A 72,089-nucleotide genomic window follows, 5' to 3' on the forward strand; every position below is an offset into this window, starting at 1 on the left:
GACCAGAGGTAGTATATGATTTACTATCAGTAAAAACAAATTTAAAAATTAGTATTATAAAACTTTTTATTCATGTCTTTTTAACAATACATTTTGATTAGGGGATTTTGCTCCCACCAATCGGAATGCGCCACGTGGGCCAATCAGGTCCTGCCAAGTGTCCCCCAGTTGGACCTCTCAGGGCTTGCCACGTGGCATACGCTTTATTCGTTCACCCTGGACTTATTATGTCATGATACGTGGCATACTCCATGCCTAATGGAGAAGCCGGTCACCTAGACCCAACTTCCGAGGGAAGCCCAATCAGCCCAAGGTTAACCTAAACCTAGATTGACACGTTTCCCGAGGTTATAAATACCTCCCTTAATCCTCATTAAGGGAGATTACGCAGATTACACACATTAAACACTCTCACCTAGAGAGACCCAATCACTTTAATTTCCGCATTAATTACTCCTTAATCAAGTACTAACTTGACCGTCGGAGGCAGATCTCCAATCATCCGGAGCATCCGTTTGTTTTGCAGGTACAGGCGTCCGGTTCCAGTGTCGGAATTGTAACTCTCCCGCAGGACATCAGAAAACCCCGAAACATTTTGGCGCCGTCTGTGGGGAGAGTACTTCTGAGATGGCACCCACGTTTGTACCGGCTCCTGAAGAGAGACGTCCCCTAGACGATCCTCTAGTTCAGTCGGACCACGATACTGAGAATGAATTTGAAGTTGAAGCTCACACAGCTTTAGACGGGACCCTAAGGGCCCGACGTACCCGTCATACCGAAAGGAGGGAACGGGAACATCTTCAAACTGGAAGCGAGCCAGCAGGCGCACCGCCTGTTCGGCAGCAGCCGACTGATGGGTCTGCTCCCATCACAAGGAACGAACTCATGACCTTCATGAGGGACTTCAAGGGAGAAATTCAAGAGTTGATCAACAAGAAGCCGCCTGCTCTGGACAAGGAGCAGTCGGCTAAGAAACCCTCCACTTCACGGAAGAGGAAGCCAGTTCAAGGGCGAGAGGCGACCCCTCATCCTAAATCTAGGAAGTAGGAGCCACCTGCCCTTGATTTCACAAAATACCGTTTTCCTACTCCAGGAAATAGGAAACCTGTTCGTCATATTCAGTTGAACGGGTCGAGGAAAACATACACAGACGCTCGGCTACTGCTAGAGCAGAAGAAGAGTGACCAATTGTCAGAGTCGGCCTCTACTTCAAACTTCCAAGACAGTCTGCGAAATACCTCGATGAGGCATACTCAGTCGTATCATGAGAGTCAGTCAGGCGGCACCTCCCGTCAGTCCGACTTTCATAGCGACCAGGCGGTACCAAACTTACCGTTTGTACCGCAACAACAGTATTTTTTACAGCCACCTCCGTTTGGTGGACATGCAGCAAAAAATGTCCAACCTATGGACTGGCAGCTACGGTTGCTTAGACTTGGTGAACAGCCGTCGGCCTTCTCCAAGGAAATTACTGAAGCCGCTCAGCCGGCCAAAGTGAAAAATGTATTAGTAGGCGCCTATGACGGCACTACTAACCCAGAAGACCATCTGATGGCATTCACCAACCTGATGTACCTTCAAGGGTTGGATGATCCCACTTGGTGCAAGTGTTTCCCAGCGACTCTCAAAGGAATCGCACAACAATGGTTCGGCAACCTGCCGACTGGTTGTGTAAATAACTTCAAGACGCTTGCTTACTTATTCACCTCCAACTTCTCCATGAACATCCCTGCGAAGAAGACGACCCTTGATTTAGGAACAATTCAGCAGGGCGAGAAGGAGGGGCTTCGTTCTTACATCAGGCGATTTAACCTGATGAGAATACATATTCAAGGGTTACCGGATGAAGTAGCCTATACTGACTTTTTCAGAGGTCTCAAAGACGGGTCGACCTTCAAATTTGATTTGGTCCGAAAGAGGGTGGCGACTCTTCAAGAGGCCTTGATTGAAGCGGAAGCCTATATACAGGCGACTGATCTTTGTAGTACGGTAAAACAGTTAGACGGGAAAAGGTCCGACAAAAGAGAAGGACGACAGAAGCAGTCGTCAAACAAAGACGAGAAGAGAAAAGAGGTCTGGGCAACTGATTCCTCTAATCAGCCGTCCCAGAAGAAGAAAAAAGAATTCAAACCATACTCCCCAAAGTATGTGTTTAACAAGGATAGCCAATTTATCCTAAAGGAAATTAAGGGACGGATCTCAATTGAGAAGCCGGTCCCCATGAAGGGTTCTGCAAACAATCGGAACCAAGAAAAATTCTGTGATTATCATGAAGATGTTGGTCATCACACCAATGAATGCATCAGTCTCATGCGGTATCTGGACCGCCTGGCTGAGCAAGGTGACCTTGACACTTATGTCAAGAAATCTACGGGGAACACTTCCTCGAAAAAGCAGTCGACCAAAAAGAATCAACAGGTCGACAGCTCCGATACAAATGATGCAATCGTCTACACCATTGCAGGCGGCTTCTCAGGAGGCGGCCCCACTATTAGGGGCAACAAAGACAATATCAGACGGTTAGATGTAAATTCCGTTCACCAAGAACGACCCTCCAAATATTCATTTCCTGAGATTGTCATCACTGAAGAAGATCTAGGAGGGGTAAGAGAGCCGCATGACGACCCTATCGTTATTGAATGTAAAGTGGCCAACCAGAGAGTTGGCCGAATCCTCATAGATACCGGAAGCTCCTCAGATCTCATCAGTAGCAAATGTCTGTCGAAACTAAAATATCAGACTGATTGCATACATCCGGCATCCCACCCTTTAGTAGGGTTTGGAGGAGGAGTCGTCCACCTAGTGGGACGAGTGGATTTACCCATCCGTCTGGGCGAAAAAGGGGAAGGACGACACATGGTAGTCCGGTTCCTGGTAGTAGAAGAACTCTCGGCCTACAACATGATTCTGGGACGACCAACCCTGAATAATTCCAAGGCTGTTATAATCCCATCTCTTATGTTGCTCAAGTTTGAGAGGGATAATGGAACAGTCGAGTCCCTAAGGGGAGATCAGAGGATGGCCCGAGAGTGCTATCTCTCGGATGTCAAGCCCACTGTTATGGCCACTGGGTCGAGAGGTGGAAAAATAGACCTTGACAATGTCAAGGACAGTGCGCCTGTTCAAGAAGCAGGCGGCAAGAAGAGAAAGGCATCCCAGACAGGGGCCGCAAGAAAAGACAGAAAATAGCAATCATTGGCAGAGGAGCGGTCAGATGAATTCCGCCCTCAGCCAGCTGGTGAGCATACGGACCTGATCTTAGATGACTCGCGTCCTGACAGAACAATCAAGGTTGGGACGACTACTCTAAGGGACCTGGGTGACGACTTTCACAAACTATTGAAAGAATACAAGGACATCTTTGCATTCGAAGTCCATGAAATGCCAGACATTAGTCCTGATCTGGCGGTACATAAACTGGCCGTGGATCCGAAAAAGAAGCCGGTACGGCAGAAGAAGCGGAACCATGGCAAAGAAAGAAGTCAGGCGGCAGCCGCCGAAGTTAAAAAATTACTTGATGCAGGGTTCATTCGGCAATGTTACTTCCCAGACTAGGTTTCAAATGTGGTGCTTGTTAAAAAGCCGAATGGCACCTGGCGAATGTGTGTAGACTACACAGACTTAAACAAGGCGTGCCCCAAAGACAGTTACCCTCTGCCTAAAATTGATAACCTGGTCGACTCAACAGCCGGCCATGCTTTGATGAGATTTATGGACGCCTACTCTGGTTTCCATCAAATTCCTTTATGGAAGAAAGATCAGGAGAAGACGACCTTCGTCACTGATCAGGGGTTATACTGTTACACGATCATGCCGTTTGGTCTTAAGAATGCCCCGGCCACTTTCCAGCGAATGATAAACACTGTGTTCTTTGATCAGATTGGGAGAAATGTCGAGGCATACATTGATGATATGATTGTCAAGTCTAAACTTCAGAAAGATCATCTGTCGGACCTCCGAGAAACTTTCGCCACACTCAGGCGGCACCATGTCATGCTCAATCCCAAGAAATGTGTCTTTGGAGTTGAGTCTGGGAAATTTCTCGGATTCCTTATCAATCAGAGAGGAATAAAGGCGAACCCTGAGAAGGTGCAGGCGGTCATCGACATGCAGTCTCCTCGTACCATCCGAGAGGTTCAGAAGTTAACAGGTTGTCTGGCGGCCTTGGGAAGATTTCTAAGCCGATCAGGCGACAAATGCCTATACTTTTTCCAGGCAATTAAGAAAAAGGCAAGGTTTGAATGGGGGCCGGATGCTGAGGCGGTCTTCCAGAAATTGAAAGTTCACTTGCATTCCTTGCCGAGGCTGGTCAGCCCTTTGCCCAAAGAAGTACTCTACATGTACCTGGCCGTCTCTGATCATGCGTTAAGCGCTGTTCTCCTTGCTGAAAGAGACGGCTGTCAGCTCCCGGTCTACTTTGTCAGTCACGTACTGAAAAATGCCGAGTTGAGGTATCCCTTAGTGGAGAAATTTGGTCTTGCACTCTTAATGGCTGTTAAAAAATTGAAGCCCTACTTTTTGGCACATGCAGTCGTCGTGTATACAGACCAACCTATCAAGCGGCCACTGACCATCATGGAGTCGTCAGGCCAAATGATCAAATGGGCCATAGAAATACAGAGCCTCGAAGTTACCTTCGAGCCTAGAAAAGCAGTGAAGGGGCAAGCCTTTGCTGACTTTATTGTTGAGATGACTCGTCCTCCTGACTCTCAAGTTCCAGACCAAGTCTGGAAGGTATATGTGGATGGAAGCTCTACTTCAAATGGTTGTGGAGCAGGCGTCATATGTCAGTCGCCAGAGGGCGACAGGTACGAGTATGCTCTACGCTTCAGTTTTCAGGCCTCAAACAATGAGGCAGAATATGAAGCTTTACTAGCCGGAATCCGCATGTGCAAGGCGGAAGGGGCAAGAAAAATAGACGCCTGTTCCGATTCAAAATTGATAGTGAGTCAGTACAATGGCGAATACGAAGCAACCCATCCGGCCATGATCAAGTATTTACAGGCGGTCCAACAAGCAGTCGGCTCCCTTGAGGATTTCCATCTGACCCAAGTGCCGAGATCAGAAAACAACCAGGCGGATGCAATTTCAAAATTAGCATCATCCGCCTCCTGTGATACTCCTCGGACTGTTTTTTGGGAAGTAATGGAGAGGAGAAGCATTGAGGAAGACCCTATTGGAATCTTAGACAGAAGCTCAACCTGGATGGATCCAATCAGGGCATATCTGACAAATGGTACCCTGCCGGATGATCATCAACAGGCGGCAACACTGAAAAAACGAGCAACCAGTTTTGAAATAATAAAGGGAGAACTTCACAAAAGGGGGTACCTTCAACCCTTCTTAAAGTGTGTTACTCCAGAAAAGGGGCGAGAGATACTAGATGATCTTCACATATAGGCGGTAGGATGCTTGCTCAACGGGCAAGGCGGCAGGGCTACTTTTGGCCTACTTTAGAAGCAGATGCGATAAAGATTGTGAAAAAATGTGACAAGTGCCAAAGGTTTGGCAAACTAATTCACCGTCCGGCTACTGACCTCACTACCATTCATAGCCCACTACCGTTTGCTAAGTGGGGCATGGATATTCTGGGTCCATATACGCCTGCTACAGGCGGAAGGAGGTACATACTTGTTGCCGTCGACTACTTCACTAAATGGGTAGAGGCGGAGGCTGTAAAGGGAATCAAGACGAAGGATGTAATTTCATTCATTTGGAAAAATGTCATCACTCGGTTCGGGGTTCCCATGTCTATGGTTTTTGATAATGGTCCCCAATTTGAGACGCCTGTTCTCAAAAGCTGGTTGGGTGACCAAGGAATTGCACACTACTTTGCATCTGTCGGCCGTCCACAAGCAAACGACCAGGTAGAAGCCTTTAATAAAATCATCTCAGACGGTCTCAAGAAAAAGATTGAACGAGCAGGCGGCCTATGGGCGGATGAATTACCACATGTTCTCTGGGCCATTAGGACGACTGAAAAAGGGGCGACTGGAGAAACTTCATTCCTCCTAACTTATGGTGCGGAAGCTGTTCTTCCAATAGAACACTACGAGCCGACTCTTCGAGTAATGCTATATGACGAAGAGGCAAACTGGGAAGCCATGCGCCTGGCATTAGACTCACTTCCTGAAAGGAGGGGCAATGCTGTCTTGCGCCATGAAATTTACCGCCTGAGAATGACTAGATCATACAACAAAAAAGTACACAGGCGTCCACTCAAAGTGGGGGACTTTGTACTTAGAAAAATGGAAGCAGTTGGAAGGGCTAATGAGTCTGGAAAACTAACTCCTAACTGGGAAGGACCCTACCGAATCTGTGAAGAGGTCAGGGACGGTACCTACCGTCTGGAAACACCAGACGGCCAACCGTTGCCTCGAACTTGGAATGTAGATAATCTTAAGAAATATTTCTTTTGAATGATGTAAATAGTCAAGGGCTACTTAATAAAAGTTTGCATACTTAATATTCAATTTTGTACTAAGAGGGGCACGCCTACTAACAAACAGTCGGCTACTCTCCATACTCAGTTTTCATTTTTACTTAAGAGGGGCATGCCTACTGACAAACAGTCGGCTACTCTCCATGTTTAATTTTTATTCTTACTTAAGAGGGGCACGTCGCTTGTTTCACTCAACCGGCTACACTCCCATAATACAGTTCACCAAGAACTATCAAAGGCTCATAGCTAAAATGATCAGACCAGGCGCCAAGCCAACTGATCAAAATATAAAAATTCAATTCGACCTGTCCCAACGTTATAGCAGGCGTCCGACGGCATCCATCCGAATGAAATTCGTCGCAGAGAGCAGCTCCCTTTTTGGATGGAACATTGTTCTATAAAATCATTACACGGCACCTATACGACTGTCTAACCAAGACAACCACGTGGCCGTTTCCCGGACAAGGATATCTCTCACTTAACTGACTAATCACGTCAAGCAAGTGTTCGCAGTAACCATCCGGGTCAACCGACCGACTGAACTACTTGGGATAAGAACAGTTGGTATTTTATGAGTTAAAAGCCAACAAACATTGGCGAATAAAGGGGAACAACCGGTACCCACCGCTTGATACCTCTACTACTCAGTTACTTGGCGACTAGGTAACAATCATGTTTACTTGATCACTCCTTAAAAATTTAGTATGAAACTAAAAAGGTGTTCATACAGCACCTGTTCACACTAGATTAAATATGGCGGGGAACAGTCGGCCTAGACGGCCTAAAGTCTCTAGCCTAAAAACATGACAAGTAGGAAACCACTTTCCTACTTGGTTAATTTTACAAATGACAGGACCGCCTGCCTAAAGGGGATCCAGTCTCTAAAATGGTTCGAATACCGATTGGATAAATGGCCGACTGATCGTCTAGCCTGGAAACAGACAACCAGTCGTCCAGGGGCATAGGCGGCGTGACTAACTATCCGTACCTGTCTGCAACTATCGGCCATGTAAAACAGTCGGTATAGTGTACAATTGGATATCAGAATATTCAATACTTAAACAAATTTGAAGCAAAACAAAAATATTCATTAAAAGGAAGCCGGTCATTAAAGACCGGCAAAATATTCAGAGCCCCGGCCCCCTGGCCGGGTAAATACAAACAAACGGCACGCAGGCCGGGGAAAGAAGACATAAAGCTTATGAAGGGGGCAAATCTTCAATATTAGCAGCTGCCGCCTGGTCAGCACTCTTTTTGTTGGACTCGGCTTCAGCTGCATCCTTCTTCGATGCATTACCCCCAAGCGGCACAAGCGCCACTACCGGCTGCTCCTCCTCCTCCAACGCCTCTTCCTCAGCAGCCGCCAGGATCTCTTGATTATATCTATCAGAACACTGGCGGTACGTTTTTTCCCAGGAGGCAAAGTCGGCATTGGGGAAGAGGCGGCCCCAAGTCATGCGCTGGATTTGAGCAGAGTCTTCCATCATCTCCCGGACCAGCTCTTTCTTTTCTTGCTCGGCCTTTTCCGAGAGCTCTTGAGTAAGAATCTTCTCCTGGGTCACCAGGCGTTCCTTTACGCTCGCCAAGGATTTCTCCAAGGTTTCGTATGAGGACATCTTTTGGCGAAGAGGTCTCAGCTCGGTCTTGAGGTTGTTGATGGTCGCCTCCAGCTCGCTATTCCTCTTCTGGGCCGCCTCTAACTGAGCCCGGATAGCGGCGGTAGCCTGCGCCTGATAATAAAGAATATCAATTGTCAGAACTTCATTTTGGGCAATTTGAAACATTGCCTTATCACAGTCATAGGCGGCCATAGCTTTTGCAGCCTTTACCTCTTTGTTCTTCCGGTCAAGCGGCTTGCGAAGGCCGTTCACTCGGAGCAGGGCCTAAGTAAAAAAGGGAACATGCGTCAGTTTCCAAACAAAAAAGAAAACAGGCGTCTTGGAATTCAAATACTCAAAAATATACCTCAGCAAGGACCCCTGCAATCCCGTCTAGGTCAAGGGTGCCGACACCCCTGACCGCCTCCCTTTCAGCTGGAGGTACGGCCTTGATCATAGACTTGGCCACTTCGACCAAGTCAGGCTCCTGAGGGCCGGCTGCATCAAGCATAAACAAACGGATTAGACCTAGTAAAGGAGGGAGCAAGTCTAAAATTTACAAGGACAATTTCATACTTCTAGGTGGCCCAGCTGGAGTTTTAGAAGAAGTGGCCGACTGTTTCTCAGCCGCCGCATGTTTCCTGGCAGAACCAGGAGAGCTCGCAACAGTCGTCCTCCGGGCCTTGGGGTCCGGCTGTTGGGAAGAAGAAGCTCTTGGAGCGACCGTCTAAAAAAGAAGAAAAGAGTCAGTATGTGCATAAACACAACTCCAAAAAGAGGGTGAAAGGTTCGAAGCCCACCAAGGGTGCCCCCTTGTTGGGGGAGTCGGTTGAAGACTGTTGCATGATGGAGGCCCGCAACATGGCCGCCGCAGTGTTGGAGGCGGTAATTTTGCTCATGACGTCCGCTGCAAAAACAAATAGCAAAGTTAATAAAAGTCATAACAAGAAATGCACGGAACAACAGAGTATTCGACAGGCCGGCTACCTCTTGAGCACCGACTGCTGAGGCCGCAGACGGCCAAAAAGTACTCGTCGTAGAGCCATTTGAAGCTCGGGACGCAGTGCAGGGGTACTTGCTCTCGTACCCCTGAAGTAGAGTTCACCTTCGACTCTACTTTGAAGAGTCCTTTATCTAGGATCTCTTTCTTAGCCTTGGGGGGAACAGGCGGCATGCTGCGGCCGCCTGCAAGAAGGGGCGGATTCCTGTTCCACCTGTTGAAGCGCTTGTTCAGCTCTGTGTCTGAACTCTCAATGATAAGGAAGGTGCTCCGCCAGTCCTTCCATTTGTTTGCTTTACCTCTCGTCATGAGGTAGCCCCTGTGGCTCGTCAATTGATACCAGCCGGTACCGCCTGCCTTAGGGGTCCGGCTGAGGTAGTTCATGTGGGCGAAAGCCTCGAAGTTTGGCTCCACCCCGTGCAGTTCGCACCCAGCCACATAGCCGAGTACGTTGACCCAGGAGTTCGGGGCTAACTTCCATAACCCCAACTCATACCCATCCAAGATCCGCTGAACAGCCGGATGTAGTGGGAAGCGCAGCCCAGCCTTGATGGTCGCCTCGTAGCAGCCAAAGCAGGCGCCATCATAACTGGTACCAGCCGGCCAGACGACTGTGTCTTCTGGATCCGACACGAACACTAAAAAGCCGGGGCCCATTGTGTGGTTTGCGATAAAGCTCCCCATTTTCTCTTGCATGGCCGTGATCCGGCCCCGAGGTACCGTGCAGTAGTAGGGGGTATTTTGCTCTCGGTGAGAGGCGGATGGCTCCGCCCAATCGTCCCCCTTCTCAGTTGCGTGAGAAAGCCTCGCCTCTTGTAGGCGATTGTTTTTCTCTTCTGTGTCCAGAGAAGCATGGCCAGAAGAGCTAGACTCGGATTCGTCCTCTGACGAGTCCGAAGAGGACGACTCCTCCCCTCTCCCGGTGGGGCCCGCCTCCTCTCCTTTAAAAGGAGCAGGAGAGAATGTAGAATTGTCAACTGTAAAATGGGAAGGGGTCACTTTGACTCCTCCCTCAGAACTGCCGGCTTTCAAGCCGCTTTGTTTCACTTCCACATCTGGCGCCTGGTCAGATGTTTCACTAATCGGCACCCTGTGGGAGGAGCCGTCTGAGTTTGAGATCCTGGCAGTCTTTTTTGTTCTGGCCATCATGCTCTGCATAGACACAGATACAGTCGGACTTTGTATAAAGGGCAGAGATGGGTCCAGAAAAGGGCAGGCGGCACTCCTAGTCCTAGATTCAGCCGTCCCCGGTGACCGGCTGATCACTAACCTAGGTCGTGTCGTGTGCTTCCGTGGTGCCATTTCAAAAAAGAATAAAGTAAAGAGAAAATTAAGAGTAAGAGAACCGACGGTTACCTGAACGAGTGACGATTGATGAAGTTTTGAAAATCCTTTGCAGTCGGCTTGTCAGAGCAGGCGGTAGGCAGAAAGGGTCCAAAATGTCAGAGCAAGTTCAGGGGTCCGAATGTTCTCTCACAAAGTTTTCAAGTGTGAAAACGACCGAAGTCAACACTCCTTTATATAGGCGAAGTGAGAAGGCGAAGGGTCACTTCCAGAATTCAAAATTTTGGCGGGAGAATCTCTCGGCCTCTCGCCGAGTGACACCTGTAGCAGGTCGTCGCCTGTTACAGGGCGACACCTGTCACAGGTAACACGTGACCAGTCACGTGCCACCTGTGAGGGGCAAATGATTAGGGGATTTTGCTCCCACCAATCGGAATGCGCCACGTGGGCCAATCAGGTCCTGCCAAGTGTCCCCCAGTTGGACCTCTCAGGGCTTGCCACGTGGCACACGCTTATTCGTCCACCCTAGACTTATTATGTCATGACACGTGGCATACTCCATGCCTAATGGAGAAGCCGGTCACCTAGGCCCAACTTCCGAGGGAAGCCCAATCAGACCAAGGTTAACCTAAACCTAGATTGGCACGTTTCCCGAGGTTATAAATACCTCCCTTAATCCTCATTAAGGGAGATTACGCAGATTACACACATTAAACACTCTCACCTAGAGAGACCCAATCACTTTAATTTCCGTATTAATTACTCCTTAATCAAGTACTAACTTGACTGTCGGAGGCGGATCTCCAATCATCCGGAGCATCCGTTTGTTTTGCAGGTACAGGCGTCTGGTTCTAGTCTTGGAATTGTAAATCTCCCGCAGGACATCAGAAAACCCCGAAACACATTTCATGATAACATGTCAGATATTTAGGAAAAGGAGAGTATATAAAAACCATTTACATTATAATCTCTTAAGATTCCAAACGGGAGAAATTAAAGAAATTGAAGGGAGTAAATAGGTTTGAATTGCTAAAGTGGGACACTCAGTGAAAAGCTTTTATTGATTTAGGCTCTATTTAATTTATATTATTTAGTCTAAAATTGTTATACCTGAACTTGGGATATATAAGCTTAGGTTTTGTTCTATTAACTTTTTTGTTTTGAATTGATTTAATTTTACTAAAATAAATTACTAAAGATAAATTTAAATTATTTTTATTAATTAAAACTTATTTTTTAATTATACTGCTCAACTTACTTCGTTTAAAAATTTTAAAATTATTATAGTTGATTTTTTAAGAATTTTTTTTATAAGAAATAAAATAAAACAATATATATATATATTTTTTTGAAAAACCGTCGAGCAAATTTTATTAATCAATAGCTATAGAGTCTGAAAGTACATAGGGGACAATCATCAAAGGACAATGATTAACCCAAACTTGCTCATTCCCAAAGGGCACTAACTTGGCTAGATGATGGGCTACAAAGTTGCCCTCTCTTTTAGCATGTGACTAAACAAAATAATTCAATGTACAACTATAACAACAAGGATATCCTTAAGCACTATATTGAACTCACAGAAGTACACGTACAACAGCACTTGATAGCCTGTTTATCAGCACCTGGAAACCAATAAACCACGAACGCTCCCGGGGCGTTGGATAAGCTAGCTAAAAGTAAAACTTAACATTAATTACACCGATCGACGCGTGATTTTGTCATGCTTTCCCAAATTAGTACCACTTTAGGTAATACTAGATTAATCTCATGCGTTGCACGGTTAAATAGATATTATTTGTTTAAAATAGTTGTCAATATTCTTTATTCGAAAAAATATAATCATAATCTCATTGATTTATTTTGAAAGAAATATTGTAATTGTTTAGTTTTATAACATAGAAGGAAAAAAAATAGAGAAAAAAAATTGATGATGCCAAAAATAGTTTTGGCGGGAAATTTTTTTTATAAGAAATTGACAAGTGTCCTTAAATAATGTTAGCATGTTTTGTTTTAGTAATAGTTAATAGATTTTAAAAGCTTATCCAATGCCCCAGGGCGTTAGTTAGCAAGATCCTTAAAAATAAATCAAATAATATCTATTACACAAAATTGTTAGAAAAAACCTTTAAAAAAACTAAAAAGAAAATGTATTCAACTATAACCATCAATACCTTAGAAAGTTAGAATACATACAAAAGAGTAAATACTAAATTGTAATCTTCTTGAGAATTGATTTTGAATATTGAAAATTGAATATTTTTTTTGATTGAAAAAAAATAATAATTCAATTTTCAATGTATTCAACTATTACCATCAATACCTTAGAAAATTGAATTTTGATATCATATAAGTGATTGTTTAAAAAAATGAAAATAATAAATGAGGAATTGATGAAAGGTTTAAGCAAATTTGTGGGGAACAAAAAGAAAGGGAAGATGATAAATGTGAAAATTACACCAACTTACCACCAAATTAAGGGCTTGTTTGGTTCACCTTATTTTTGTTGATCTAAATTTATCTGATATGGTCTGATCCGATCTGATCTGGCCCGGTTTGATCTGAATGTCAGATTTGACCAAACTTTCACCTTAAATATACGATAATCTATATGGAAAAAATATATCAAGTGATGCCTTGTTAGATTCGTAATAATGTGTATTTATTAATATGTTATTTTCATAATTTTTTTCATTACGAAATTAAAGATATTTAGCGATAAAAAACTGCACATAAAACAATGATCTTATTTGAACTTATTTTTATGATCTAATATGACCTAAACTTTCTTTTTCTGATCTGATCTGAACTTGTTCTTTCTAAATAAGTAAAAATAAGGTGAACTAAACAAGCCTAAGAAAATAGTAATATACTGTACTCAATGTTATATATCACAAAACTTTATAGGGGCAACATTAAAATAATATGGGCCACAGAGATCGGGTCCCTGCTAGCCTCAACCCCCTCGGTGACTATGCCTCTATACCTACGTATTAAATTCAAAAAGTATGGAATAGAAAGTTTTGGTTTTTTTTGTAAATAGAGCGAGCCACAAAGATAAATAATATATAGGAAAATTTGAATTTTAGTACCTCGAATATGGGGGTAATTGAATTTTAGTACCCATCTAAAATTTTATTTTAAATTAGTACCTCAAAAATGACTAAACTATAGATATCAGTACCTCCGTCCATGTTCCGTTAAGTTTTCCGTTAGTGGGGCCCTTTATCTAATTATTTAATAATTTAATTTATTAAAAAAAAGAAAAAACATTTTATAAAAAAAAAAAAAACTAAAAAAATAATTAAAAAAAAAAATCAGCCACACCGGCGCTGACCACCCCTTCCCCGAAACCCTAGCGCAACCACCACTATCTTCCCTCCCTTTCTCGTTCCTGGCCGCGGCACCCCACCCCCTCCCTTTCCCTTTCCCTCCCTGTTTTCCTCTTCCCCTTCCTCGTTCCTGGCCGCGGCGATGTGGTGGATTTCAGATAAGGTGGGTTTCGAATTTGGGGTTTTAGGGTTCGTCGGTTGTGGGTTTTAGGGATTTCTAGGTTCGTCGGTTGTGCGGTGGTGGGTTTTAGGGGTTTCTGGGTTCGTCGGTTGTGGGGTGGTGGGTTTCTGGGTTCGTCGGTGGTGGGGTTGTGGGTTTCGGGGGTTCGTGGGTGGTGGGGTGTGGTGGGTTTCTGGTTTCGGGTGTTCGGGGTGGTGGGTTTATGGCACCCCTGGGCTTCCTGCCTGGCCGCGGCGACAGCTGCAGTGGCTGGGCTTTGCTCCAGGGAAGGGGAAAACAGGGAGGGAAAGGGAAGGGGTGGCCGGCGCCGGTGCCAGGGGAATTCGGCCACCAACAGCCGGAAGCCGACGCTGGTGTCAGTGGCTGTTTTTATTTTATTTTTTATTTTTTAAAGTTTTTTTTTATAAAATGTTTTTTCTTTTTTTTTAATAAATTAAATTATTTAATAATTAGATAATGGGCCCCACTAACGGAAAACTTAACGGAACTAGACGGAGGTACTGAAACCTATAGTTTTGTCATTTTGGAGGTACTAATTTAAAATAAAATTTTAGATGGGTACTAAAATTCAATTACCCCCATATTCGAGGTACTAAAATTCAAATTTTCCTAATATATATATAAAATTTAATCTCAAATATTGAATATTACCTATTATGATTTTAATCAACTAACCTAAGTGATCATGTACTCCTTTAAAAGCATCTAATGATGTATACAAATCCTTAAAAAAATCTTCCACTAATCGTTGTTGGTCCTCTAATAGAAAAAAAAAATTGTATATATACACAATACATCCCCTAAATAATTAATTTTCACTTGATTTGAGACTTTGAACAATTCAATTTAAGTTTTTAATATAAATTACGTTGCCTTCATCAAACATTGTAAACGATATCTCTTCTATCATACGAAGAGTTGAAAGCGGCTCAAACCACTCGCTTAAAGCAACAATATGTGTGCCTTTCAATAATGCACCTCAAAACCTTTAAAAAAAAATCAAATAAGATGGAAATAAAAACGTGACATAGTTAGTGAATTGATGTCTTTGGAAGTATATGTGACAAAACTCACAAAAAAGGCATATTCTTCCCGACAAAATTAGTTTGGGATATGGCAGATGTGAGGAGCTGAGAACGAGTATATTTATAAAACGGCTGGTGGAGAATTAGTGGGGTAAACTAATACAATAGAGGAACTGTGTGGTGGTTAATCCTGGGCACCGTGCCGTGCAGGGCCGCCGCGGGCCGTGCCTGGCGGGTCACGGGCTGATTCGTGCCGTGCCGGTCGTGCCGGCGGGCCCAAGATTTCGTGCCGTGCCGTGCCGGCCATTTTCACAGGCCAGCCCACGGCACGGCACGGCCCTCGTGCCTGGCGGGCTTGTGCCGTGCCGGCCACGTGCCGGCCTGCGGGCTGGCAGCGGGCTGGTGTAGTTTTCAAATATATATATATATATATATATATATATATATATATATATATATATATATTTTTTATATGACAACATTATAAATTAATAAGTTTATAATGTATATAAGTTATAAAATTATAATTATAAGTTTTATAAGGTAACTTATAAGTTTATAACTTATAAGTTATAAGTTATTAAGTTATGAATTTTATAATTATAAGTTGAATATTTATGTTTTATAATTTGTATATTCAATATTTATATTTATATATTTACTTTATACTATTACTTTAAAATTTAATGTTTATGATTTATTAGTAATTGGTATAATTTTATTTTTTTTAATATGAATTTACAAATTGTAACAAAACGGGGAAAAAAGGCAAATTGGACTTTGGATGTGAATAATGCGTACTTTATATTATTATTACTTGAGTTGAGAAAATTGTACAATGATAACAATGATAAAAATCATACAATGATGGTATTAAACAAAAATTGGAAAATGATAAAATTGATATTTTTAAAATCGTACAATATACAATAATTGTCTATTCTTCTTCTCCTTCTTCTTGCTCGTCTTCGTCTTCGTCTTCGTCTTCGTCTTCGCCTTCGCCTTCAAGGTCATCGGCTAGTTGCATAGATTGGGAACTAGCCGAACCCGAACCGGAAGCGGAGGTTCCTTCTTCGTTGTCGTTGTGGTCGTAAGAACGGTCTTGTGAGCGATTTTCCGCATCCAACCAATCTTTGAAACACACGCACATTTCTAGTGTTTCGGGTTTTAGACTTGTTCTTCTATCGTCTAAAACCCTTCCGGATGCGCTGAAAGCTCGTTCGGAGGCGACGGAGGAAACTTGGATAGCAAGAATGTCTCGTGCCATTGCCGCCAAAGTTGGATGCTTCGAGCTTTGTTGTTTCCACCATGCAAGGAGGTCGAGGCTGTTTATCTCATCGTCGTCCATGCCTTTGGTGAAGTCGTAACTCAGGTACATCTGCAACTCCGAGACGTCGCTTTGCGTTCTCCTGATTGATGAATCACCTGAAAACCTTGAAATCAAGTTAGTAGCTTGTGAAAATAAATGTTTGGCCTTCTTACTTACGTTTTTGGATGGTTGGGAAGGCCCTGAGCGAGGAACGGTGCCATATTTGGCTTCATAGACTCTATATAAAGCAAAAAACTGATCCTTCACATTAGTCTTATAGTTTTCTACATCATCGTCAAGAAACATGCATTGAAAGTAAATGTCAACTAACATAAATGTGTTTTCATACTTTTGCCTAGGATCTAATATGGAAGCAAAAATATAAATCAAAGGAATCTCACTATAATATTTACGCCACTTTTTTTCCATTGCTGGAAGATACTGATCATAATCACTTTGATGGCGATGATCAGCGAAAAGTTGGGCAAGTAAGCATGCATTAGAAAGAAAGTTTTGAGCACAAGGATTGTAAACAGTAGAAAAACAATACGTCATGTTATAAAATAACTGTAAAAATTGCATATATCTTTCACAGTTTTTCCAATCATCATCATACAAAGCATTTTGTGGAAATTTTTGGTTGTAAAATAATGTTAACGGGCCCTTGTACTCAATTGCCTTTGTTAACATGTCATAGGTGGAATTCCACCTAGTTGGGCAATCGGTTCTAATTTTTATTACCCTTATCTTTTGTTGTTTTAGAAAACTCTTCCATTCTTGGTATCTCATGTAGAGCTATTAATAGACATAATAGCATCTCTGATTTTGCTGTAGTATGGGCCAATTGCCCGAACTCCATCCTGTACACATAAGTTAAGTACATGGCAAACACATCTAGTATGAAGAGCTTCACCGTCTAATAGTACATCGGTTAAGTTTTGTTTGATAAGATTAGCTGTGTATGTCATAGAGGTTGCATTATCAAAAGTCATAGACATCATTTTATCTCGAAGGTTGTATTCGTCTATTGCTTGCATTAAATGGTGAGCAATGTTAATGCCGGTGTGTGGGTATTCCAGCATTTTGAAATGTATTATTCTTTTTTGTAACATCCATTGATCATCTACCCAATGGCAAGTCACACATAAATAGTGATATTTATAACCACTATCCCAAGAATCGGCTGTTAAAGATACTCTACAGTTAAGGTTACTCAATTCGGCTTGTAACCGGACTTTGTACTCTAGGAATTTTTTCATTGCGGCGGAACGAACAGTTTTCCTAGAGATTCTTTTATGTTGGGGTTGTAGTTCTTTGTTAATGTAGGTGTTGAATGCGTCACTTTCCGAGAAAAGAAAAGGTTGTTCGGCGTGTACTATCATTTTTCCTAGTTCATCCCTATCCCTCTCATAGTTGTATGTAAAGCCGTATGGATGGAATTGGGAAATTTTGGGCTGGGTTGGATCACTAGCTGGTTTTGCACAAGCTTTCATGTGTCTAGATAAGTGTCCCGTCCCGTTTTTGGTAACTGTCGTGAATACACTATTACATGTTTTACATTTTGCCCATTGTTCACCATCTTTACTTAGGACAAAATAACGCCATACCTCACTCCTTCGGTTTTTCAAAAGTAGCATCTCAGTTTCGGTTAACCATTCATGATGTGTGTGATGGTTAGTAGTGGGACTAGTGGGAGTGGCAGTAGAAGGGGTAGAACCGGAGGGAATTCGGGTACTTTCTTGGCTACCTTGGCTAGAACAATAGTTTTGTTGATTACCGATATAATTAGGTGGAAATTGGTATGGTGGTAGTGGAAATTGGTTTAGTGGTGGTGCTGGAAATCCCGACGTATTATATGGCTCATAGCCCGGGGGGAAGTAAATGGGGTCATTGGTTTGACTCGTAATTTGGGGGCTCGTTGTATTTGGTGGTTCCCTAGAACTACTACTACGGATAAGTCGGCCTTTCCCCCTAGACCTAGATGATGGGTTGTTCGATGCCATAATTAACAATTAATTTTTTAATAAAAAGTGGTTAACTATAATAATAATAATTAATAACAACAATTTTAACAATAAAAATATCAATAATATTAATTAATAACAACAACTATAACAATAACAATAACAACAAAAATAAATAATAACAACAATTGTAACAATAATAATAATTAATAACAACAATTATAACAACAACAATAACAATTAACAACAATAATAATTAAACAAGATTATTCTAATAATAACAATAAAACAATAATAAATTTAAGATTAGTTTAGATCTTACAACCGTGCTTCAACGCTCCACTAATTACGATTACGAACTTTTTAATTTTTCCGATATTAGGAAAATAATTAGAGAATTTAAGAGAATAATTAGAGAATTTAAGAAAATAAGGATTATTAGAGATTTAGAGAATATAAGAGATAAGAAGAAGAGATTGTGATTTTGTGATTTGGGAATGAAATGGAGGTGAGTATTTATAGAATTTTTGGGGAGCAAATTGGCAAAAAACTAGCCGTTTTATAACCGTTTTTTTGGCTTATTAGAGCTAGATGAAACGGTAACATTACCGTTGGCCCGCGGGCCAGCACGGCGGGCCATGCCCGTGCTTGTGCCGGGCCGTGCCTGGGAATTCTCAACCCTGTCCGTGGCACGGCCCGTGGCACGGGAGTTGAACTGCGTGCCGTGCCGTGCTTGACTTCGGGCCGTGCCGGGCTGCGCCGAACGGCGGGCCGTGCCGGGCGGCACGCGGGCCAACCCGGCCCGTGCCCAGGTTTAGTGGTGGTACTCGAATTGAGTAATTGGTTCACAATCTTCCAACAAATGATATTTCTTTTCTTAAAAAATGGAGGAGTTACGGGTTGATTTTAGGTTAAGATCAAATCTAATATTAAATTGATATATTAAGGTAGTGCTTTTTTCCCCAACATTTCACTTTATCTTATCTTATTGTATATTACTTGTACTCTATTATCTTGCATTACCTAGGGCTGTTCAATTTCGGATATTCGATCCGATCATATTTGATCTGAAAATTCGGATATCCAAATTTTCGGATCGGAGAAATTGCGATCTGAACTTTTTGATATCCAAATTTTCAGATATCCGAATTTTCAGATCGAATATCCAGATTTTCGGATCGGATAGTCGGATTTTCGGATCGGCTAGATAAAATTTTCGGACATAATCCGATCCGAAAATTCGAAATTTTTTCAGATATCCGATCCGAATTAACCGAAACCTTAATAACCGGATCGGATATTCGAAATTACAAATCGGATCATCGGATTTTCAGATCGGATATTTTTTAACACCCCTAGCATTACCTTATCTTATAATACTATGTTATTTGAACTTATCTTATCTTATACTCCCTCTGCCCCCCTTTACCTTATCTTATTATCATATGTTATTTGAACTTATCATATCTTATATTTCATACTTCATCCGTTTTAATATTATTGCAACAACTGGACTTTTACACTATTTATTATTCTTGTTTGACCATATAATATGATATACGTTTAGCAAAATATTGTAATGTGAGATCTTGTTACATCCCTCTCATAAAATACTTTCACAATATCATTTTTTTAATATAATTTTGCTCTTATACAATTATAAATATTTAACATATAAAATATATTTTGAGATGCGTAATAACATCATTGTTGCAATATTATTGGAACGTAGGAAGTATTAGCTGATCTTAACTAATTAGAACTTATTACATCTGTGAGGAATGGACCTTGAATCGATAGCCTTAAGTAGTCGGGAGGTAGGAGTCGGAAACTAGGAAGAAGTATAGCAAGCTATAAAGAAGTGTTGAAGATTGACTAAGCACGTCCATGCCTCAGCAGATTTCGAGTGTTGGTGATTCTAGACGTAACCTAAAGGAGAGACATGTCCATACCTTAGCCATTTTGGCTGATTTTGGTTGCTTCGTCCATGGGCTTTATTTTCCTATATAAATCTATGATGACTATGTAGGACTTTAGATACTATAAGCGAAATTGCATGAATCATATTCATAAGCATCTAATAACCAAGATCAATGCACAATACATAAAGAACACATAATTGTATCTTTGAAGCGTGATTTCACGTGTGATTGAGCAAGAACAATAGGAGAACTAGAACCCCAAACGTGATTCCTCTACTTGGTCCACGGGACAAATTGAACCTCTATTAATGCTAGTTAGTTGTGATTGAACCATTCAATCAACATTCTACGGAAAGGAGAGGAACGAACTAACCACGATCAACCACCACAACCACCTTGCGCCACTAGAGAGAGAGAGGGGAGGGCGTGTGTGAGAGAGATAAATTAGGGTTAGGGAGTTTGGTTGTCTTGCTTCACAATTGACTGTATGATTAATTGTGACTTATGTCAAACCTAGGCATGAACTCTATTGATAGATCATATATATAATTAGAGTTCATGTGAAGCCCAAACTCCTAATTTAATTCTAACTACTCTAGCCCAACTCCTTACCTGGTTTGTCATCACCTCATGAGGCCCATTAATGGGCCTCATACTTGTTCAATCCAATTACAAATTCTTCTATGGACCCTAGTCCATCTAAAATAGCTAGACCCCTATTAAACACAACCTTATATAAATGAAACACAACTTCATTCTCTTCCTCTTCTTCCCACCATCTTTACAAAATTTTGTTTAGTTTTTTTTTTTTTTTTTTTTTTTTTTTTTTTTTTTTTTTTTTTTTTATAGAAACTCTCTCTCTCTCTCTTCTTCTTCTTATTGTTCTTTTTTTTTTATTATTTTTTATTTATTTTTAATCTAATCACTTTTTATTTATTTATTGAATTTACTTCATTCTTTTTTTTTTTTTCAAATTCTTATTTTCTCTCTCCTCTATTCTTTGATTTTCCTCCATTAAATTTCTGCATTTAACGTGATGGAACAATTTTAAATTCCCAAACATATCAACCTAAGTTTGTTATTATGAACTCATTGTGATCAATATTAATTTATTTTTTGATTTAATTTTGAGATGAATTTGTGGATGAAATAATTGTTTTAATATCAATTGAATTTGTGAAAGCTAATTTGATTGATTACAATTCGTAATCGATTACCTGATTGTTTTTATAGTTCTCATTAATTTGTATGTATTTTTTTGATTTTAAGATGAATTTGTAGATGAAATCATTGTTCTAATATCAATTGAATTTGTTGAAGTTAATTCGATCAATCAATTCGTATCTATTATGATCAATTACCTGATACTTTTGAACATTTAGTAAACAAAATCTGAACAATTGCAAATTTTGAACATTAAAAAAAAATCTGAACATCAAAATTTTTGAACATTTAGTGAAAATATCTGAACATTCGCAATATACCACGCCTTTACTTTTGAACATTCAGTAAAAAGATATGAACAATTGCAAATTTTGAACATTTAGTAAAAAAATCCGAACATCGCAAATTTTGAACATTTAGTTAAAATATCTGAACAATCGCAATGACCACGCCTATACTTTTGAACATTTAGTAAAAAAATCTGGACAATTGCAAAATATGGACATTAAGTAAAAAAAATCTGAACCTCGCAAATTTTGAACATTTAGTAAAAATATCTGAACAATCTTAATGTATGCTTGTACTATTAAACATTTTGTAAAAAAATCTGAACAATTGCAAATTTTGAACATTTAGTACAAAAATCCGAACACTGCACCACATCCATACTTTTGAACATTTGGTAATAAAATCTGAACAATCGTTTGTGGTCCAGCTATCCTAGATGGACTAGGGTGCACAATAGACTTATTGCAATCCAATAGCCTTATGTGTGACCTTAAAGGATTTATTCTATTGGGCTTTGGGAATATTTGACTTTCCCAAAGATAATTTATCATATATAACAACACATAATGACGACCCAAAAGAATGAACTAAATATCTCCATAATAGTGATTCTTGATACATCTAGTAATTGCATTTGGCGAAGACATAATTCCTTCAGAATACTATTAAAAAAAAGGTCTATTATGACTAGTCTATCGGTTATTATAAGTACCTCTAGGTTATTTCCTAGCCGTAATAGTCATCAATTGATTGATTATTAAGAAATCCGATAGTCTTTTGTGTATAATTTATATGTGAGTTTTAAGAGAGATAACATTAAAAATTTGAGTATTTCTCATATGTGAAATCCGAGAGAGATAACATTAGAAATATGAGAGACAATCAATCCTTTTTTCCCAAGATCATTAAACCTATTGCTCTTGTCTATCTGTGGACATAGCCAATGCACTATTAGTGAGCCATGTAAATCTGTGTGTATGTATTTTTCTTGTTAATTCTACATTCAATATTTGTTATTTCTTAAATCTGTGTTACAACATCTTATTAGACTTTATTTTAATTGTAAATTGATCCTTGAGTAATCATCAATAAACTTATGATCATGATCTATTAAAATTATTTTCATAAACTTATCTAAAGCTTACAAATGAGCTTAGTTTTCTCAAAATTATTTAAAAATAAGGTGAATAGAATGAGACCTATGTACCACGTGCACCATGTCACCACTCAATATCCATGGCAACGTTTATAAAAAATACATAGAATGAGTTTTATTGAACTCCTAACCTCATGGAATGAATATCACATGTCTTGCCATCTTAACTAACAATAATTTATGGTCTATTCATTCACATAAATGTATTTAAATGTATAATAAATAAATTACATCCACACTAAAAACAAAAGAGACTCAAATTACTCTTTTTATTCTCTATGATATTCAACATTATATTCTAAAGTATTAACGCTAAAAAAATTCAAAATTTATTAAAAAAAAAAAATTACTTAAAGTTACATCATGCATGGGGGCAATGCCTGGGTCATACACTAGTTAGCAATTATATCTATCATATTAACCAAGTGTATATATAATAAAGTAAGTCTTGTAAGGCGGATTTATGTCAATTGTATAATAAGACCGTCAATTTATTTGAGGAGAACTTTAATTTTTAACGAAAATCTCATTGGTAGCCATGTAAAATTGCACATTCTCAATGGTAACAAATTTTTTTTTTTTTTTTTTTTTTTTTTGAAATTCCTTACTTTTGATAAGTTTCTCTTACCTGACAATGTATTTGTAATTAACATAATTAAAAAAGAATTCAGTTAATAATAAACATTAATAAAAAGCTTCAAAAAAACCAGCCACCCTGCTCCCCACCCTAACTACCTCTACCAACACCGCATTATCCCTGCCGAGTGCACGGCGCCAGCAACACCCACCTCAACCCTGACCTCTAAACCACTTTCCCCCCTCTGATTGATTCTTCTCACAAAATGCACATAAACAAACATTCCCAATCTCATGGTCATCAAGATTATCACACACATTTAGGGTTTCAATTTTGCCGAATTTGCTGAGTTCCTCAAATTTATCTTCAATAAATCCTCAAAATGAAATTGCAGAGTTTCGGCGAAAATTGGCTGACTTTGACGTCGATACTAGGAGCAATCATGTTGGAATGCTGATACATTTTGGAGAGGAGAAGATATAGTGGGTCAATTATGGAGTTTAGAGCAGTGATCTTCATGGCGGCATGCGTCGATCTTGAAGTAGAAAGGGGAGTTCACACGATCTTTCTATGTGCCGAAAATCGATGCAAACGTTCCACCATTGCTATCGGAGGTTAATTCTTCAAGCTATTAGGGGAAGGTGGTTCAGGGGAAAAGGAAGGTGGTTTTATGGTCGGGGTCAAGGTGGGATGTCGTCGGCGCCACTCAAGCAGATTTAGGGGTAGTACGACGCCGGTGGGGATGGCCGGGGTAGGGAGCAGGGTGGCTACCTGGCTGGGGTGGCTGTTTTTTTTTTTTTTTTTTTTTTCATTTTTTTTATATAGTTATTAATTATCTTAATTCTTGTTTAATTAAGCTAATTAGTTGTTAATTACAAATACATTGTCATATTAGAGAAACTTATCAAAAGTAATACTATTTTAAAGAATTAGTAAAAATTTTTGTTACCATTCAGAATGTGCAATTTCACATAGCTACCAATGAGAATTTCTCTAATTTTTATATTAACTTTAATCCCTTGAAAGGGAAACTATTAAATTGTAACGAGTTTGATATATTTCAATGGGTACTTTCTTTTGGATACATGTTATGAAGGCTAATATGGCTAATCTAATACATTACAAATGTTTTTTAAGGGTAAATTTTATGTTAAGAAGATGGTAGTATAACGATTAATTTAACCCGTCTTGCTATAACTTAATGAAAGTCAACCTTAATCAATAATTTGTGTCTTTAGTGTGCCTTAACATAAGTAGTATAATTCTTATATTAAAGATCCACTTTAACTTCTCAAAAACTTAAGAGGTAATAATAACACTTTTTTTTCCTATGAAAAAATACAACTCTATACACTTTTGATCTAACTGTTGAAGGACCAACTCAACCAAAAGGTTAAGTTGATGGTTAATGCTTAGGAATATGTTATATACTCTATCTGTTAGAATTCGACTCCATTTGATGTATTAGAGGCCCTTTACATGCTTTCCTAAAGTTTACTTTTTGTTTTCTATGCCTGAGATCCCATTATTGTGTTATTGTTAGTGCAGTGTTCACTAGGGATTCTCCTTGTAATCAAATTAAAGTTCTTTAGAGGGTGAATGATTGAAATGAAATCTTAAGCCTTCTACCAAGTGTTGCCTTGCTTTTGTGCTTCTTTGTTGTTAGACCTTTATATATATTGTGTCTTACTTACATAATAGCTCTTCTCCAAACCAACTTGATGCATTAAGGACACGTGGTTTAAATCCACTACCTGTGCTCACCTTGAAGTATCGGTCATCACAAGCCTCGACCATCAGCACTTTGTCGCACAAATAGACGAGAGTGTTCTTGAGATTCAATTGCCGCTGGTGTTGCTCTATGCTCACACGCCCCTCTTCCGCACAAGGCTAGCGTTCTTGCTGCCAAAAGGCTAGAGCGCGCCACACGTTTTGGGGCTCAAACTCCCAGACCGTGATACTATCACTCCCCTCACATGAAAGCCCGTTGGGTTTGAAATGTGGATGTAGCATGAGCCCCATCATGCCCAGTGTTTAATATTCAACTTTGAAAAAAGGGGCGGATGAGATTCGAACCCGTGACCTTTGTGTCATGCTGGCTCTAATACTATATTGGAAGAACAACTCAACGAAAAGCTTAAGCTGATGGTTGAGGTCCAGGAATATGTTATATACTCTATCACTATATATGTCCATCTCTTGTGTTGGATTACTTGGATACAATATTATTTGAATCAAAGAGGATTTCTAAGCCGCTACTAACTTGAATCTTTGATGACTCTAATAGCGTCCACTAAATAATAATTTGTGTGTCTATTGATATTAAGTTGTGCTTACATGTTATCATCTTAAGATCATCCAAGATGTTTATTAACTTATAGCATTTGTTAGTACTACACTTCTACGAGTAATAAACACTTACTATGGGTTACTAAAATAAGTGGTACTTTTTAAGCACGGTTTTATACCAACTGAAAGAAATCTTTTCCGTGAGTATTTCATTCCACTTACTGTCAATATATACAATATACAAGGTAAAGTCAAGCCACTAATTAAGCTAAGGGATATACATCAAATATTCTAAGCTACAAATCAGGAAACTAAATATATACAAAGTAAAAGATATATTATGAGTAATATATCTTAACACACCCCCGTAGTCAAAGCGAGAGGAGAACGAACACTTAGACTATCTCTGAAATCCTCAAAAAGTACCCGTGGGAGTCCCTTAGTGAAGATGTCCGCAATTTGATGCCTAGAGGGAACATGGATGACTCGGACTTCACTTCTAGCCACCTTTTCATGAACAAAAAGTATGTCCATCTCAATATGCTTGGTCCGTTGCTGATGTACCGGATTACCCAAAAGATAAAAACTACTAGAAAACAGCTCATTTCCGATGAAAAATTTTCGTAAGAAACACCCTAAAATCCGTCGGAAAAGGGGTTTACGACGGAATTCCGTCGGAAGTGGTTGTCGGAAAACGGTTTGTAGGAAAAAAGACACTTCCGATGTAAAATTCCGTCGGAAACACTGTTTCGACGGAATTTCCGACGAAATTTTCCGTTGTTTGATATGTTTCGGCACCGAAAAAGTCCGTTGAAAGTTTATGACGAAATAGTAAATCCGGTCAAAAACTTCCGGCGGGAATTTAGTTGGAAAGTTATTTTATGCATTTAAAAAAACGCCGCGCCACCACCGATACGACGTTCACCACCTCCAACCACCCAAAACGTCGTTGTCTACCCCACCCTAAACGACCCACCAGCTCCCACTACTTCACCTTTACCAAACCCACAACCCCACTACACCTTAACCAAACCCACCACCCCACTTCACCTAACCCACACCCAAACCCAAACCCAGATCCACTGTAACCAACCCACCCACCTAAAACCACCCAGATCCACCTTTACCGACCCCCTAATCGAACCCACCCACCAACCTAATCGAACCCACCCACCAACCTAATTGAACCCACCCAAACTCACACCCTCTAATCGAACTCACCCAAACTCACTCACACACTAGATAACCGAAAATATAAAAAAAAATTAAAAAAAAATTAAAGCTGAAAACACAAAAAACAAACCACCACACCATGGAACCAGTCACCTTATCCACACCCACCACGGTGCCACCAATCGTAAAAAAAAAATTAAAAAAAACAAAAAAAAATATTTAAAGAGTCGAAAAACATACCTTAATACTCGAAATTGGCTTTGAATTACCGAATTTGGTTTAAATAGGCCAAATTCGACCACAAAAACTTTAGATCTAGACTTTTTATGGTTGAATTTGACCAAAAAAACCATTAATGTCTGAAATATTGGTGGAGATGGGGAACGAAAGAGGAGTAGAACGAAAGAAGAGAAAATGTTGCTGTCGATGAAATAGAAGATGTTGTTGATGACGATGTTGCGGTGGTGGTGGGAGATGTGAGGTGGTAGTTAGAGGGGAAAGAAGAGAAGATGAAATATAATGTGAAAGAGAAGAAAATAATGGCAGAGGAAAAGAGAAGGAGAACGAAGAGGAGAGAGAAGGAGAGGGAAGAGGAGATAGAAGAGAGAAGAGGAAAGAAAGAGAAATAAAGAAGAGGAAAGAAGGAGGAGCGGCGAATAGGTTATTTAGGGTTTGTAATTTTTTTTAAAAATTAAATTCCGTCGGAAATCCGTCGTAAATTTCCAACGGAATAAAAATCAGTCGAAAAAGGTAGTTTTCGACGGAAAAATCCGTCGGAAAGTACATATCTTCTGACGAATTTTTATTTGGTCGGAAATTTGCGACGGATTTCTGACGAAATAGGTTAATCCGTCGAAAATAACCGACAGAATAGAAATCCGTCGAAAATTTCGACATTTTTGACGGATTTCTAGGCCCGTCGGAACTAATCCGTCGTTATTTGCCTGTTTTCTAGTAGTGAAATAGCACTCACATTGTCAAAATACACCAATGTATCCTTTTTAATCGGACAATGTAGCTCCAATAACAAATTCCGAATCCAGCATGACTCAGAAACCACATTAGCAACTCCCCGGTACTCTGCCTCTACACTAAACTTAGAAAGAGTATCTTGGCATTTAGAGGACCAAGAAATCAAATTATCACCCAAAAATACACAATATTCGGACTTAGAGCGTCTCGTATCGGGACACCCACCCCAATTAGCATCAGTATAAGAAATAAGAGAAGAATTAGATGATGGATATAGATGTAAACTGTGCTCAAGAGTACCTTGTACGTATCGAGTGATACGTTTAAGATCTGCCATATGAGTGCCCTTCGGGTCGTGCATATGCAAGCAAACCTGTTGCACGGATAAGATGTATCCGGCCTTCTAAAAGTGCGATATTGTAGCGCCCCACCAAGGCTGCGGTATAGCGTCAGATCTGCAAATGGGGAATCCGAAGCACTGATCTTTGGCTTAACTTCAACTGGAGTAGCCGAAGGCTTACACGAGTTCCTCCCTGCCCTGTCAATGATTTCCTCAGCATATCTTTGTTGTGACAAAAATAATCCACCTTTATGCCTTGTCACAATAATACCAAGAAAATAATCAAGAGGACTAAAGTCCTTCATAGAAAACTCTGAGCTAAGACGGAACATAATAGATCGCCGTAGAGCATCATTAGAAGTGGTAAGAATAATATCATCAACATATAGCATCAAATAAGCCACATCCTTACCAACACGGTAAATAAAAAGAGAAGTGTCACTCCTACTAGTAGTAAAACCAATAAAAGCAACAAAATCAGCAAACCTCTTGTACCAAGCTCTGGGTGCCCATTTAAGACCATATAATGACTTCCGTGGTAAACACATATAATCAGGGTGAGTTCGATCACGGAAACCAAGAGGTTGATGCACATAGACAGTCTCTTTAAGCTCACCATGTAAAAAATCATTCTGCACATCAAGTTGATGAATTTGCCAAGATTAAGATAAAGCCAAGCTAAGAATAGTACGGATGGTAGCCAGTTCGACCACCGGACTAAAAGTCTCACCACAATCAATGCCAACCAGTGTTTTGCCATCACCTACAAGACGGATTTTATGTCTCTCAAAATAAAACCGTCAGATTTCACCTTATGAGTAAAAATCAACATAGAACGAATAACATTAACATCAGGTGGATGGGGCACCAACTCCCATGTCTTATTATTAATAAGAGCATTAAATTCATCATCCATAGCCATTTTCCAATTCGGGTCACGAAGAGCAGAACTGGGGTTACGAGGGAGATGGGATTTTGTAACATTTGAAACCATAACAATTAAATTTTTATATTTTGGATTAGGTTTAATAATACCATTTTTGCTTCTTGTGACAATAGAAGGAGGAATAGGATTGGAAGATGGAATTTGTGGGCTTGAAAAGGAGATAGGAACACTTTGGCTGACTGTATGGGTAGACTGCAAGTGGGTCGTGGCTGATTGAACAAGCTCACGGTTCGCTTGTGATCTATCTGCCCAATAGAAGCCTCCATTCTAGGAGAGGGAGATGGGCCACAGTCTGGGCTGGTAAGAGGAGAAGAGGTGCGGTTTGGGATGGAGGGTGATGTTGAGACACGCAGCCAGAGTAGGGGGGAGAAACCGAAGGTGGGCTAGGTGGGGCAGCCTGCCTAGGTGGGGATTGGGCCGGTTGAGTGGGTTTCCCAGCCATGCTTTGCACATGGTGAAGAATAGAGGGATAAAGACCCTTATCCAAGAAGTCATAGGAGTAAGACGTGGGGGGAATGCAACTTGGCAAAAGAAAAAACCGATTCATCATACACAACATGGCGACTTATGAAATTGTAACCCCTATGATTGGACGGGAACCCCAAGAAGACACATGGTGTAGAACGGGCTTGGAGTTTATTAATAGTAGTGGACGGAAACAAGGGGTAACACAAGCAACCAAAAACACGGAGATGAGAATAAGACGGTTTCTTTTGATATAGAACCTCAAGAGGAGACTTACACTCTAGTAATTTACTCGGAAGTATATTATGAAGATAAGTAGCCATTTATAATGCATGATGCCAAAATGATGGAAGTAAAGATGCATGTTCAAGAAGAGTGCGAATAATATTAATCAATGATCTAATTTTGTGCTCGCCCCTTCCCATTTTGTGTTGAAGTATGTGGACAAGAAAGACATTATCATTAGACTCACACAAAGCCCAAAAAGGTCCATTATCATACTCCCTCGCATTATCACATTGAAATGTTTTAATAGGTCGTTCAAATTGGGTTCTAATTAATGCTTGAAAAGCCAAAACTTTATCATAAACATCCGATTTCTTAGCTAATGGGAATGTCCACAAAAACTTAGAATAATCATCCAAAATAAGCATATAATATCGATGGCCCGATGAGCTCAAAACAGGTGATGACCAAAGATCACTATGAACAATATCAAAAGGCATAGTAGTAGAAGTAGAAGAAATAAATGACAATTTAATATGCTTTCCTATTACACAAGAATGGCAAACACTTGAGCTAGAGGAGTGAGTGCATTCAATGTTTTTATTTTTACTAAGAGTCTTTAAAACAGAAGATCCTGGATGTCCCAATCGATCATGCTAAAAGGAAGAAGCTAAAGCAGTAAAGGTTGATGGAGAAGAACATAGTAGTGAGTGGATAAAGGTCCCCTTGGAAATCACATCTCATTTTTGGCATCCCCGTCCAATAATCCTTCACAGAAAAACCATAAGGGTTAAAATCAATAGACACATAATTTTCAGTTGTAAATTTACGAACAGAAATTAGATTTTTAATGAGTTTGGGGCATGAAGGACGTTAGAGAAGGACAAAGGAGGAATTGGGGATGGTAAAGTAGTATTACCATAACCACAAATTGGAATTGAATGACCACTACCAACAATAATACCATTATGATGATTGCTCAAATTAAAATAAGACGAGAAATTTGAAAGAAATGGTGTCCTTCGAACAAGTGTATTATTCTGATAGCGGGTTCAGCATTATTAGAAAGCTAATATATTCAGTAAGGTCAAGTGATCGGAACGCCTGGGCGGAGGCTGCTTCCAACCAGTAATATTAATGTATAATTAATATTACATCTTAATCTTGACTGAACCCTTCGGGTCACACCCTAGCAAATATACGAACCGACTCGACGAATTAATTCGAAAGAAATTAATTTGTCGCCCGAGTATTAAATATTTAGACGTCGGAAATTCGAGCTTAGAGCGTCGAAACCGAGCGTCGGAAGTCGAGTCAAAATAATAAAAGACGAGACATGAAAATAATAAATCAACAAGACCAAAATTCCCCTAGCATCGGAATGCCCCGAGAAAACCGAGTGCTAGGGGAATTTAATATAGCATGGTGGCTAGCATGCGCACAAAGCCGAGCCTAGGCTGGCTGCTGCGTGCTAGCGCACCAATGCTAGCAGCGCTGGCCAACGCGCGCAAGGAGCATCAACTCTCAACAGCAGCCCGCATCCTTGATGCGTGGCTTGCTGGCTGAGAGCACGAGTAGGCCGCACAAGTTGTGCTGGGCTTGCTGGCCAGCAGCGCCTAGCAGCCCGCACGCTTGTGCTGGGCCTGGTGGCAGCCGCACGTGGCAGCCCACCTTAGGTGCCTTGGTGCCCAAGTGTGGTGCCATGTAAAGTAATTTGAGAGGAGGTTTGAGGGGTGTGTTGGCCGGTTTTTGGAGAGGGAGTGGGGAGCAAGTTTGGTCCCCCCTCGCCTCCAAATGGTCCTCACCTAACCTCTCTCATGAGCTTGCCACTTGTTGATTTATTACTAGTTTGATTATTTACTTTATTTTAGCTTTAAAATAAAATGGAAAAATCAAATTCTCCCACATTGATGGGAGAACCTTTTCACTCTCTTGTTTTCCCAATAAATACCCAAGTTGGGGTATTGGGAAAATCACTTGAGTGAGAGTTGAAAAAGACATCACCATTGTGAAAACCTTTGAACTCATTTAATCGCTTGGGATTTGGTCGGACCTTGCTAACTCCAAGGTAGCAGACCTAAAAGTCGGTGTTCGTCCTTTGTGGGTGGATATCGTTGGAGGCTAGGTATTTTCGGAGCTAAAGCTTTCACGTAAGAGCCCATTAGGTCGGGCGAAGCACGCGTCAAAGGTAAATTTCGATTTTATCCTTTTATATTTATTTTTTATGCTTTATGGTTTTATTAATTGCGAGGGGTTCTTTGGTTCGGGGTCGTTTCCGCGGTAAGTGGACTTACCAAACCCCAACAGCGGTATCGGAGCCACGCTCGTTTAATTTTAAAATCATAATATTTTTCAAGATGATTTTTATGGCTTAATTTTTCTGGTTTAAGTTGCTAATTAGATTAGTAGCTCGTATTATCTAATTTAACCTCGTATTTAAGCTACCTTTAGCTCCGAACCCAGATTTTGACCCAAAAATAGTGAATTTTGGGTGGAAAATGTGTTCTGGAAATGGTTTTTTTCTTCCAGGGGGCGGTTTTTTAGCCAAAAAAACGATCATAAATGCTATTTTCGAGGGTTTTTTTTTCGTTTTTACGAAATTTTTTAAGTCTTTCTAACCTTGAAAATTAATTGCATATTTATGGTGGTTATGTAATTGGTTCAATACATATTTTATATGCAATTTTAAACCTCTTTAGGCATGATTACTTTGTAGTAATTTGTACTTGAATGCTTGGTTTTATTTTTTCACATAATTGCAAACTAATTGCATTAAGTGTGAAATTGTTGTTCTTTGAGGCTTCCAAGTATTAAAGATTCAATCTTTAATTATGTTAAGTGATTGAAACTTTATATTACTAAATTCCATGAATTTTTATTAAACTTTATTGATTTAATCATTTTTTAGTTGATTGGAATCATAAAGTTTAAAACTTTGTGATAGAAAAATTGTTTATCTTTATATTAGAAGATATAATTGTTCAAGGATTCACAAGTATTAAAGTTGGAATCTTTATTGAATTTATGTTCATTTTTTCAACTTCCTCTTATTTTGTCAAAAACTCAAAGTTAATTTAAATTAATTAAATTAATAGTGAGTATTGGTCCTATTATTTTTGTTGCACCAAGTTAATCCAATTTAATTAAAGAATGGTTCTTGGGAATTATTTTGGTTACATGCACTTTTTAAAATTTTTTATTTAAGTTAGACTTGTTTAAATTTTTAATTTTGCTCATTAAATTAGTTCTAAAATTAATGTAGAATTAATTACGAAAGTCACGCAAAATTTGAGATCAAATCCTGAGGCTAATGGCACGCAAAACAAGGCATGAGCGCCCTTGGCTAGCCGGGCTGCATAGCAGCCCGCATGTGGCTGCCAATGGGGGTGCCATGCCCTGTGCGTGCAGCCGTGGCGTGGCTGGTGCGCACGGCCGCAAGCAGCAGCACGCTACCATGTGCGTGCGTGCGTTTATGCTGTGTTGCATAGGGCTGCTGTGGCGCGGGTATGTGGGGCACGAGCACATGGTGCATCGCTTGGGACTTGGTGCATGCGTCGTGTAATTAGGGGTATGCGTAGACGTTGCTTGCGAAGCAATGTAGTGTGTAAGGAGGGTGATCCCATCGTAAGGGGTACTCTCCTTAAATGCCCATGGTCGCTTAAAAGTCTAGGGCTTTAAACTTGCTACGGTGTATTAGGATTTGAATTCCTGACTGTTTGGGAGACCTTGAATTAGAAATGATACTCCCATCACGCTTTTTTGTAAGAAACAAGTAGGAGTCGCCAATGAGTTTTAGGAAAACTCATAAACCTCGTTCATGTCTTTCTTCCATGTGGAATTCATGGAATAATTAGCACAAATCATAAGTTTACCCATGCCCAAATTGGTCTACATAAACCAGAAATGAGTTCGGGAGCGAGGGTACTAAAATAACGTTCCTTTTAGGGAGGAATCGCTATTCTAGCCCTAGTACGGCCTCTACTAGCTCTTCCTTTTTCACAATTTCATTACCAAACAATATATGCAACGTGATACCTAAAGACTAAGTTAGTTGATTTTATTTACATGCATTAATCACATAGGAATTACATTGCAAAAGTCGTTATTCTTATTTAATAATATTCGTGAAAGAACAATAAATGAACAAGATTCGCCTTGTCTTAAATGATAAAGCAAAAATTAATTATTCAAATTCTAGTCTTGATTAACGAAAGAGTACTATGTGAATTAATTAATTAATAGTATGTTTAAAGTGATCAAACAACACTAATTAATCAATTAAAGTTATTTAAACAATAAAAGAAAAGTGATTTATCTAAGTGCTCAGGAAACTAACCGTTCTTCTTTTATGTTAAATCTTCGTTTAATATGTTTATGGACTTTCTTTTGTCTTTGTACCTCCAAGGACTTCAATGGACTCAATTAGGGGTTGAAAGTATTTGGGAAGAGAGTAGAAAAAGTAGTATGATAGTAATAGAAGTTGAGAGATTAGGGTTTTGAGAATACTAGGGTTTCAATTCTAAATTTTTCGGTCCCCGCAATGCTGAAAGAAGACCCCTATTTATAGGCGTAGGGATTTAGGTTTAGGGTTTTAGAGCCGCGCCGTCAGGTGGCGCGCGCAACTCTCGGAGTGGCGCGCAACTCTCAGAGTGGCGCGCAACTCTCAGAGTCACACTGGGGTGCCGCACGCATCTCAATGAGTCGCGCGCGCAACTGATTGAGTTGCGCTGGTTTGCGGTTTGCCTTATACGAAAACGCTTTTTTTTAAACTTCCATAACTTTTCATTGCAGAGTCGGATTAAGGCGTGTAAGATATCATTGGAAAGATCTGAATGTCTACTTTTCAATGCCATTAGAATTAGGTCAAAATATGTTATGGATAAAAAGTTATGGCCTTTGGAGTGCAAGGGTGTCGGTTTAAGAGCCCGGTTTAGTGTTTTGATCATAACTTCTTCGTTTTTGGGATTATAATATACCGTTGGATGTTATCTCCATATTGGGTTAAAAACTCTTTTACAATGTCACTACAAGCGGAAATTTGTTTTGTATCGAGGTTATAAAACCATGATCTAGCAGTTGGGTCCAATGAAAGAGGAAAAGTACATGCATATAGGCTTTGCTCAACCCCTTTCAATGCCATAATTCCAATAAAGCTCATTAAGTGAGTCCTAGGATTGTATGTAATCTTAAAGGTTGGCAAATCTGTAGTCAAGAACTTTTCTGGGAGAGTCTTGCCACTAGGTTGTGGTGCAAGCTCATAATTGAAGTACTTAGTCCCTGAGCAAGCTCAAAGGACAAGTTTCTCCAAGGCCTCTAGCTTTTCGGTCTTGCTTTTTCTTGTATAATGTTTTCTTTTTCTTTCTTTGCTTTTTTTATGAGCCTTTGATTGAGCTTCTTCTTCTCGTAGGGCCTTTAGGTTTTAGAGTTCATGTCTAAGTTTCTGCAATGCTGCTTTGTCACCCATGATTGGACTAGTATGCGAATGTGGAATATGACCTAGTAATGTGTGTCAGAAGAAATTGAGCACGTTCACTTAAACCTTTTCTGCCAAGCATTCAAACAATGAACTAGAGTAAAAATGCTTGGTTTACCTTTTTTTATCCTTGTAATACGAATTCACTTTAAGCAAGTTTGTTGATGAAGAATGTAAAAAAATTCACGAACAATCATTAATGGAATGTCATGATTTGTGTTGACTTCAACAAGGTAATCATCTAAGGATTTTACTTTAAATGAATTGTTTTCGAAAAAGGTAGAAGAGAAAGAAAAGAAAGTTGGATTGAAATTGCTCATCAAATTTTCAGGAATATTAATCGAATCGAACACACTCCTTAAATTGATCGAATACTATAGTATTCGTTGATAATTTAGATCACAATAGAGATCAATATTGTTTTTTTTTTTTTTTTTTAATTATGATTCTCATATTGCTCATCTTTAAAGGATAATATGTTACTATTTGCTTAAAAAGAATGATGGCCTCCGAATGTAAAATCCAAGAAATAATCATTTTCTCGGTTTTATCATTCATTATTTTCTCTCTCTTTTTTGTTTTTTTGGGAATAATTTTTTTTATCATTCTCTCTCTCTCTTTTTATTAAGAACGACATTTTTTTTTTGTGTGTGAGGCAATCATCCCGAGTAAAGTTCTCGGGATTTTCTTTTTAAGCAATAGAAGAGGTTAATACTCTTAAATCAAGGTTGACTAATTACCACTAAAAAAAATGATGAACACGAAAATAGGCACGTTTAAGAATAAACATATTGATGACGTCCTATTAAGGGATGCGAACTTCTAATGACGAACATCATAAGAAGTAATGTCATTAGTTCGATTATCATTATAATCAAAATAGTATCGCGTGCAATTTTCCGTCTTGCGCTAAGGTGGAAAGTGCAACTTCTAGAGTAGCATTGCCACATGCGTTTTTTTTTTTTTTTTTTTTGAAATCGAAGTGTAGATTTTTTTTTTGTAAACGCAAGGAGAACGATAAATAAGACAATTAAAGTAAAAGTTAGGAAACGTTGTTAGCCAAAGAGTTATTTTTAGCACCTACTAAACGATTAACCTTGAAGCGGTAGTATCGCTTTCTCCGTATGATATTGCTCGTAACGAGTCAAAGTCAACGTTGAACAGTGGGCGCGCACAAGATACAGTGTTGCGCAGGGGTGCCGCGCGCAACTTCTGAACTTGCGCTTGGAGGGCGCGCACAACTTTGACAGTTGCGTGTGCCACCTGGTAGGTTTGACAATTTTTTTTTTTTTTTTTTTTTGTTGAACTATAATTTTTTTATTGCGAATTTTTTTTAATATCTCTTGGTAACAAGTTGGAATTAGTTAGATTAGACACGAAGCACATATTCATGTAGTCACATAAGCACATAAGCATGCCACAAGTCAAGATTCATGTATTGCCATTCTAAGGTAAAAAAGGGCTTGGGTGTCCATGGTACCATATCTTAAGAAACGACGCACAAATCAATCCCTCAACGAGTTGACTTACGACATCGCCCTCCCAACATTTTGTTGGGGATATGGGTGGGATGATTGTTATTGATTTCGGGATAGAAGCCTAGTGTGTGCAGTCCCTAGTCAATGAGCCAATCCCCAGTGTTTAAGTGTAGGGGTGTCCGTTCGGTTTTCGGTTTGGATTTAGTCCAAATCCAATCCAATCCGAAATATAATTCGGTTTTCAATTTTCTAATCCGATCCGATCCTTTCTCTTGATCCAATCCCGATCCAATCCGAATTAAAATTCGGTTATTTGGATCCGATCCGAAAATCCGAATTATAATACATTATTTTTTAGCGCCTAATACAATGATAAAAATAAAGCTTTACTATAAATAAAAGTCTTCAAAATCATGATTAAAATAAATAGTTCAACGTTAAGTCATTAATTAATTAATACAAAGTCTCTCTAATTTATTTTATGTAGCAGTAAGTATTTGAGCTAAACTTCAAAATATACATAAATCCATATTTATACAAACTTAATTTTACAATTTGGTTTTCGATTTGGATTGGATCCAATTTGGGTCAATCCGATCCAATCCGAAAATCCGAATTTCCAAAAAATCTAAATCCGATCCGATCCGATTTAAAGTTTGGATCCAATCCGAATCGATAATTCAGTTTGGATTGGATTGGATTTCGGTTTTTATCCGAATTATGACACCCCTATTTAAGTGTGCTATACTTATGCATGATGCAATGTTGCTTGTTTGGTTTTTACTTTTGTGAAAAAGGAAGATATTATGCGTTCGAGTCTCGCTCTCTAACTAGAGATTATCCAAGTTAGTTCTCGTTACAATCCATAGGCAACCTAGTGTTGGAAACCTTGAACCATAACTACGAACTAATCATGTAACCTCTAAGTTCCCAGCTGAGTCGCCACTGTAAGGAGGGTGATCCCATCGTAAGGGGTACTCTCCTTAAATTCCCATGGCCGCTTAAAAGCCTAGGACTTTACACTTGTTAGGGTGTATTAGGATTTGAATTCCTGACAGTTTGGGAGACCTTGAATTAGAAATGATACTCTCATCACGTTTTTTTTAAGAAACAAGTAGGAGTCGCCAATGAGTTTTAGGAAAACTCATAAACCTCGTTCATGCCTTTCTTCCATGTGGAGTTCATGGAATAATTATCACGAATCATAAGTTTACCCATGCCCAAATTGGTCTACATAACCAGAAATGAGTTCGGGAGCGAGGGTACTAAAATAACGTTCCTTTTAGGGAGAAATCGCTATTCTAGCCCTAGTACGGCCTCTACTAGCTCTTCCTTTTTCACAATTTCATAATTAATCAATTAAATTTATTTAAACAATAAAAGAAAAGTGATTTATCTAAGTGCTCAGGAAACTAATCGTTCTTCTTTTATGTTAAATCTTCGTTTAATGTGTTTATGGACTTTTTTTCGTCATTGTACCTCCAAGGAATTCAATGGATTCAATTAGGGGTTGAAAGAATTTGGGAAGAGAGAAGAAAAAGTAGTATGATAGTAAGAGCAGTTGAGAGATTAGGGTTTTGAGAATACTAGGGTTTCAATTCTAAATTTTTTGGTCCCTGTAATGCTGAATGAAGACCCCTATTTATAGACGTAGGGATCTAGGTTAAGGGTTTTAGAGCCGCTCCGTCAGGTGGCGCGCGCAACTCTCAGAGTCACGCTAGGGTGCCGCGCACATCTCAATGAGTCGCGCTGGTTTGCGGTTTGCCTTATACGAAAACGCGTTTTAAAACTTCCATAACTTTTGATTGCGGAGTCGGATTAAGACATGTGAGATATCATTGGAAATCTCTGAATTTATAATTTCCAATGACATTAGAATTAGGTCAAAATATATTATGGATAAAAAGTTATGGCCGTTGGAGTGCAAGGGTGTCGGTTTCAGGGTCCGGTTTAGTGTTTTGATCATAACTTCTTCGTTTTGGCTCGGCATTTGGCTTATAATATACCGTTGGAAATCTCTTTGAAAGGGCTATCCATATGTATAGGAATTTTATGTGAATTTTATGGTTGGTTTACCTTTTTGGCTCGGTTTTCAAACAATGTAGGTTCCATTGGATCTAATCAATGCATTTGACGCATTTGGGTCCGTTATTAATCAAGTTTAAACATGTATGAACACATTTTAGGCCTAATTATTAATCAGAAAAGGCTCTAAGATAACTTGGTCTCAAATATGGGTTTTAAATTACTTCATAATTCTTTTCATAGTCCATAAACATTTCAACTTTGATCTAGCATGAATAACGGATTTTTGTAACATCATTGCACTTCCTTTTAGGACAAGAGGCCAAAAGTAGGTGTCTACAGTTAGCCCCCACTTTGATCGAGTCTAGAATAGACGATGATCAAAGTAGTCAAGGAAATAAATCCAAGACTCATTCTGTGAAGTTCCCTAAGAATAGAGAATCTTTCAGTAATGTTTAAGGATGTCGAAACAATCCTTGGTTCGCTAAGTGTTTGAAACAAGTAGCTATTAAGGCTAGAAAAAGTCCTTCCTAGTCTTAACGCGCTAAAAGAATCTAGATTGATCCTTTGCAATTGTAGAACGTTCTTACAAGTAAAAGTATTCTGGGTGATGTCAGGTCATGAGAAGAAATCAGTTTTAAAAAGAATAAAAGGGGATGATTTCCTCTCAATCATGTCATCGTTGGTCTAAAGTCCCTCGGTATGTCATTGAAACTTTAGTCTGACTTTAACAAAGTAAAAATAATGAAAAGGGATTTTTGATATTTGAACCGAAAAGGGTCCGACATTCGAGCCAGGTCCGGTATTCGAACCGGATGTCCAAAAGATAGAAATACATGTCTCAAGACTAGAGGCATATATCCAAATCCAGTGAGAGGGAAGAAAGTCAGCAACTCTCTCAGCAGTTTTGTCCACAAGATGAGTACACGTGTCTCAGGACTGGGGGCACGTGACTACATGGGTGCGACATTGTCTCGTCACTCTTTATAAAGGGGGTGGACGGACACCCTAACTGTATGGTAAGTTAGTAAGTTCACTAACTACCGTATTTTCTTCTATTCAAGAAGTGCCTGTTCCTGAAGGTTTGGCGCGCCTGTCGACTCGTGAGCTAACGCCTACAGTAATAGTCTACCTTTTAGTTCCAAGAGGTAGATCTCGCAAAGTTTGGGCTGAGGTGAAATTTTACGCAACACCTACGCCGTACAATTTTACGTTGTATGCTACGCCATTTGCATTTTTACGCTGCATGAAAACGCCTTCCTTTTGCGTCGGACATGAAAAGGAAAAAAACCCGGACACTTATAACGTCAGTACAGTAAAATGACAAACCTATCTATAGATGCTTTTACGTAAAGCACCACCACGGAACGTCTTAAGGCACGCTTACGAAAAACGTTCAAAATGTATGCTTGGGGAAGGCACAAAGCACGGTGTGCATGCAATATGATGCAAAAACTATCAAAGAAGAAAATAAACTACAAATGCAAAGCAAATAAAAAGGATTTTGATATTTTGCGCGCCATTACGTCTAATAACGAGCAAAACCGTTGAAAAAAATGATCAAACGGATTAAAATCCAGATATCGGTCATTTTAGTGACCAGTATCCGCGCGCAACTCAGTAGGTCGCGCTGGCCAGGCGTGCGCATCATTCTGAGTTGCGCTGGTCTATCACGCGCAACTGATTCAGTTGCGCGTGACACTTAGTTCAGCAAAAAGAAAATCGCGCAGCGCGATTTTTCATTTTGTTCTCTCTCTCCTTCCTTCATGATTTCGCTTCTTTCTTTCTCTAAAGAGCTCGGATTTTATTTTTTTTCAAAGCTAAAGGAAGTAGATCTTGTCCTTATTCATTTTTGCCATTATCCAATGTAAGTTTTCGCTAAAGTTCGTTTTCTTTTGGCTGAATTTTGGGAGATTTTCGAATCATTAAACCCCAAATTTCGAACTTGTGTATTTTTTATTCGGCTTGTTTCCATGAATTTGTTTGTTTGTCGCTGTTTGAAGGAATATATTGTAACAAATTTCATGCGAAGTTGTAAATTATTGATCCTGTATGAGCATGTCAAGCATATATGTGTGTTTTTTTTTTGTTCATTCTAATTTTGACTTTGCGCTTGAACTTTATTTGTGTTTTTTTTTTTGCTTATATAGACTATACTTGTTAATTTTAATGTAAATTAAAGTGTTTAGAACAACAATTATGCATTAAAATTATAAATAATATTTTGAACTTTTATAATAGCATGAATTTGTTCTTGCGACTCATGTTTATTATTATTATTTTTTCATGCGTAAGTTTCTAAACTGGTTTTATCAATGATAAAAATAACCGACGGTTATTATTATTCACTTATAAAACTGTGATCTCAAAATTTGCACAAAACTAGTTAGTTTAGGAAATTCTTGAAGACATCATCGAACTAGAGTAGTTTGGCTATATTTCGGGCTTTTGAGCCCCCATTTTATGTTTTCGAACATTGTAGCCCCCCAATGTTGGGTGACTTTGATGACTTGTTTGTTTTTAATAATTAGACCCTTTCATGTTGCTTGAAATGGATCTAAAAATCTTATGTTTCGTCTTTTTATGATAACAACTAGGATCTTGGAAACGATTAAACTAGTGTGTTTAAATAGTTTTTTGACCATTCATAGTTTTAACAAATAAATTTGCTAGGTCTAGTGATATTGGTCATTCATTAGAACAAGTAAGAGGAAAAATGAAATGTTGTTCAAATTTTTCGTCTATTCTTGCTACTTTTGAATTCTTTCTTTTGAGTTCAAATTTTGTCACTTTTTGAAGCTCGAGAAAGTAGATGTTATCCTCCTTGAGAAATTCTAGTGGAGAATAATTTAGAATGAAGACTCCTTAACTTAGAATTTAGGATTATTTTGTTTACATTCTAACTCATGAAATTGTTTGTCTTGATACAATTTTCATGATGAATGATTGAGTACTAAAATTTCGTACGAGCAAGTATTTTTTTTATGTATCATTATTTTGTTTCTTTGTTCTTTACTAGTCATACTCTCTAATCTCTAGAGTAAATTGAGGTATTGAAACAACAATTATGCACTAAGATTAGTTCTTGAAGTTGAACTTGAAAATGGCTCGAATATGTAACTTGTTTCATGTCCAAGTTCAATTGTAAACTTAGTTTTCAAAGGAACAAAATCATTATTAAATCATTGTGATGCATTTGAAAATTGTAAGGCTCAAGTTCTACGTAAACCATTTGTAGTTTAGGCGATTCTCGAAAGTAGCTCGAATGACATGAATATCTCATTTTATTTTTTTATTGATATTGGAGCCCTCATGTGTCGGGTTATGCGCATTCTTGCTATTTCACAAGTATTGGAGCCCCCACTTTGGGATAGTTCTAATGACTTGCTATTGTTTAGGCCATTCGAATAATCATGATATTGGGATGGACCTATGTATGTATCCTATTTTTGTTTTTTTAGATATATAGGACAATGACATGGCTTTTTCATTTAAGTTAAAGTCATGTTCAAGAAAGCAAGTTAGTTCTTTTCTTGTTTACAAACCAAAAACAATTATTGTGTTTAAGGTTTAATAATCTTACCTAATGTCTAAACGTTTGTAAAGATCATTGCAGTGATTTTATTTTCAAAGTTGATTTAGAACATCAAATATTTTCTTTGTTCTTATCAATCTTTGATTTTGGTCTTGTAGGTGGTTCGTTTACCATCCCTTAGCCAATATTCGCGGGAGAACTAAGCGAGAACAAGTTCAAGTCAAGAAGAAGTCGAATCTTTATTCGTTCCTTTTGGAAATTGTAGGGAATAATTTCAAGCGTTAACCCCTAGCTTGAACCCCACTGTGATCGTACACTAAAGTACGGTGGCGTCCAAAAGGGAAGAAGATAGAGCAAAAGAGTCGCCAACAAGTTTTAGGAACTTGTAAACCGTTCACAGGGTGAAGGTTACACCCCTTAACGATCCAAGAGATCGTCAACTCCATAAGGTCTTGAACCAAATAAGGGTTCGGGGATGAAGGTACTAACATGCAATCAATAGGATTAACCCTAAACCTGTTTAATCTATGTTGGTTGAATTTAATGCACAAATAAATCTATTATTGGCGATCACTTGAATTATAATCATACACTACAAAAAAATTACTTATAGAAGCAAGTAAAAAATGCCTCTAATAATAATGATGTTGCCTCTAATAACTTTTAGAGATAATTAATCAAGTGCCTCTAAAAATTTCGTCGCTAATTGATGGTGGCCTCTGAAGCCTCTTTTAGAGGCAATACAATGCATTGCTTCTAAAAACCCGTATATTTAGAAGCAACTATATAATCTTGCCCCTAAATATATTTAGAGGCAATTGTATAATCTTGCCCCTAAATATATTTGGAGGCAGCCATATAATCTTGCCCCTAAATATATTTAAAGGCATTATGAAAATTTGCTTCTAAATACCATATATATTTAGAGGCAACCTTATAATTTTGCCTCAAAATATATTTAGAGGCATTATATCTATTTGCTTCTACATACCATATACATTTAGAAGCATTCATATAGTTTTGTCTCAAAATATAATTAGATGCAATTTTGTATATTAATGCTAATGATATTTAGATGCAAATTAGAAATTTGACATAAAAGGTTTTTAGAGGCAAAAGAACATTATATATGCCTCTAATATATTAATTAGAAATGTTTAGAAATTTATATTACAAGAATTTTTTATGTCATGATATAATTTTTTTTGTACATTTATAGGCAAAATCATTTTAAAAGATTTATCATCATGTCAATATAACATATGTAAAGCAAGTTGATTTCATTAAATCAAACAAAAATGACATTATTAATAATTTAATAGTCATTACATTATTGATCCAAAAATATTTATTTAAGTTACTAAACTACTTAACTTCAAAATAATTTAAAATAAATTTGGATAATATGAATACAAAAGAGTTTTCTATCTAAAACTTTAAGCTTGAAAACAAAATTATTTTCTTCAATTTCTTCCAATTCTATCTCTAGCCATCTTCATTATATAATTTCCTGTCATTGAAAAGTATGAAATTAAATATTTGTTACAATGATGAAAAAATTAGATTTAAATAAGTATAGATCACTAATTCATAAAATAAAAAATTAATAAAACAAAGCTATAAATGATCATAATTAAATGTTATCACATCCAAAGAAAGATTAAAAAATTTAGTTCACTAGAACTTACAATGAATGAAAATAAATGTTACTACTACTCTTCATCTACTTGAATTTCATCATCCTCTTCATTGTCATCGTCATTTTCATTATCTTCCTCATCGTCATCCTCGTTATCATTAACCTATATTTTCATAATTAGTATGCAATGACAAACAAAAACTATTTTTTAAATTTAATCCAATAATCATATAATAGTATTAAATAATGAAATATACCTCATCCATATTTATTTCAGACAAATCATAGCCTAGATGGTTCAAAATATTCCCCATGAAATCTTTCATGAACTCCATTTCATTCTGAAGGCCTCTCATCTTTTTAGCTAGGGCTTTATTTTTCACATTAGCTTCTTTTGCCTCTTGTTTAGCCTCTATTGCCTCATTCTTTGCTTCATCGGCTTCTTTGTGTAACTTTTCTCCTTCACTAAATGTCCCATATAATGATGTAATAGAAGGACTGACTCCCTTGCCACGATAACGACCACGTTTACCAATGGGCTTAACTTTTGCATAGATTTCGTCATCGGTCATGTCTATTTATCATGCCTCACGTTGCATAAGGAGATCTTTAATTTTTTACTGTATAAAAAAAATTAAATGCAAGATTAATCAAAAGGGGAAAAACTAAAAACACTAATAATTACAAATGAAATCAATTAATTATATACTAGATTGATCCTACAGAGAGAATAAAGGCCACAAGTCTTTTTAACTAATAACAAATAAAATGTATCTTTACTTCTACATAAATTTGGACAGCATTTCCCTTATAATATGACTGAAAACCAACTTTAATATAATCATTTCAACCTGCTGTCACACAATAAACATAAAACAACTCCAACATCATTTCAATCACAACACATATACCACCTCCACAATTAACTTTCAGAATACCTTTAATAATATAGGAATAAAAAACAAAAATACGATGGATTAATTTATTGATAGGATTTGTTCATTAGCTTTTGTAATACATTATAGATATAGTATGATTTTTCAATATTATTCTTACTACTACGTAAATTCTTACCATGGTTTCTTTTGCCACTTCAGTGATAGGTGCTTTATCACTTTTAGAATGAGTTTCCTCGTATAAATCCAACATGCTTGGCACTACTTTGTCACGATTGAACTGATATCATAAAAAGTTACATCATAAAATTACTTTTTTTTTTTTGCAAAAAAAAAAAAAAAAAAAAAAAAAAAAGGAAAGAGTTTACCATGTCTTCGGCTTTTTGAGCAAAACTCTTTGTCCCAGCAGTATGTCCAGCATCTTGGTAAGATGGATTGTCAGCATTTCTTTTACTTATGGCCTTTAAAATATGAAAAGTAATATATAATTAATGTCCAAAACTAAAAAAGAAAGAAAGAAATATATGATAACATTATACTATACCTTAAATTCTGTTGACCCAAAATATTCAACAAGTCATTTCCAGTCATTTTCATCAACATTTGGAGGCATATTTTCCTCTTTAAGTCGATCTTCATTTGTACCAACTGTATCATAATAAGTATTCTTCAATCTTGCGCGATAATTCCTATACTTCTTATTCAAAGATTCCATGATAAACTTTTTTCTTTCTTTTAACTTCTTTTCACGTCCCTTTTCATCCTCAAGTCCTATATCAAATTTTTCCTTTACAATACATAGAAATGTAGTTATTAGTGCCCCAAAAAAAAAAAAAACAAAAAAAAAAAAAAAAAAAACAAAAAAAATTGCAAGAAAAACATAATCTATTTGTATCAAGGTATAAAATTAAAAAAAAAAAAAAAATATACTAGAACAAGTTGCCACATCTTCTCCTTATTTTCTTTCGAAATCTATGAAAATACTTTCACCTCATAAAGTGGATCGTTAAGAGGATCTCGTACAAGAGCACCACAATAATTTGCCAAACATGCCCTATTCACACCAATTGGCTGACCTTTTATGTTAAAATCCACTTTTTTTTTTCTCACCAGGTCTCATTTTTTCCATTTGAAGATTTCTTGTAGGGTCTCTAGGATTGTTAGTCTTATAAGTTTTTCTCTTTTTTTTAGTTCCTATAATATAAAAACATTATGAAATGTATTAATTCGTGCATTGTAAATAAAAACCATTGAATAAATAACAAATAAAACCATTGTTGTCTTCTCCTTCATTTATAGGTATTTCATCATCATAACTTCTAATCATGTCTGCATTGTTGAAATCTTCTTGTCCTTTTAAAGTAATATCATCTCTTGTTTGATCCAAACTGTTATCACCTTCTCGACCTTGCAAATCATTATCATTATTATTTTCAGAGTGTTGCGCTTCATCTCGTCCTATATCAAGTACATTTTGGGGCAAGTTAGTAGAATATGCCAAAATTGAGAAATCACATGAATATTTCCTTGTATACCTCTTCCGGTTTTATCAGCGTTTTTATTTCCTTGTCTTGCCTGTCTTTTTTTATTTGATCTTAATAACCTAGCAATTGACATTGGTGGAATGAGATTGCTCCTTCGATCCCTTTCTTTGTTCTCATTAATTTTAACCTGGAATTTTTTATAATAAAGAGTAGGTAACCAAATATAAGATAATGCATGATTTTTAGATAGTATCCAAGAAAAACTTTACGAAAAATAAGTCAATACCTTCTTATTTGAAGTCACATTGTGAGTTTCTTTCTCATATTCAACTTCCTCATTCTCATCGGGTACATAATCACTATCTTTCTCAAGAGATGCATTACACTTTTGTTTACTTTTCTTAACTTTTGAGCTATCTACTAAACTTGTGAAAGAAGCGGCAATGCGCTTTATGCCCAAAGTCTTCATCCTCGTCTTGTTAGCTTCAATTGTCCTGAGTCTTTGTATTTCATACTCATTTTGAGCTATGTAGTTTTCTTTTGAAGGAGCCTTTCCTCCTGATCTTGACATATTGGAGCTAAAGAAGAAAAACTATTAGAAATCAAAGTGATAAACTACGGTAAGTATGTGCATGAATAAAATCATTACAATAAATCAAAACCTTGTAAAATTATTTAAACCAAATAATATTTTAATTACTGGATTAATTTTGTCTATTTGACATATTAAGAAACCTTAAATGTCATAAAATTGTCTTTTATGTATTTGTGGAGTGTATATTGTTTAGCCATATGCTTATATAGGGCTCCTATTCTAATTATTCATTGTTCTTGTTGGAGATAGCTTGACTTACCTGACTTGTATTAGTTACTACTGATTCTCTTTCTTCTTTTTTTTGTTTGCTATTTGTCTCTCTATTTTTTTGTTGATATTTTGTTACTTTTTTTGGTGCAAGTTAAAACACGAGTACATTCATTGAATTAGTGCACACTACAGTGAAAAGATTGCCATGATTATTAAATAAAAAAATTGATAGTTGATTTAAATAAAGTTTCATGCAAACACAATTGACAAGTAGCTAATACATTATGGTTAAATATTTTTTTAACATCATTTTTTGATAATCTTCTAAGTTATATATTTTATCAATCTTATAGGTGACAAATTTGTCAAAGGATAATCATCCAAGTGCTACTACTAACTTAAGAGCATTAGCACAAGGTCCCGATCGTGCAGTGATTTCTGTAAATGGCTACATGGTTAATGGATTTATGTTTCGTACAAAGGATAATGAAAGGGGAAGAGAAACAAAAAATAGTGGGATCGTTGTGAACGGAGAAAGTGGATCATCAACTCTTGATTATTACGGCCTCTTACAAGAAATCATAGAAGTTCAATACCTTGGAGGTAATTGTGTCACTTTGTTAAAATGTGACTGGTGGGATGTGCATAGTCATGGTCAAGGGATCAATAGAGATTGTTTTGACTTCATAAGCGTTAATACATCAAAGTTGTTAGCTAATGATCCTTACATTTTAGCTACACAAGCTCACCAAGTATTTTATGTCAATGATGTTTTGAAGTCAAATTGAAAGGTTATACTTAAGACCACACCAAGAAACTCCTATGATGTTCCGGAGCTCAATGATCATGATGAAACTAATTATATGGATACTATATATCCATGACCCTTTATTATTATTTTTTTTTAATATAATTGTAAAACTATTGCCGTCTAAATATAGGTTCCTAGCTACTTTATATGTGATGTTATTTTTTAATATTATGATTTGAGAGGAGTACGTCAATTATTCCAAGTAATTACATAATGGAATTGGCCATAATGGATTGTCTCAAAAAAATTAATCTTTTCAAGAGTATTCTGAAAGATCATTGAAATATTATTATTGCCGTAATAAGAATTTTATATGAGTATGAGTAGTAATTTATAGAACTTTCGCTGCTTTCTTATTGTATGTGCTAGTAGCTATGGAGTAGTTGATAGTCTTGCCTTATTTTTCTACTCGTAATATTTATTTAGATACATTTTAAATTCATTATAAAAATACCAAAAGTATATTGTAAATACATTGAAAAAAATAAAATATAGAGGCAGATATAGATACAGGGGTATAGTTTTGGGGACATGGATGACATTAGAAGTAGTGTCTGACTTGGTGTACCTCCTTTATTCACTTGTAGATGTTATATAGTTTACTATTGATTTGCACCAAAAAAAAATAATAAATAAAATAAAATAAAAATAAAAAATACTTGGATAATTGTTACACGAAAAGTGTGATATGAAGAAGAGCGTAATAATTGACTCTAACTCAACAACCTTCGAACTCCATTGAATTGATTTAAATATCCAGATTCTTCTTCAATTCCTTGATGATCATAGCTTATTGAATTATCAAGCTGATTAATTAGAATAAAAATAATAACTAAAAATTCTGAAATTAAATAAGTTTACTTGAATTATAGTATAATTATCCGATATAATTCTAAAATTTTTGCACATGAATTATGTGATATCTATAGTCTATACATACAAATTTACTCCGAAAAATTGAAAATTAGTAAGCTACTTTAATCTGATCTATGGAGGGTGATATAGAGAGAAAACTAACCAAAGATAAGATCTATAGAGAGAAAATTAACCAAGTAATTGTTGCAAATTGGAATTAAAAAGCTTAAAAGGTTGCCAAATTAAAGGCTCTTGTACAAGGCTTGCATAAGAAGAATAGCCATTTAATTATTTCTCTCAATGCATCACTATACATACAATTTCCGATTTTATTAAAGGCCATTTAAAAACTTTTAGAGGCAACCATAATTTCTCTATTGCTATATAAAAATAAAACAAAATAAAAAACTTTTAGAGGCAACATAAAATTCATTATTGCTATAAATAACTTTTAGAGGCAACCAAAGTTTCACTAATGCTAAAAATGAACTTTCAGAGGCAATTATAAATTCACTAATGCTAAAACTAACTTTTAGAGGCAACAATAACCTCATTGATGCAAAAAAGAACATTTAGAGGCATCATATAATCCACTGTTGCAAAAACTAACATTTAGAGACAATCATAGTTTAATTTATGCTAAATATATCTTTTAGAGGCTATGAAAAATTATTTGCCTCAAAGCTTTGCCTCTATAGATAAATTTTCTTGTAGTGATAATTAACCCTAACAAGATTATTAATTATCTTATTAAACGTGATTACAAGTATAAATTCCCTTTAAACATGCGTAAAAGGCGTGATCAAGCAATAAAAATAAATAAATATCAAGCAACATAATAATAAATCAAAATAATGAAATTATAACCATTATAATCATAACAATCATAATTATAAATAATCAATAATAATAATTGTAACAATTATAATCATAAATCATAAAGTATAATCATAATAACAATCATATTAATAATAATGTTAATCATGTTAAAGCATAGCAAGATCCTAGGCATGATACTAACAAGATTAATAACAAACCCTAGCATGTCACTAAGAAATAAAAATCAAATCTTTAACCCTAACATGATACTAACAATCATAAATATTAGGAAGAACATAGGAAGCACCATACTTTTAATCATACTTGATATTAAATTTACCCTAGACATGATACTAGGAATCAAAATAACAACCTAAGCATGATTTCTATATCATAACATCAATAAAAACCATTAAAGTACTTACTTTGATGCCTCATACCTCTTTCTAATAACAAAATACACACGTTAGTAACTTCAAGGAAAATAATAATTAAACAATTAAATTAAATGATGGAAATAGAGATTTGGGACCAAACCCTCAGAAATTAAACCCTTCACGTCTAGGGCGAAGGCAACTTCGAATATGGCTAGGTGTTTCTAGATCTAATGAATGCGGAATTTTGTATGTAAAAGCTAGTTTAGAAAAAGAAAGAGAGAATAATCAAGAGAATCTCGATGAGAGTTAGTGAATGATTATAGAAGAGAATTGGTGATTGTGAATGGAAAACTGGTTGTAGGTGAAAACTGTGAATGAAAACGGAGTTTTTACGACGTTATTTATAAAGAAAATCAGCCAAAAAGATAAAATATCAAAACAGAGTCTGGCGTACGTAAAACTCGATCAGCGCCAACGCTGGCCATTGGCGCCAGGCGCTACAGCTGGCGTTTGGCGCTGATTCAGAAAATCACGCTTTTTCTTAAAATCTGATAAAAATTGCCGTACTGGAGGATAAAATCGTATTTTCCTCAAAAATGCTCCTTGATTTTAATTAAAACTCTGAAAAGTAAAAAAAAGTCAATTTATCAATGCTAATTGAATTAGGAATGAAAATAACCTTCTAGAAGAATCTAGAAGACTAAAACCATTCCTAATGATAAATCATATTAGGCCCTCCCCTAGATCATTGGGCCGCATATAAGGCTCAAAACGGGCCCAGTTTAGTAAATTGGTCATAACTTCCTCAATATTCATCGGAATTGGGCTTATAATATATCATTGGAAAGCTCTTGTCAAGCCCTATCCAACTACACTACTATTGGACCCATATCATGGACCAACCAAACTGGATTGGCTGTTCTTAAAATAAGTTTTCAAAAACAGAGAGAAGAGAAAATAAATTAAAACTATCCGCAACACTAGACTTTCCACACTTTCACTTCATTCGATTATGATTCGACGTGAAAGGTACTCATCACCGGGTTTGGTTTTGGGGAGACACAAATGGGTGTCTACAGAAATATTTATGTATATACATGTATTATCCAATCGGTTATTGAGAATCTGAAAATTTATTTTTGAGAAAACAAAAATTCAGAAAGGAAATTTTGAATACTATTTTTATTAGAAACATGTTGTTTCGAATTAGAATTCAAAATTTGAAAAAGGGTCCAATGAAAGTTTGTTTTGAAAAGCAACTTTTTCTACTAGGCAAAAAATCATATTATTTTCAAAACTGGTCCCAAAATGGAAAGAAAAGTCTAGCTCGTAATTGAGTGTGACTTTTTTGTCCAAGATCGATGAAGGTAAGTTGTAATTCGCAACTTATTTCAACGAAGATATGAAAATGTGAGCAAACTTTTGTATATCTAATTTTGTCATCTTTTCCTTTTTTAGTGTTTGTCATCATTGTCATACTTTAATGTTAGAAAGTGATGTTCTTCCAAAAAGTGCGTAGTTTGAAAATGAATATTTACCAAACTTAGGTTTGATGAAGTGTTAGAATAATTTATAATATCATTCGAATAACTTTCAAAAATATGGTCTCATTTCAAAATGAAAGTTGAGGTGAGGCCTATATTTTTAATTTGAAACCCCCAAGCGTAGACTTTAGGTGGCTTTTGGAATTCATGTATACATATGCTAGGGATGTTTCTCATGTTTATTTGAAGCCCCAAGGTTTGTATTTTTAATTTGTGGAATATTGCATATGTTTATCATGAATTATTTGATTAAGTAACATAATTAATTATCTTGGTCAAATAATAGGAAGTGGTATTCTTCCCTTTGTCATTTTAAAGTTATTAAGATGGTTCATAATGAGTTTTTCATGACATTAATTTTGCAGCAAAAATAGCGTGTTCAAATCTGTAAATAGAATGAAGTGGGGATGTTAAGACTTTTTAGCCCCCAGTTTGAGGCAATGAGCGAAAAAATTATACTATTTTTCAAGTATTTTAGTTGTCAAATGGGAGGGATCATCCCGACTTACCCCCTAAAAAAGAAATGAACAAAAAAGACGGATTTGTATAAAAAGGAGGGGGAATCCAACTTTCCCATAGAAGAATAAAGAAAGAAAATTAGAAATGTTTTTTGAAAAGCAAGGATTATTGACTTAATATTTGAATCATCGTGATGACTTGGCAGTGAGGTATCATGTTCAATCAATGTTCCTCTCTTAGAGAAGATGGAAATATCCTATGCAGGCGGACATATAAGTGAGAAGACCAATTCTCAAGAGTTGTAAAAGACATCTAGAGTTGACGTCGAGGCTGTCGATATATCAAATCAATTTATGGTATTAACTCTTTTTGCTTTCTAGGCAATGTATATAGAACTTGAATTACCTTGGTAATAAATAGCCTTATTATTAAAAGAAAATAAGATGATTTTTTTTTAGAGTGATAGTCATCTCATTTTTCTTGGCAAAAGATATGGAAAACATCGATTCTAATTTGATTCGATTGTTTTATTAAAGTGGTGTTATCAAGCCAATGGTTATCAAATCATCCAAGTTATTTGATTTTTTTATATTATTTTGCAATCATAACTCAACACTTCATGCATTTTATATATGGGCATGACTATACAATAGTAGGTCTATATGTGCAAAGGCCTAGGATTGGCCATATTCATGGAATGACGATTTTGGTACATGGTTATGGTCTACCTCAAGGAGGGCCTTTCCAAGGTTGTAACGTGGTTAGGCTTGGGGTTATGAAGAATTGACAGGCTCAAGTATACTCCCATAATCCCTTACTTTTGGTGCTTATCAAACTGAAACCTTTCTGCTCTGTGTGGCAACATCCTACATTAGGTGCCTTTTCCTTGTCCTCTCTCTTCTTCTTTTTTTCTTTTTTTTTTCTCTTTTTTGACATGTTTTATTTTGGGTTTAGAACGATTTTTTTTTCTTTCTTTTGCATTGGATCATTCCTTTAGGCCTTAGATTAACTTTGTGTCCTCCTCTTATGTTTCGTTCCCCGAATTTTTCATTTATATCTCTTTGCACCATTCCCATCCCAAGGTATGGAATAATGTAGGTTGAATAACTAAGGCTCAACTGACGAGGCTCAAAAAGGCTGCCAAGAAGATGGATTTCCTCTAAGGTTAAGAACATGGGATTATCTTTGTGGAGTTTCAAGTTGCCTCATGTGTTAGTGAAATCATCATATCTTTTCTTTGTGGGCCAAAGATGGGCCTCTTTTTGTTCGATAAATCTAGTAAGCCAAAGCTTATCAAGATTCTTAAAGTGTTGAGTATGTATGCCTTTTGATATTGTCTGTTTGTATGTATGTATTGTATTTAATTCGAGCCAATAACAATAAAAAGATTGCAAAGAGCACAAGGTAGACGTACTTGAAAATATATTTTTTTATTCATTAATTAATGAGAGTACAAAATAAGTAGATTCGACAGCATGAATCTCTTAGTCTATCATAAAAAAAGACAAAGAAAAGAAACAAAACAAGACCTAGGGTGCTATATCTTGAATTGTTGACAACTTCTTGAGATTGACTCTTCGAGCTTTGTCCGTTTCCGACGTAGGTGACATCCTCTCTAAAAATCTAGTCCATCTATATGATTCATGGTTTCATTTATCAAGTCCCTTTCAATTATTGTTCCCACAGTATAGACCTTTTGAAATGTGTCTAAACCAAGGTATTGTAAATGACAATTGTATGGTGGAGACATATTGTCTATGAAATTTTGGACAAGTTCATGATCCGGAGGTCTTTTTGAAAGTAGAGTAACCTTTGATCGCCACCTGGAAAAGAAGTTAATGAAGCCTTCTTTTTCCCCTTGCTTAAGCAATTCAAGATCGCGCAAGGTAGTCGTGATCTCGATGTTATCTCCATATTGGGTTAAAAACGCTTTTACAACGTCACTCCAAGCGGAAATTTGTTTTGTATCGAGGTTATAAAACCATGATCTAGCAGTTGGGTCCAATTAAAGAGGAAAAGTACATGCATATAGGCTTTGCTCAACCCCTTTCAATGCCATAATTCCAATAAAGCTCATTAAGTGAGTCCTAGGATTGTCTGTAATCTTAAAGGTTGGAAAATCTGTAGTCAAGAACTTTTCTGGGAGAGTCTTGCCACTAGGTTGTGGTGCAAGCTCATAATTGAAGTACTTAGTCCCTGAGAAAGCTCGAAGGACAAGTTTCTTCAAGGCCTCTAGCTTTTCGGCTCCTGCTTTTTCTTGTAAAATGTTTTCTTTTTCTTTTTCTGCTTTTATTTTAGTCTTTTCTGCTTTTTTATGAGCCTTTGATTTGTCTTCTTCTTCTCGTAGGGACTTTAGGTTTTGGAGTTCCTGTCTAAGTTTCTCCAATGCTGCTTTATCACCCATGATTGGACTAGTATGCGAATGTGGAATATGACCTAGTAATGTGTGTCATGAGAAATTGAGCGCGTTCACTTAAACCTTTTCTGCCAAGCATTCAAACAATGAACTAGAGTCAAAATGATTGTTTTACTTTTTTTTTTTATCCTTGTAATACAAATTCACTTTAAGCAAGTTTGTTGATGAATAATGTCAAAAAATTCACGAACAATCATTAATGGAATGTCATGATTTGTGTTGACTTCAACAAGGTAATCATCTAAGGATTTTACTTTAAATGAATTATTTTCGAAAAAGGTAGAAGAGAAAGAAAAGAAAGTTGGATTGAAATTGCTCATCAAATTTTCAGGAATATTAATCGAACCGAACACACTCCTTAAAATGATCGAATACTATAGTATTCGTTGATAATTTAGATCACAATAGAGATCAATATTGTTTTTTTTTTAATTATGATTCTCATATTGCTCATCTTTAAAGAATAATATGTTACTATTTGCTTAAAAAGAATGATGGCCTCCGAATGTAAAATCCAAGAAATGATCATTTTCTCGGTTTTATCATTCATTATTTTCTCTCTTTTTTTTTTGGGAATAATTTTTTTATCATTCTCTCTCTCTCTCTTTTTTTAAGAACGACATTTTTTTTTTGTGTGTGAGGCAATCATCCCGAGTAAAGTTCTCGGGATTTTCTTTTTAAGCAATAGAAGAGGTTAATACTCTTAAATCAAGGTTGACCAATTACCACTAAAAAAAATGATGAACACGAAAATAGGCACTTTTAAGAATAAACATATTGATGACGTCCTATTAAGGGATGCGAAATTCTAATGACGAACATCATAAGAAGTAATGTCATTAGTTCGATTATCATTATAATCAAAATAGTATCGCGTGCAATTTTTCGTCTTGCGCTAAGGTGGAAAGTGCAACTTCTAGAGTAGCATTGCCACATGCGTGTTTTTTTTTTTTTTTTTTTTTTTTTTTTTTTTTTTTTGAAAATCGAAGTGTAGATTTTTATTTATTTATTTTTGTAAATTCAAGGAGAACGATAAAAAAGACAATCAAAGTAAAAGTTAGACAACGTTGTTAGCCAAAGAGTTATTTTTAACACCTACTTAACGATTAACCTTGAAGCGATAGTATCGCTTTCTCCGTATGATATTGCTCGTAACGAGTCAAAGTAAACGTTGGACAGTGGGCGCGCACAAGACACAGTGTTGCGCGGGGGTGCCACGCGCAACTTCTGAACTTGCGCTTGGAGGGCGCCTGACAGTTGCAAGTGCCACTTGGTAGGTTCGACAATTTTATTTTATTTTATTTTTTTTTGTCAAACCACAATTTTTTTATTGCGAATTTTTTTAATATCTCTTGGTAACAAGTTGGAATTAGTTAGATCAGACACGAAGCACATATTCATGTAGTCACATAAGCACATAAGCATGCCACAAGTCAAGATTCACGTATTGCCATTCTATGGTAAAAAAGGGCTTGGGTGTCCAAGGTACTATATCTTAAGAAACGACGCACAAATCAATCCCTCAACAAGTTGACTTATGACATCGCTCTCCCAACATTTTGTTGGCGATATGGGTGGGATGATTGTTATTGATTTCGGGATAGAAGCCTAGTGTTGGCAGTCCCTAGTCAATGAGTCAATCCCCAATGTTTAAGTGTGCTATACTTATGCATGATGCAATGTTGCTTGTTTGATTTTTACTTTTGTGCAAAAGGAAGATATTATGCGCTCTCTAACTAGAGATTATCCAAGTTAGTTCTCGATAAAATCCATAGGCAACCTAGTGTTGGAAACCTTGAACCATAACTACGAACTAATCATGTAACCTCTAAGTTCCCAGTTGAGTCGCCACTGTAAGGAGGGTGATCCCATCATAAGGGGTACTCTCCTTAAATGCCCATGGCCGCTTAAAACCCTAGGACTTTACACTTGTTAAGGTGTATTAGGATTTGAATTCCTGACTGTTTGGGAGACCTTGAATTAGAAATGATACTCTCATCACGTTTTTTTTAAGAAACAAGTAGGAGTCGCCAATGAGTTTTAGGAAAACTCATAAACCTCGTTCATGGAATAATTAGCACGAATCACAAGTTTACCCATGCCCAAATTGGTCTATATAAACCAGAAATGAGTTCGGGAGCGAGGGTACTAAAATAACGTTCCTTTTGGGGAGGAATCACTATTCTAGCCCTAGTACGGCCTCTGCTATCTCTTCCTTTTTCACAATTTCATTGGAAAACATTATATGCAACGTGATACCTAAAGACTAAGTTAGTTGATTTTATTTACATGCATTAATCACATAGGAATTACATTGCAAAAGTCGTTATTCTTATTTAATAATATTCGTGAAAGAACAATAAATGAACAAGATTCACCTTGTCTTAAATGATAAAACAAAAATTAATTATTCAAATCCTAGTCTTGATTAACGAAAGAGTACTATGTGAATTAATTAATTAATAGTATGTTTAAAGTGATCAAACAACACTAATTAATCAATTAAATTTATTTAAACAATAAAAGAAGAGTGATTTATCTAAGTGCTCAGGAAACTAACCATTCTTCTTTTATGTTAAATCTTCGTTTAATGTGTTTATTGCCTTTCTTTCGTCATTATACCTCCACGGGCTTCAATGGATTCAATTAGGGTTTGAAAGTATTTGGGAAGAGAGAAGAAAAAGTAGTATTATAGTAAGAGAAATTGAGAGATTAGGGTTTTGAGAATACTAGGGTTTCAATTCTAAATTTTTCGGTCCCCGTAATGCTGAACGAAGACCCCTATTTATAGACGTAGGGATCTAGGTTTAGGTTTTTAGAGCCGCGCCGTCAGGTGGCGCGCGCAACTCTCAGAGTCACGCTGGGGTGTCGCGCGCATCTCAACGAGTCGCGCGCGCAACTTATTGAGTTGCGCTGGTTTGCGGCTTGCCTTATACGAAAACGCGTTTTTTAAAACTTCCATAACTTTTGATTGCAAAGTCGGATTAAGGAGTGTGAGATATCATTGGAAAGCTCTGAATTTCTAATTTCCAATTCCGTTTAAATTAGGTAAAAATATGTCATGGATAAAAAGGTATGGCCGTTGGAGTGCAAGGGTGTCGGTTTAAGGGCTCGGTTTAGTGTTTTGATCATAACTTCTTCGTTTTGGCTCGGAATTGGGCTTATAATATACCGTTGGAAAGATATTTGAAAGGGATATCCATATGTATAGGCTTTTATGTGAATTTTATTTTTGTTTTACCTGTTTGGCTCGGTTTTTAAACAATGTAGGTTTCATTGGATCCAATCATTGCATTTAACGCATTTAGGTCCGTTATTAATCAAGTTTAAACATGTATGAACATGTTTTAGGCCTAATTATTAATCAGAAAAGGCTCTAAGATAACTTGGTCTCAAATATGGGTTTCAACTTACTTTATAATTCTTTTCATAGTCCATAAACATTTCAACTTTGATCTAGCATGAAGAACGGATTTTTGTAACATCATTGCACTTCCTTTCGGGACAAGAGGCCAAAAGTTGGTGTCTACATAGTGCAATGAATTCGTTCAATATGGCCATCAAGGGCCACGTTTTTGACGTGTGAAAGTTCGCTGATGTGGGCGGTGTAACGCTTAGCGACATCGGGCCCACTCCCACGTTCATTGAGCATCTAACGGTTGTGCGAAATGTGGCACTCCATGTCTTAGTGCTAGGCACTTAGACACTTTGGACTACGTATTTTTGCTTAAAAATTATCGTTTTAATTATTTTATTAATCTAATTTGTTTTAATTATTTTAATAAATTTTGGAGGCTAGGCCTTAGTTTTGAGCGGCATTGGCAAAATTTATTTTAAAAAATTTTGGGATTTACCGGCTTAATTAATTGGATTAATTAAGTTGGATGCAGAATTTTTTGGGAGATTCAAATGTTAAATTGCGCTTATTTACATAACCGGTTAAAACAACTTTGACTAGTTTTAATTAAGCGTGTTAATTGGATTAACCACCTAGATTAGTTACTAGTTCACGCGTGTTTATGCATTGTTACTTGTTTATCGTTGTAAAATGCATGGGCCATTCTCAAATAATGAATGGAATGTATATTCTCTCACAAGTTTTATGAAATGGCAACTAGTAGAGCCCGATTAGGATAGAAAATACGGACTGCGATCCGTGATGTATTTTTGTAAATCTAAATACGGTCTGCGTACCGTTGAGTATTTTTGTACCTTAATATTTAGATTAGTCCTAATAGTAGATACTAGCAGTTGCATTTAATTATGGTCAAGTCTTGAAGATGGAGGTTCTTGGAAGACGTACCCATGAAGTTGCAAATGAAGACCTTTTGAAGAGTTGAAGATCTCAAGGGGTCATGCTAGTTGCCAAATGCATCTATATTTATGTTTTTCGATATATATATATATATATATATATATATATATATATATATATATATATATATATATATATATATATATATATATGTTTATGTATATGAATTATATGTTAGATGAATGTTTAGGATTTCGAATGTTGTGATGATTAATTAAGTTCACTTAAATAAACCAACCTAGAAACCCTAGGTCCCTAAATATTGAGTAAAAACTTGCCATTCCAAAACAACACTTACCGGCCGAACGAGGGTAGTGGTGGGCTACGCCAAAGCGAGGCATCACTACCTCTCCTAGGAAGTAAGGCATACTAGGTATGCAAGTTGGTTTGGTTGTACTCAACGATATGAGTGATGGAGTCCTAACATGTCGTGGCAAAGTGAATAAATTGTTGAGAGAGCATTAGATGCAACGATTTATTCAACCAAGAGTGGCTTGGAGCCATTAGCAAAGCGTTGCTTACCTTAGGAGATTGAGTGTTAAGACAATTCAAAGCATGCTTAACCACTCTTTGTTTCTTCGGATCTTGGAATCGACTTATTCTCACCAAATTGGGGACAACTTTAAATGTGTGAATAAGACGTTTTAAATAAGTTTGATTAAATTGCATGAGTTCAACCTTATTTAAATTTCATGAATGGTTTTTCATTTCAAAATTCTTTCAAATGTAGAATCATGTCTTCAACTATCGACAACAATCTTATGTTCCCAGAACTTCCCGAGAAGTTACTCCCTCCGTTTTTAAATACTTGCTCCATTTCTATTTTTTGCACTATTTATTTATTCTACTTTGACTAATGTATGTGATTTATACATAAGACAAAATATAGTCTTGTGGGTACTTGTTGGAATCATCTCAATAAATAGATTATTCAATTGTTAGAATTTATACTTATTGATAATTAAATATATTAGTGATGAAAGATTAGCATCGGCATGCGTGTCCATGAGAAATGGAGCAAGTATTTAAAAATGGAGGGAGTATCATTTAGCTTGAATTTGGTAAACTTCAAGGAATGGGAAGAGGAACTCCGTTTGACCCTCCGCAATTGCTACCTAGAATATATATTGGATACTCCCATCCCGAGTTTCTACTCAAAAGGGATTATGAGCGATATGGCTCATGAGGAGTGGAGTTATGATTGCAAGAGAGTATCTCGACTCATGGAAAACTCCATTCCGTAAGAGTGAAAGAAGAAATTCTCCAACTACCTTCCGGATGTACTTCTCAAGGCTCTTGAAGATGTGGTCAATTTGAGGAAAACAAAGAGCGGCAAGGGCAACTATGATGGACTCGTGGAAGAAGTGACTAGGTCATTGTCTAACATGAGGATCAAGCCACCGCAAGATGGATGTCTTAGCAAAGAAAGGCAAGAAGTATGGGCTAGGGTCTATAGTGCAAGACTTAGACCAGAGATGCCACTTCAAGCCCATTTGCAAAAGATGACAAGGTTATTTAACCATCTGGAACTGATTGGTAAACCGGTGGAGGATGAGCAAGCGGCTCATATGCTTTTAAGCTCACTCCACTCGGGGTATGTTGCAATTAAGATGCGACTTACCAACTATCGGAACAAACTGTCCTACAAGGAAGTTGTCCAAGAGCTCTAGAAAACCTATTCTTGCAAGGCGGCTACGTTTGATCTGAGACTCAAGAAAAAGGAGTTCAAAAACAAGGCAAAGATGCACTGCTTCATTGTAGTAAGCAAGGACACTACAAAGAGAATGTAGCGAGTATATGGAAGATGAGGCAAGAGGAAAGATAGCCTTAATATCAGGTATCATCCACACACTTGAAAATAAGCAATTTATAAGGTATTAGATACCAGAAAATTGACTCATTTTATGTTCTTATTTCAGGAACGAAATGAGCGATGTTTTTCAAGTGGTCATGCGTACACAAGTGGAAGATAAAGAAAATGTATCCAAAGAAAGCTTGTAATCTCATGTATTTTGTCTAAAACTTGTTAAGTTTTATCTACCATACTTTGATCTTTCGACTTTGGACGTCATTTTAAACCTTGATCACAAGACCTTTTGTTTAAATGTCTTGTTTATATTTATGGAAATTAAAACTTTTGTGTGTTTAGAAAATTTTTTTTATGATAATACCAAAAGAGCTAAGACCATGGAGTCAAACCAAACTTACTTGTGGCATTGTCGTCTTGGCCACATTAACATCAAACGCATCAAGAGACTTCTACAAGAAGGTGTTCTTGACTCTTTCGATTTAGAATCGTTTGAGAATTGCGAAGGATGTTTATTAGGCAAGATTATTAAGTAGCCATTCTCCAAGCTAGGAGAAAAGGCAGAAGACTTATTAGGTCTAATACACACTGATGTATGTGGACCAATGAGCTCAACCAAAAGAAATGGACACCGATATTTTATCACCTTCATAGATAACTATAGTAGATATGGTTATGTATACCTAATGTCACATAAATCTGAATCATTTGAAAGTTCAAAGAATTTCAAAGTGAAGTTGAAAATCAGCTTGGCAAGAAAATCAAATCCCTTCGATCGGATCGAGGTGGTGAATACTTGAGCCAAGAATTCGATGACCATCTGAAAGAAAAGGGTATACTTTCAGAATTGACACCTCCATGAACTCCACAATGGAACGGAGTATCCGAAAGGAGAAATCGAACCTTGTTGGACATGGTACGATTAAAAAGGGGTCTTAGTGATCTTCCTATCTCTTTCTGGGGACACGCACTTCTAACTACGGCACTAACACTGAACCTGCACCATCAAAAGCTGTAGAAAAGACTCCATATGAATTATGGACAAAGAAACCTCCTAGGTTGTCTTTTCTAAAGATATGGGGATGCGAAGAATATGTCAAGGAATTGATTTCTGACAAACTTCATCCCAAATCTGACAAGGTTTACTTTGTGGGCTATCCAAAAGAAACCAAAGGGTATTACTTCTACAACAAATTGGAGAACAAAGTGTTTGTTGCTCGCGATGGTGTCTTTTTGGAGAAGGAACACCTTTCGAAAATGACAAGTGGGAGGAAAATCAAACTCGACGGAGTTCGTGAGGATGAGAAACAAAATCAGAATGACAGTCAAAGTGCTCAAACAGCATCTGTTGACGTAGGTCAAAATGATCAAAATGTGCAAAATCAAACCGGCAATGCAAATGCTCAATCCATTACCCTACGTAGGTCTTAGAGGCCGAGATCTCAACCTAATAGATATCTTGGTTTAGTATTAACCGAGATATCAGAGGACATCCTGATTATGGATGGAGATGAACCGGTAACCTACAAGCAAGCGATGGCAAGCACCAACTCTGCTCAATGGCATGAGGCCATGAGATCTGAAATGGATTCCATGTTTGAAAATCAAGTCTGGGACTTGGTTGACTTACCCGAAGGTTATACACCTATCGGATGTAAGTGGATTTTCAAGATGGAAAACCGATAAAGATGGAATTGTATTCATTTACAAAGCTAGATTGGTGGCAAAAGGTTATAGATAAGTTCATGGTATTGATTACGATGAAACCTTTTCACCAGTCACAATGCTCAAATCCGTCGGATCCTCCTAGCAATTGCTGCATATTATAACTATGAAATATGGCAGATGGACATCAAAATCGCCTTCTTAAATGGTATTTTGGAAGAAACTGTGTACATGACACAGCCTGAAGGTTTTGTCGACCAAAACAATGCGGGGAAGGTTTGTAAGCTTAAGAAGTCCATTTATGGACTAAAGCAAGCTAGCAGAAGTTGGAATCTGCGATTCGATGAAGCCATTGGTAAGTTTGGTTTTATCAAGAATCCAGATGAATCTTGTGTTTACAAGAAGGTCAGTGGGAGTGACATTGCCTTCTTAGTCTTATATGTCGATTACATATTGCTCATTGGAAACACCATTTCGTTGTTAGAGTCTGTAAAGGCCTGGCTTGGAAAATGTTTCTCAATGAAAGACTTAGGAGAGGCTCAATACATACTAGGCATCAAAATCTATAGGGATAAATAAAAAAGGATGATTGGATTGAGTCAAAGTACTTATATTGATAAGGTACTTGCTCGATTTAGCATTGAAGGGGCCAAGAGAGGTCACATGCCAATGTCACATGGCATAACCCTGAGCAAGAAGCAGTGTCCACAGACACCTGATGAGCGGGAAAGAATGAATCTGATTCCATATGCTTCGCTTATTGGATCGATCATGTATGCCATGATATGTACTAGGCCAGATGTATCGTATTCCTTAAGTGCTACGAGCTGTTACCAATCAGATCCAGGAGAGGCCCATTGGACTGCGGCCAAGAATATCCTAAAGTACCTGAAAAGGAACAAGGATAAATTCCTGGTATATGGTGGTTTAGAAAAATTAGTTGTTGAAGGTTATACCGACATAAGCTTCCAAACAGACAGAGACGATTTCAAATCGCAATCTGGATATGTGTTCTGTCTGAATGGATGAGCGTTCAGTTGGAAGAGTGCCAAGCAGAGTACAACTGCAGATTCTACAACTGAAGCCGAGTACTTAGCAGCTGCTGAAGCGGCTAAGGAGGCTGTTTGGATTTGTAAGTTCATTGGTGAACTTGATGTTGTACCCTCCATAAAGGGGCCAATAGCCCTCTATTGTGACAACAATGGAGCTATTTCTCAGGCTAGAGAGCCAAGGGAACATCAGAAAGTCAAACATGTCAAACGACGGTTTCACATGATTCGAGAATGGAAATCCAAAGGTGAAATCAGAATTTGCAAAGTTGGAACGGATGACAATGTAGCCGATCCACTTACTAAACCTTTGCCTCAAGTGAAGCACAACAAGCACGTTGAGGCAATGGGAATCAGGCATGTAGGAGACTGACTTTGATTTCCCTGTTTAGTGTTTTAGTTTAATTTTGAACATTTAATGTAAGACACTAAGAAAAATCATTCAAGTTTTGGAGTAATATAAATTTCATGCAATATTTTATTACTCCGTTTGCTATTTAATTGTGGTTTAGGATTAAATAATGAGTCCATTCAATTCTTGGAATATTCAAAATAGGGTATCAAGACCAGTCTTGGTAAGGAAACACCTATTAAGTGAACATTGAATATTATAATCGAAAATTATCCCTAATCGAGGTCATTTAAACGATGGACGATTAATGACCAATTGATATTAGTGTGTAGTTTGATTTATAGCACTGTTTCTTGTGCTACGAGGACATAATTTTCATAAATCATTTGCACAGGTATTGGTTTAGAACCATACTAAATCGACCTATGAGAACACTTTAAGAGATTAAAAATCGTCATGAAGTATACTTCTCATTATGGATATCGGAACCTATTTCCTTGACCATGAGTATTGTGAGTTCTCTTGTTTGAGTACTAGTCCGTTTTGATGTTGTCAAACGTCTGCTGTAATAGGGGATTATAACGGCAACACTTGGGCGGCTAAGTCCTCTCAGTAAGAGGAGCTACATTACAAGACTGGGAATGTCCCCCTACTAAAATAGGGAAGATGTCTTTGTTGTATACAAGGCCTCTCGTAGAGTGAGACTGTAAAAATGCATGGTCGTGCTCGGATGGATTTTAGAAATCATCTGTTTATTCACAGTCGGACTTGGAATCGAGAAACACTTCTAGACGTAATAAGGATGACGAAATAATCTTACCTTATAGTTTATGAAGGGACATAGGAAAAAGGATGTACACAAAATGTGCACTTGTTCGGAAGGACAAGTGGGATATTGAAAGAAATGGTGTCCTTCGAACAAGTGTATTATTCTGATAGCGGGTTCAGAATTATTAGAAAGCTAATATATTCAGTAAGGTCAAGTGATCGGAATGCCTGGGTGGAGGCCGCTTCCGATCAGTAATATTAATGTATAATTAATATTACAGCTTAATCTTTGTTCAAAAAAAAATATTACAGCTTAATCTTGACTGAACCCTTTGGCACACACCCTAGAAAATATACGAACCGAATCGACGAATTAATTCGGAAGAAATTAATTTGTCGCCCGAGTATTAAATATTTAGACTTCGGAAATTCGAGCTTAGAGCGTCGAAAGTGTCGGAAGTCTAGTCAAAATAATAAAAGACGAGACATGAAAATAATAAATGAACAAGACCAAAATAACCCTAGCATCGGAACGCCCCGAGCAAACCAAGTGCTAGGGGCATTTAATATAGAATGGTGGCTAGCATGCGCACCAAGCTGAGCCTGGGTTGGCTGGTGCGTGCTAGCGTACCAATGCTAGCATCACTGGCCAACGCGCGCAAGGAGCATCAGCTCTCAGCAGGAGCCCACATCCTTGATGCGCGGCTTGCTGGCTGAGAGCATGAGCAGCCCGCACAAGTCGTGCTGGGCATGCTGGCCAGCAGCGCCTAGCAGCCCGCACGCTTGTGCTGGGCCTGCTGGCAGCCGCACATGGCAGCCCACTTGGGGTGCCTTGGTGCCCAAGTGTGGTGCTATGTAGCGCAATTTGAAAGGAGGTTAGAGGGGTGTGTTGGCCGGTTTTCGGAGACGGCGTGAGGAGCAAGTTTGGTCCCCCCCGCCTCCAAATGGTCCTCACCTAACCTCTCTCATGAGCTTGCCACTTGTTGATTATTACTAGTTTGATTATTTATTTTATTTTAGCTTTAAAATAAAATGGAAAAAATCAAATTCTCCTACATTGATGGGAGAACCTTTTCACTCTCTTGTTTTCCCTATAAATACCCAAGTTGGGATATTGGGAAAATCACTTAGATGAGAGTTGAAAAAGGCATCACCATTGTGAAAACCTTTGAACTCATTTAATCACTCAGGTTTTGGTCGGACCTTTCTAACTCCAAGGTAGCGGACCTAAAAGTCGATGTTCGTCCTTTGTGGGTGGATACCGTTGGAGACTCGGTATTTTCGGAGCTAAATCTTTCAAGTAAGAGCCCATTAGGTCGGGCGAAGCACGCGTCAAAGGTAAATTCCAATTTTATCCTTTGATGTTTATTTGTTATGCTTTATGGTTTTATTAATTGCGAGTGGCTCTTTGGGTCGGGGTCGTTTCTGCGGTAAGTAGGACTTACTAAACCCCAACAAAAATACCATTGGAGGATGTCATATGAGAAGTGGCACTGGTGTCCATGTACCACGAGGGATCGGGCTACTGCAAGAACATAGTGTGGAAAGCTGCCTCAAGGTTCGTTGAAGCATAGGAATTGGACTGAGACGCTGCATAGGCTTGCTGCTGCTGAGGTCGTGGACCAAGGAGCCCCTCTGGCTTCCTTGTTGGGCCTTGGGGCCTGGCCCAGCCTTGGGTTGGATATGGGCAAGGTGGAGCAGCCCATGGCCAACCCCAAGGTGGGTAAGATTGCTGCTGCCAAGGAGAGTGCATACCCCATTGGTGTTGCTGCTGCTGTCCACTACCACTACGGCCAGCACCGCCGGCGCTGCCAATACCCGGACCACCACCAGCGTTGAACCACAGCCACCACCGTTGTTCCCTTTCCGACCACCATTTTTCTTCTGATTTTTGCCCTTCCCGCGAGCATTCTCTAATCCATAAGACCCCGAATCACCATCACGAGAAGTCACCACCATAGTAGAAGCTGAGCCAGAAGCCATGGCTGCCTGTTTTGCCAAGCCTGCTTCCTCCAAAGTGAGCATGGAACGGGCTTGGTAAAATTGAGGGAGAGGAGAGCTTTGTCGTATAAGAGTAGCAACGCCATTATACAGTTTAGTGAGACCCGAAAACAACTGTAAAACGAGTCGATTATTGTCCACCAGATCTCCAACATTCCGCAATTGATCAGAAAGACCCTTGAGTCTTTGGCAGTAAGCCGACGCATTGGGAAAATCCTCCATTTTTGTTGAGGAAAATTCTTGTTCTAGAGTTACGGCACGAGAGTTTTGATTGTCTTGGAATATATCACGCAACCTATTCCAAGCCTCCATGGCCGTAGCATCGGGTTCGATAATTGTCTGCAAAAGATCATTGGAAATGGTGTCATCTATCCATGAGATCACGGCTGCATCCAAAGTAGACCACAATTCTTTCTCCTCGTCAGTGAGAGGTGCTTGTTCCTTCGCCTTATCCTTGGACAGGGGAGGGATAATATAATCTAGAACCCGGTGAGAACGAGCGTGAATTTTAAAGAGCTCCGACCAAGTAGAGTATTGTGAGTTATCGAGTTCAAGAACAACCGGAATGGAGGTCTTGGTATTATTCACAGTGAGTGCGGGATGATACGAGGACTTCGATTCCCCCGTAGATAGAAAACAGAGAAGAGAAGAGAAGAGATTGAGGAAGAAGAAGAGGGCGGAAAAATTGTTAGGGTGCAACAGAAGAACCCTAAGCAACTGATACCATGAAAGAAATATTTTCCGTGAGTATTTCATTCCACTTACATATAGACAATATACAAGCTTAAGTCAAGCCACTAATTAACCTAAAGGATATACATCAAATATTCTAAGCTACAAATTAGGAAACTAAATATACAAAGGCATAGATATATTATGAGTATTACATCTTAACACCAACGAATCCCTACCTTTTAAAAAGTATGAGATAATTCTTATGAATATTGTGGCATGGACATCGCGCCATCAGCTTCCTAGCAAAGAATTTTTCAACAAATTAACATTTATACCAATAAATATTACTTCCTCCGTTTCATAATGTTAGTCTCATTTCATTTACATTTATCGATGTAATTATTTAATCGCAAGTGTCTTTAATCTCACACTTGTAAAAATTAAATAAATTAGATATTAATAAAGTACTCAAACGAATAAAACTAGATCTTATGTGACTATATTTGTTATTATATATAAAGAGAAATTTAGAAGATTTTGTCTAATTTTAAAAATTCAAAGATTTTAAATGGGGCTAACACTATAAAGTGGAGGAAGTAATAAAATTATTAAATAGTTATTAAAAACAGAGAATTTTTTGAAAAAATAAAGAAAAATGTTATGCATAGCCCTTAGGGTTACATATAAACATTATAAACACCCTTGAAGATTGTTTAAATTTAGAAAATCATGACTAGAACACACTAATTACACTGATCTACGCGTGTTTTTGTCATAAATTCCTAATTTTATACAATTTTCAAAAGTATTTTTAATGCTTATACATAGCCCTTGTATAGCATTACCCAAAAATAAATAAGAGGCACATTTTCTTAACTGTATGGTAAAGGCTACACATACAATTGTTGTATGTGGTCCTTACATACAACCTTACTTTGTCATGTTTTTATTGGCTACTATAATGGGCCCATGTTCCATTATAATTCAATTTATAATCAATATCAATATCAATATCAATATATATTATTAAAATTCATGGCAAGATATGATGTTTTGCCATGTGTCACAAATTTTGCCATGTGTCACAAATTTTGCCATTTGGCATATGATGTGTCGCTAAATCATACCATAACATTAATTATTGAAAAACTCCATGTATTAACTTTCATGTATTAATATCAAGTTTAATTGAAGAACTCTTCATATGCATGGCAATTTCCTTGGAATATAATTGCTTAATAATTACACAATAATAAAGTTTGTACGAAATTAAACATTACTCCATTTTTATTTTGTGCGTTAACTCATAAAATTGTAATCATAGAGTAAAAGATTTTTGTGCATTATGGAGTAGTATATATTTTGGCATCAGACCAAATTTATAAAGATTTGATTAATCATATTTTTATGATTTTAATGTAAAAAAATTATTCTTATAATCAAACTAGCTCATACAAGCAACAAACTAATTAAGCTGTCATATTAAATAAATAAATAAATAAAACCACCACTTAAGCTCTCAATAACAAACAAGCCAAAATATATGTAGTTCGATTAAAGTAATAAATTCATAATGACCCGGGGCATCGCACGGGCCAATAACTAGTTTACTCTTAATTTTCTCTCCTTTTTTGATGATGTGTCAATTTCTAATGACGTTGTATGTTGTATGAGTGTATTTACAAAGTTTATTTATTTATTTATGTGTTTTAATGTATAATTACGAGGTAGATTTTTATTTTTTGAATAGAGTAGTCTTATATGGAATTATGAAAGTAATGAGTCATACTAAATTACTAGAATTTTGTGTCTGAATGTAGTCCGGATTACATAGATATCCTAGATGCCGAAGCGATGCCACAATTATATTGGTAATTTTGGAATATCTTAGAGACACGTTTCGGTAGACACCCATTTGTGTCTTCCCAAAACCAAACCCAGTGGTGAGTACCTTTCGCGTCGAATCATAATCGAATGAGGTGAAAGTGTGGAAAGTCTAGTGTTGCGGTTAAGTTTTTAATTCTTTTCTTTCTCTCTGTTTTTAAAAACCTATTTTAAGAAAACAAAAAATATAGTTCGGTTTGGTCCATAGCAAGGGTCCAATAATAGTGTAGTTGGATGGGGCTTGAAAAGAGCTTTCCAACGATATATTATAAGCCCAATTCCGATGAATAATGAGGAAGTTATTGCCAAATTACTAAACCGGGCCCGGTTTGATATTTATGTGCGGTCCAATGATCTAGAGGAGGGCCTAATATTGATTTATCATTCCTAATGCAATTAGAATTGATTTTAATCTTCTAGATTCTTCTAGAAGGTTCTTTTCATTTCTAATTTAATTAGCATTGATAAATTGACTTTGGTGGACTTTTTAGAGTTTTAATTAGAATAAAAGAAGTGTTTTTAAGGAAAATACGGTTTTGCCCTTCTTTACGGCTAAATTTATCAAAATTAAGAAAACGCGTGAAATTAGTTATTAGCGTCGGACGACAGGATTAGCGCCTGGCGCTAATCGTGTTTTGTTCTCTTCGAAACTCTGGTTTGTTTTTCTATCCGTTCGGCTGATTTTCTCTATAAATAGCCTCCTAAAATCTCCGTTTTTAATCATCAATTCTCATCAATTCTTGTGCTTTCTAATTCTTTTAATCACCAACTCTCATCAAGAATCTCTTGATTACTCTCTCTCTCTCTCTCTCTCTCTCTCTCTCTCTCTCTCTCTTTCTCTCTCTTTTCTAAACTAGCCTTTTGCACACAAAATTCCGCATTCGCAAGATCTAGAAACAACTAGACAAGTTCGAAATTGCCTTCGCCCTAGACGTGAAAGGTTTTAATTTCTGAGGGTTTGGTCCCAAATCTCTCTTTCAATTATTTAATTTAATTTAATTGTTTGATTTTAAATTTTTCTTGAAGTTACTAACGCGTGTATTATGTTATTAGAAAGCGATACGAGGCATCCAAGTAAGTTCTTTAATTGATTTATTAATATTATGATTTAGAAATCATGTCTAGGTTGTTATTTTGATTCCTATTATCATGTTCTGATGTTTTATTGCTTCCTAATATCATGTTTAGGGTAATAACTATAATTTCTAATATCAAATATGACAATTGTGATTATTATGATGCTTCCTATTTCTTTCCTAATAGCATGTTAGTATCATGTTAGGGCTAAAGCTTTGATTTTTATTGTTTAGTGACATGCTAGGGTTTGTTATTAATCTTGTTAGTATCATGCCTAAGATCTTGCTATTATCATGCTTTAACATGATTGTGATTATTTTTATGATTCATGATTATTTTAATTATGATGATTATTATTATTACGATTATTTTTATTATTATTATGTTGCTTGATATATATATTTATTGCTTGGTCACGTCTTTTATGCATGTTTAAAGGGAATTGGTACTTGTAATCAAGCTTAATAAGATAATTAATAATCTTGTTTAGGGTTAATTTGATTATAATTCAAGTGATCGCCAATAATAGGTTTATTAATGCATTGATATTCAACCAACATAGATAAACAGGTTTAGGGGTAAACCTATTGATTGCATGTTAGTTAGAAAGCGCACATGAATACGATCAGAATAAAGTAGAGGCCTATTATTAGGGCAGGTTCAATCTCTTTTAGGTTGGATTTGTACCTTCATCCCCGAACTACCAGTTATGGTTCCAGAACTATTGAAGTTGACGATCTCCTAGATCACTAAGGGATGTAACCTTCACCTCGTGAACGGTTTACAAGTTCCTAAAACTTGTTGGCGACTCTTTTGCTTTATCTTCTTTCCCTCTGGACGCCACCGTACTTAAGTGTATGATCACAGTGGGGTTCAAGCTTGGGATAATGCTTGAAATATTCCCCACAATTTTGTTCCTCTTATAAAGTCTTACTCCGTCCGTCCCATAATACTTGGACGTCGGAGGGAGCACATCATATAACTAATATATAAACCTAAATTTTTAGCCAGATCATGAGCGTCACGTTAGATAGATTTATATAGAAATCATAAAATAAGAAAGCTAGTTTAGAATTTATTTGGATAGAATTTTAGGATAAAATTGTTAGTTTAGAGTTTTATTTTTAATAAAATACCAATATTTCAAATGTAAAAATTGAATTTTAATTTTATTCAAAAAAATTATTAGATTATAATTCTCAAAAACCATCATATAAATTTAGTTTTATATCATAACATTTTTTTTGGAGCGAAGGAAATAATTCAAAGCGTAAATCATATATTTATAATATATACTAATCGGTTAAAATAATATACTTTACAATTTAATAGATTTGTATTACTATGTAGACCTGTCAATTAGGGTTGGGTCATGAGTCATCTAGGGTTGGGTCACTTCAGGTTACGAGTCAAGAAGTGTTCAACCCTTGCCCAAGGTCTTGGGTTCGGAACAACCCAATAGCCTTTGAACATTTATTTTTTATGCTAATTTTTTAATTTTTTAAATGTATTAAATCGAATATTTCCGCCAACAATATTATTAGTCATTACATGCCTACTAGATAGCAAATCGTCACAAAAGCAAATCAATTCCTAACTAATTTTGTATCAATAATATATTTCAAAATTTGATGTATAGATTAAAAATTTATCTTAAAATTCAGTAAACAACCCGGGCATCACACGGGGCACTAATCTAGTAGTTTAATAAAAATGTAAGTGGGTCCTTTTAATATATTTGTTTATTATAGAAAAGATGCTCTTTTGTATTACTTTATTGCTAAAAAACTAAGTGGGGCTAGTTGTTATGAAAAGGAGGAGGGTGATCTAAATTTTTTATTATTTCTTAAAAAGCAGTGGCCCATAGAGTGTAAAGAAAAATATTTAATTTTATAATAGTGGTCTCTTTTCAAAATTGGTAATGTATTAAGTGTTATGGGACGACCAAAAATGAAAAGTGTGTCAAGTAGAGACGGAGGGAGTATAATACTCTTTTCTTTATTGCTTACTTATGTGTCTGTACGTCAACTACTCCTCACCCTCACCTTCACATTGATACGTCTAGGGAACGAAGGTATCAAAATCCTTTATCACAACTCTTGTAATCTTTTTTTTTTTTCGAAAACAAGTCAAGCAAACTTGTGTACATCGAGGAAGTGGTAATGCAGCATTGTTTATCCCAGTGATTGGTAATAGTCAAGTAAGGGAAGAATCATTAATTTTATTTT

The 72,089-nt window shown here is 37.0% G+C and overlaps 2 protein-coding genes across 5 annotated transcripts; both read right to left on the bottom strand.

Moving 5' to 3' along the window:
• Positions 1-27,629: 27,629 nt before the first annotated feature.
• Positions 27,630-29,010, bottom strand: LOC110722187 (uncharacterized mitochondrial protein AtMg00810-like). Its single transcript, XM_021901454.1, has 3 exons — positions 28,828-29,010; positions 28,050-28,648; positions 27,630-27,960 (listed from the first exon to the last, which is right to left on the bottom strand). The coding sequence occupies exons 1-3, from the start codon at positions 29,008-29,010 to the stop codon at positions 27,630-27,632; spliced, it is 1,113 nt and encodes a 370-aa protein (XP_021757146.1).
• Positions 29,011-44,386: 15,376 nt separating this feature from the next.
• Positions 44,387-46,770, bottom strand: LOC110722150. Of its 4 annotated transcripts, XR_002511547.1 has the most exons (6): positions 46,469-46,770; positions 45,971-46,369; positions 45,243-45,892; positions 45,067-45,159; positions 44,877-44,978; positions 44,387-44,422 (listed from the first exon to the last, which is right to left on the bottom strand). XR_002511547.1 is itself a non-coding variant. In XM_021901410.1 (2 exons), exons 1-2 carry the CDS (start codon positions 46,751-46,753, stop codon positions 46,157-46,159), a joined length of 498 nt encoding a protein of 165 aa, XP_021757102.1. In that variant the 5' UTR covers positions 46,754-46,770; the 3' UTR covers positions 45,970-46,156. The 4 variants fall into 4 exon arrangements, 1 of the variants encoding a protein (XP_021757102.1); XR_002511548.1 differs by having other exon boundaries at positions 44,877-44,959; positions 45,067-45,892; XR_002511546.1 differs by having other exon boundaries at positions 45,067-45,892.
• Positions 46,771-72,089: the final 25,319 nt, after the last annotated feature.

Source organism: Chenopodium quinoa, unplaced genomic scaffold, assembly GCF_001683475.1.
Source record: "Chenopodium quinoa cultivar QQ74 unplaced genomic scaffold, ASM168347v1, whole genome shotgun sequence".
Classification (NCBI taxonomy): domain Eukaryota; kingdom Viridiplantae; phylum Streptophyta; class Magnoliopsida; order Caryophyllales; family Amaranthaceae; genus Chenopodium; species Chenopodium quinoa.

Excerpts from the sequence above, each read along its gene's own strand:
- LOC110722150 (XM_021901410.1), bottom strand. The coding sequence starts at position 46,753 with ATGTCAAGATCAGGAGGAAAGGCTCCTTCAAAAGAAAACTACATAGCT. Across the intron at positions 46,370-46,468 it reads ATGTGACTTCAAATAAGAAG|GTTAAAATTAATGAGAACAA; the intron begins GTATTGACTTAT and ends AAAAAATTCCAG.
- LOC110722187 (XM_021901454.1), bottom strand. The coding sequence starts at position 29,010 with ATGGTTTCAAATGTTACAAAATCCCATCTCCCTCGTAACCCCAGTTCT. Across the intron at positions 28,649-28,827 it reads TGTTGATTTTTACTCATAAG|AATGATTTTTTACATGGTGA; the intron begins GTGAAATCTGAC and ends CTTGATGTGCAG. Across the intron at positions 27,961-28,049 it reads ACATCTTATCCGTGCAACAG|TTTACATCTATATCCATCAT; the intron begins GTTTGCTTGCAT and ends TCTTGAGCACAG.